This window comes from Manacus vitellinus, unplaced genomic scaffold, assembly GCF_001715985.3.
Source record: "Manacus vitellinus isolate BGI_N305 unplaced genomic scaffold, ASM171598v3 scaffold_11_pilon, whole genome shotgun sequence".
NCBI lineage: Eukaryota > Metazoa > Chordata > Aves > Passeriformes > Pipridae > Manacus > Manacus vitellinus.
The window spans coordinates 3,190,707-3,262,795 of NW_021938895.1; positions in this window are offsets into that span (position 1 = coordinate 3,190,707).

The window sequence follows — 72,089 nt, forward strand, 5'->3', positions numbered from 1 at the left end:
AACTGTAGCACTTACAACTGTACACATCAGAGATCAAATGAAACATTTTTCAATAGAACATAGTTTGTTATGGTTCTTTTAATCCATAGAGTTTTATGAACTTTAGAATTGACTCCATATAAAATTAGACCACATTCATCCAAATAAAATACATTCAAATAAAATGGCTGAATCTCAGCGAACATTCAGGTCTGCACTGCTTTCCACTGCTCAAGGATAAACTACTGAAGTCCTTGTTGTTAAATAATATCCTAATCATTCTGTTAGCTAAAAGTCTAATATGTAAAAATAACTGTAAATATTTATCTGTCATTACAGGGACAGATCTCTATAAAGAACAGGCTAACCAATGTGCAATATTTATTTTAAATGCAGTAAAGGCTTTCCTCTAAACTTCCAACTTAGAGCAGTGACAATAGTCTTTCATACTCTAGGTAAGGAGCAAATTTAGGTTGAGTTTTTATTTGTTGAAAATCCCAAATGATGAATAATTAATAAACTCTCAAGTCTCCCAAATTAAGAATGTTTAGATAGAAATAAAACACTGAGATGCAGTAGATGGGATTAATTTAATTTTATGTGTTTCATATTGCAGATGCCTCTTTTTAAAGTAGTCATTTTTATTTGTAGTCAGTGGAAAGAAATAAGAACTAGGATTCACCTCATGCCACTATAAAGGTTAAAAGTTGTTCAGAATAATTATTTTTAAAATATAGCATTTCTTATATATGATAATTCTATTCAAGTTCAGTGGTTGCTAAAGTCACTAAACCTGAAGTCTGTTGGAGCATCTGGAGCTTCATCCCTTTCTGTAAAATCACAGTGATTCACAGCAGAAGAAGGTCTGAATCAGCGGTTTGTAAAAGTCAGTGACTTCAACAAATTTTGAGGTCAGTATGGTTTGGGAGGAGTGAAGATTTTTATTTACTACAGCAGTTTATTTTACCCTACAACCTCTCATCACCACCACACTTAGGGCAGAAAGTGTTTTAAAGCTCCACAGCAAACTCCACGCAGCCTCTTCATAACAGCTTGGTGGTGTCAGCAAGGTGTCAGGCACCAAGGTAACACTGAACAAAGCTGCACTTACGGCTCCCATAAGGCACTTATAACTAATGAACAGTAACAGTATCCTCCATAAGAGATCCCATTTGATGCATTAAGGTGTTTTAATGAGCAAAAGGCGTGAACTTTCCAATTTGCTGCCAGATTAAAACTTACTTTACTTTGCTGCCCATGACTTGTCCCTGAATAGACCCTGTTCTCATCCAGATTCTTATGCAAAGTTGGCACCATGTAACAGACTTGCATATGTCACAACAGCTTCATTAAAAAGTCACATTGCTCAGGCACAGTCTTAATGAAGGACAGATGACAAAAAATGTAGGACCTGATTTTTTGTTTCATGAGAAAAGCAAGAAAATCTAAGCTTTGGGTGGAAACTGACAGGTTTTAGACTCAGTTGTCAGCCCAGTAGTTTCCCAATTAAATTTCCAACTATTTCAGTGTTATGATCATGCACCAGATTCAAATATGGTTTTCTGATTTGCTCTAAACATAGTTAACTCCACCATAAACTCTCTGTATACAGGGCAGTATGTTAATACAGGAGCTCACCTGCTTAGCCATGAGGCACAAGAGAGCCAGGTATTCTCAGTTTGTCAAGGTTCTCTCAATAATTTTGTCATAGGATTATCCCAAAAGCCACAGCATTCAATCCTGCTGCCTATACCTAATCTGTGAGGCTTTTTTTTGGTAGACATGTGGTACACCCCAAATTAAAAAACTACACAGGAGTTTTATAAAGTACCTGCATTTCCCTTCACTACTTGGATACTTAGTAGATAGAGACTGACTCCAACACAAGAAGGATAAGCAATGATGTACCTGCTTTCAGTAACTGACATAGGACACTGTAGTCATGTGCAACATCACAGAAATCCTCATAAGTCCCGAAGATCCCAAGATCCATGACCAAAAATTCTGCTATGAGTGTTGTCTGAGTCATGTCAAATACTTCGAAGTACTGTTTCAAGAAAGAATTCCAGAAACATCAAAAATGTCCCTTTGTCCTCCAAGCAAGAGCAATTGTTTAAAGAAAACAGACAAACAAACAAACCCAAGCAAAAAGCAGCAGACCCAGTAGCAGAAGTTGTCCCCTTTTTTGAGTGCTTATCTTGGCTCTATATTTCATCTCTTGTGAACTGTTTTTTTTTTATTCCTCTTACGTATAAAGTAGGTGTTTGTACTCATAAGAGGACAACACAGGAGCAGCACAAAATTGTCCACTTGCTATAGGTGTGCAACCATAGGCAACCAATAAACCTTCCTTGATTTTCCGTCGTGTTATCAAGCTTCAGAACTTATTTTAATCTCTGTTACTTTCCCCAGTGCATCCAAACATTTATGTCTTTGTTCCCCTTTCTGTTACATTTTTCTTGTTTTCTGGATGAACTTCTGCTCCTGCACTGCACAACTCTGAAGAAACTTCATCTGCTTCTGCAGTATCAGCTCCTGGGCTGGTGCAGTGCTGGTCTCAGGCATTGACTCTGATTATATGATTAAGTGAAGGCAATAAGAAGCAAATAATACTTTTATCTTATTTCCTTTGTGAGGAATCACACTCATCTGGGTCAAAATGACCTGGCAAATACTTCTGTATGCCCTCTGTTTCTGTAAAACACATATACTGCTTCTCAGTGCAATGCTAACCCTTCTCCTCATGTTTCATCACTTATCCTGCATTGCTCTTTGATAGGCCATTTTATAGAGGCTAAACCCTGTAAAAACCTTAAAACTAGGAAGGCCCAAAGGCATCAAAAATTTTACTTTCTCAGTAGAGAGAGCCTCTAGTACATTCTGATCACTGGCATCATTAGTAACATTGCATAGTGCCTCAAGTTGGAAGAAATCCATGAGTATCATCAAGTCCAACTTCCTGCTCCAGGCAGGACTGTCTAAGACTAAACCATGTGACTAAAAGAGCACTGTCCAGACATTCCTTGACATCATTAGTATCCTCACATTTCAAGAGAATCATGAACATTCATCCTGTTCCAGGAAGACAAGGAGCATCAAAATGGGACCAAAAGTGGTAACACCTTATTTACTTAATCAGTCATCTTGTCTCAACTACTTCTCGAGGTGTGATCCCACATGCTGCTGTCTTCATTTTCTTGGTCTTCCCCTTGAGAGTCCACAACCAACAGCTTTCCTGAAACACTGTCATTGCCAAGCTTTTGTTGATAGGCAGCAGTTGAATTAATCCTCTTCTGAATTGTGCCTCACTAATTTCATGGGAATAGGTGCACATCATCTACAGTGATTTCTGAGCTGCAGGCTACAAGGTAATGGCTGTAATTACAAAGGAAGCATCTCTCCTCCTTTTATCCTTTTACTGGTGACACTAACACCACTGGACATCATCCTCTGGAGAACTACCTTTATGAAGAACCAGCCAGGGCCTGGGTCCACCACACTGCAGCTGCAACATTGAGATTTCAGCACATACAATACCAAAACAAAGCCTTTTTAATGTCTCTTTGGCCACATCTGAGAAGAACACACAGTTGCTGAAATCACATCCCTTCAAACAGCAGCTGTTCTAGATGTATCCCTGTTTTTCCTGTAGCATCCTTACCAACAATTTACCCAGTAAGGATGAGTTAAAAAAACAAACAAACAAACAAACAAACAACAGAACCAAAACAAAAACAAACAAACGAACAAAAAACCAAACCAAGAAACCCATTTAAAATCTAATTCCATGCCTCTAGTTTTCTGGAACAACCACGTCTACTGACCTGGTATGCAGTACAATGAGGGCTGCTATGAGGAGCTGGAATTAGCCTGGAGTGAGAGTGGTATCACAAGCTTCTTCCCAGGGGGAGCAGCTTTGGAAAGGGAGAAACACAATGGGGCAACCAAAGCGTTGCTGTATCAGGATGTATTTTTGGATCTGTTGGCTGTGATGGCAAAGCCATAGCAGCCAGCACAGCCCCTGGCCTTCTGCAGGGGCAGTGATTTTCTTCCTCTTCTGCTCTGCAGCACGAGATTGCCATACTGTCATTCTTCATGAGGCTGCTCTGTAACCAGGGATGCAGAAATATAGGACGCACAGAATAGAAATATAACCCTTTAAAATGAGCAGGAAAACAGAATTAAGTTCTCCAAGCAGTGTAGCCAAGGAGGTGGGAATATGTGTGATATGCGTGGGAAGAGAAGGAAAAGGCATGTACTCCTGAAGCCAGCTTTACTATCAAAAGTGGAGTTTTGTGAATCTGCCCTCTCTTTAAGCATCACATTCAACTAGTTGGTGCTACAGCATACCAGATTTGAGGTTTGTTCTTTTTCTCACCATCTTTGTATGTGTCCTCTAGAGTTTCTATATCTTTCCTCAAGTCTGTGTTTAAAATTGCCCGTTTTTCTGTATTTCTATCAGCTGTCTTCTCTTGTGTCTTATTTTTTCTCTCCCTCATTTAGCTTCTCTTCTGCCTTTCTGACTACTGCGTTTTCCTGGCTTCTTTCCAGCTTTGCAGCAGTATTTGTTCTCACAATATCTTGCAAGGTCCTTTGCAGCTAGATCCTTTGTTTCTCTAATTTATTAAAAATCATAAGTTTTTCCTTTAGGCCCATCAGACTTCTTTTTCAAGTGCAACATTTTTGAGTGTATATTTAAGACACTCCCACCAACATCTGTTTATCTATTAAAAATGCTACATTTGACCATTTAGGAAACAAACAAACAAACAAACAAAAACTCCAACAACTTTCACTACAGAGATGCTGTATAGAAAAATAAAATTTGCCAAATAGGAAAGAGAAGAGTGGAAAATTTCTCTAGAGGAAACAACTCAGCTAAAACCAAAGATATAATATATAAATATATCTCCACCTCATTTTGGGTACTGAGGGGGCAGCTCACCTGTCTCCAGATGCTGCTTTGGAAGAGTCCTGTGTCTTCTAAGTCCTGTGTCCTAAATGCCAGCCCTGTTCAGATGTCTGAGATACTTATTGGTGCCCACAGTCATGTCCTATGTCTAAGCTGAGACAGTTGAGGTAAAGTGGTATTGTCAATAATCTTTTATACCATGTGCAGAAGACCCAAAGGTGATCAGATTTCTTCCACAGATGAGGTCAGGCTGCCCTTACATAAACATCTAATGTGATGGATGAAAGAAAGATGACCCATGTTCAAATCATTTTGTATTCTGGATTAGCTGAAACATCATCTCTCTTTTCTTTTTTCAGTGAGATACCCCTGGACTGCAGCTGCTCACTCTTTCATCACGTCTTACCTGCCAGCCCTATCCATGTGGATGTCTCGAGTACATGAGGCTGTCTCACATGGCTCCTCTGCTTACATGACCAGATCACTCTCACTAAGGTGCAATCATCGTAACTAATTAAGACAGCTGAATTGAGATGGGTGTTTAACAGCATGCAGCTGTCTCAGCTGCTGTTATGGTCAATGGATACCTAATCAATATAGTCAATGGCCTGAAGAGAGTGATTCACATCTCCCTAGTCATCTGGTGACTGATCAGCTGAATTCCCCTCCAGGCTCTGTTGGATCATTGATCATTTATCTGCTGACTTAGATACTTGGATTCCACACAGACATTTCCAGGTAGACCCTTGTATTGTGTTGTCTGAACTTCAGACTGAATCCTGCACACAGAGTCCATCAAACTCACTAAATATCTTGTTCAAGAAAAGAAGGTCTTTCAAACCTTGGACCTGTTTCAGAAATCAGGAGTGAATTCAGCTTCTTCAACTTCTTCATTCAGCTGCCACTGCTGCCTCTCTATCAAAGGAGTGGCAGACCTCAGCAGAGCTCAACTCTAGGGTCAGGAATGCGATGGCAGCAACCTGAGGTGGTTTTGCAACTGTTGCATGACAATGTGAATCAGGGCTCAATTCAGTCATAGACACAAAGGTGTCTCATGCCCTTTGAGACGCACAAGAGTGTCCAAAGATAACCAGATGGAGTTGGTAGATGTGATATTGAAACTACAGGAGACCTATGTGTTTTGGGATGGCAATCTCAGGCCAGGGAGGGTAACCCCAGGCATCTCAGAGGGTACTAGACACCTGTGTTCAGTGGAGCTCCACTGTGGACACCTCAGGAAATCTGCATTAAAATCAGACAATTATTATAAGCACCATATCTCAGCTTTGACAACATGACAGTCTTTTCTCTCCTCAGCCAGTGCGTGTAACTGCACTGCTCGGACCTTGGAAGGCTCTCTTGGAGGAAGTTTTAGAGATTCCTGCTATAATTATTTACGGCTTGGAATTTACAGCTGGGAGGGTGGTGAGGCCCTGGCACAGGTTGCCCAGAGAAGTTGTGGATGTCCCATCCCTGGAAGTGTTCAAGGCCGGGTTGGATGGGCCTTGGAGCAACCTGGGCTAGTGGAAAGTGTCCCTGCTGAAGGCAGGGGATTTTGAATGAGATGATCTTTAAGGTGCCTTCCAACCCAAACAATTCCATGATTCTATGATCTGATGTTTTGAGGTGTTTGGGTTCATATATATATAAATATATATATTTTTTTTTTATTTCTTCTATGCATCATGAGGCTCAGATGATCTCAAACAACACTTGAACCATTCTGACTTTCCCTGAGGCTGGATATGTAGCAGTGCTCCTCTTTTTCATAGAACTAATAACTGTAGGTATTTCCTTTACTTCCTTGGCTTTTTTGAAGATGAGACCCTTCCTATTTCTTTGTTCTCTGGGTCATCCCATTCACATCTTATTTTGCTTCCTAAAGCAGTGAACACCTTTCCAGTCCTTTCTGCATAAATTCCATTCAAACCGGAGGTCATCCTCCTGCTCTATCTAGTTGTTTATTTCTTTCTGATAGTTATACTCCCAAGTTTTCCTGTCAGAAACCCAGTGAATTCTGATGTAGTGCTCCATGTCTCTCTCACTTGGTGGAAAATAAACAGTTATGGCCAAAATCCAGCCGCGAGATGTCATTGCAGAATTAAATATGTCCAAAGTTATCATTGTTGACAGTGGCCGAGCTTTCCTATGCCAAGGTTCAACTAGTCTTAAACTTGTGAAACAAAGTAATATTTGTATAAATTAATTACAGCCATACAGTAGGGTTGATTGATTATTTCTCACTATAATTAAACTACAATAATCAAAGCATCCATATGTATTTGTAGAGAATTCTTTTAGAAAACAGTTTTTCTATTTTGGCTCCCAGCTAATGACCATCATTTTCCCAGCTACAGTCCATCCCTTGAGCCAAACTTTTTCACCTCCTAACTGTCCTCATTTTGAGCCTCTGTGAGTCAATTCTCTCTAAAGATGGGTCTAGGTTTTAAATTTTCATTCCTCTTTTTGCATTTTTCTTTTTCCATCTTGAGTATCTTGGCTAGATGAAGTCCAGCACTATGGAGATAAGCTTACTTTTAATAATGTCCCTCCTCAAGCCAATTGCAAATGATTAGAGAGCTTTGATCTCCTTAGGGAGAGAATTTTCAATAATTACTTCCTTTGGCCCTAATAATTCTCAAAGTAAGTAAAAGAAAGAATTATCTTGGACTCCAGGACTGGCAAAGCAGATCCAGAAGCTGAGTCCTGAGGAGTTAAGAACACCAGGTTGTTCAGCTGAAATATTTGTCTTTGACTTCCTTTTGTACTGAGAATATATACTGATCTTGCTCAAGCTTAATAAGTAGAGGTATCTTTGTTAGAAACAGCCAGTTATTAAAGCCACAGGCACCTGAGACAGGTGACCCTGGGAGGGACTCCACAGTCATCTGGCTGCAGTGGGAGTGAAGAACAGTTAGTTCTCCATATCTGCCTCTGGGAATAGTCACACTTGTCCTCCAAAGCTGGAACATTCACTGATCTCTACCTTCCTTTCCCACCCATGTGTTGGCAGCAGTCCCTGCTTTGCTGTTGGCAAAAGAGGAAGTGAGAGTTTACAATCTGCTTCAGCACAGAATTACTTCATTCAGCTGCCACTGCTGCATCTCTATCAAAGGAGTGGCAGATCCCAGCAGAGCTCAGTTCTAGGGTCAACAATGGGATGGCAGCAACCTGAGCTGTTTTTGCAGCTGTTGCATGACAGAGAGGGAATGGGAGGTGTTACTCAAGGTCTAGGATATGGAGCTGAGCACTACATAACTGTAAAATTAAGCAGAAACAATACATCAAATCAATTCTTAAATTGTAATCTAATATAAACACTTTGATGTAATTTCATTTATTCTTGTCAGCATATGAAGTTTAACAAATTCTCTCTTCTACCTATGCCATTTGTGAACCTGTGACTTTGGTAATTTATGGTTATTAGGACCCAAGAAAAAGGACTTGAAGGCCCCAGTCCACAGCTTAGAGACTATGGAGGTGGGCACCCAGAAATACCTGAGAAACAGGGGCTGAGAAGGATTGCATGGAGAAATACAATGCAGATCTTATATCTGGCTTTTCCTTGGTGTTGGTGAGAGGACTTTTACTGTCCTGCCTGAGCGTAGTGCATAATCAAAGAGTGGGAAGCAGTGGGATGCAGAAAAGCCTTCAGGTATCCAAAGTATTAGATTAAATAAAATCAGTGCAATTTGCATTTTAAACATCTTTATGGGGATCTGTGGCTTGTGAATTGTTATATTGGATTACAAAATCAACTAGATTAAATGTCCTACATTTTTTGCAGCAGTCCACTTTTTCAACTCAATGATTAAAGGGGGCTTCTTCCCTCTCCTCTTTCATTCCATAAGAAAAAAAAAAAAGACAAAAACCATGGAATCTAATTTTTCGTATCCTCCAATGAGTGTTTCTTCAAATATGAACTCCTTTGCCATAGTCAAGGAAGAAAAAAGTCTTACAAAATCATGCATCTTGCCCCTATTTCTATTAGTTTTCAAATGATTACAAATGTCACTTATAACATTTTTTTTAATTGGAGGGTATTGGTGCATCAGTAGATTCTGTAACCTTACAGTATGACCTTTATCACCTCTTATCATTTCACTTAAACATTGAATTCAACAGGAGTTATGGCTGTTTCTATTAAGACCAAATTAGACTCATGAATGGATAAGAACAATATTAGAGACACATCAAAAATGAGCACGGCTCAATGAACTCATGGTACATTTTTCTCCATTATACTATTCTCAGTCTCTTTGTGTTTGTAAGACTTACCTGTCTTGCAAAAACACAGTGTCCAACAGTGGAAGCAATGCTGTTTCACACATGACTCTATTAATATCCAGTGTGAAATCTATATTGATGTTTAACAGTCCAAAAAGTCCAAAAACATTCCACCTGATTTGAGTCTTTTATATGGATGTTTAACAGTCCAAAAAGTCCAAAAAAATTTCATCTAATCTGATTCTTTTTTTTTTTCCTTTCAAAAAGATTCATTTCATCCAGTAAAATTTACTGCAAAGTGCAGAACTATCTATGCCATAATCAGCATATTCCCATTTTGGGAATGTCCATAGCACCGTCTCATTCATGAACATTAATGTACCAGTAGACTGGTTAAATATACTTTTGCAGAGCCATTAAATGCTTCAAAACTGCAATACTTCGGAAATCATTTAAATTTACCTCAATTCTCACAGTTTAATAATGCAGGTAGTTTTTGCATTATACAGCCAACAATTTGGAGGGGAACAAAATCATGGAATCACAGAAGGTCTTGGGTTGGAAGGGACCTTAAAGATCATCCAGTTCCAAACCCCCTGCCATGGTTGGGGACACTTTCCACCAGACCAGGTTGCTGCAAGCCTAATCCAGCCTGGCCTTGAACACTTCCAGGGATGGGGCATCCACAGCTTCTCTGGGCAACCTGTGCCAGGGCCTCACTACCCTCACAGTAAATAATTTCTTCCTGATATCTAATCTAAACCTACTCTCCGTCAGTTTAGAGCCAATCCCCCTTGTCCTGTCACTACACGTCCTTGTAAATAGTCTCTCTCCATCTTTTCTTGTGGGCTTTCTTCAGGTACTGGAAGGCTGCAATTAGGTCACCCTGAAGCCTTCTCTTTTCCAGGCTGAACAATCCCAATTCTCTCAGCCTTTCCTCATAAGAGAGTTGCTCCATCCCTCTGATCATCTTGGTGGACCCTTCTCCGGACTCAAGTCAATTACAAAGGAACTAAAGCTATTCAGAATCAGTTTGCAGTGCCCACAAAATGTTAACAAGGAGAGGTGAATGGAAACAGAAAAAAAACACTTGTAAGTTTGCTAGACAAATATTTTCCCTTACAGGTGACTTAATACTTTGGAAAACTCACAAATAGAATTGAGCAGGGAACGAAGATTAACTCCACAAGGAAGTAGAGTTGCTGAGTTGTTGTCGTTCTGGTTAGGAAACTAAAAAGCTAAACTATTTTTTTTCTGCATAAGATCCACGTAGAGAATTTGTTTAAATTAATTATTTTTTGTGTATTATCTGATTTTTATGCTACATCGATTTTAAAATAAAATTAGTAGATGGGAAATTTAAATTATTTTTTCACTATTTTACCCCTAAAATACCGAAACGTAGTTTTAAGAGTATTGTAGATGCTTCCCTTTATACAGAATGGATACAACACTTGTTTTCACTGAAACTTAATTCCTTAATCAAAAATGATCATTCAAAATTTCCTCAGCCATTCAGACCTCAGTATCTGTGAGGGTTCTGAGCAGTGGATAGGTGAATATAAAAGCAACCACAGGCATTCCTGACCTTTACTTGTTTCTATTGGTCTTTATCACCCACTCCTACAATTCCTAGAATGAAGTCTTTCAGCTCTGTGTTGCCCTGGATTTTTTTCCTGGTTAGAGGTAGACAACAGATTTACTCACTGAGCTTGTGGCCTTTCCTCACTACGTCTGTTGAGAGCAGAGACTGGAGAATGGGCTTCAGCTCTTTTTGGCAGCATGGAAAAAATTAGGGAGGCCTGTGGCAAGTTGCTATGACCTGACACAAACGCTCTATCTCAGCCTGACAGTGCTCCCATTTGTGGTGCCACCTTCATGTTTCTGTTAGTGCACTACTGGGAGATATCAGTATATATTTCAGGAGCTTCCCTACATTGGTGGACACACTGTGATTTGACTGTTTGTCAAAGTCTATATTTCAGTTTTGTCAGAGTTAGCTGCATAATCATACGGATCAGAGAGCGGCTGAAGAAAACTGTGATCCCAGAGAAAAGACATTGGTTCAGATCAAACCCATTATGAGTCATTGCACTTTGAGTTTCCTATGGGCTTCCTTCAGACTCTCAACAATGTCTGAGCATGTGAGACTTTGGGATTATAGTGGAAACCTGACATGGTTCTTCACTAAGCTCTGTTTCTTAATAAAATCTTTACATTCAATTCTGTCAGCTTTAACTTTGCCTAATCCACTTTGCCTACAATTACGCTGTCTGGAACTTCATAAAGCGAATGAACATCTGTGCCATTCCAACACTTCCCAGCTGTCCCCATCCCTGTTTGACCCTGTCATAGACTGGCACTGCAGGGAACAGAATGCACAGGAGTGGAGAAAGGAGGCAGGAGGTGCATCCTGTGAGCATGTATGACTCCAGCAGCATGCCCAGCCAAAATGCAGCTGCCTGTGCATGAAAGGATCAGTTGGAATTCTACGACACAAAAAAAAGTAATTCACTGGCTCCACACTGATCTACAGCAGAAATAAACTTAGAAGACCAAGTAAAGTCAAGAACTGAAAATTAGCCATGATTAAACCATCCCTCCTGATGCTTTGTTGGCTGCAAGTAGATATGCTAGATTTGACACTAGCCATAACCACATGGCACAGAACAGCAGAAACAGTAATTGAAAAAGGTACCTGTACTTGAAGTCAGCCAGCTCATTTTCCAAACTGGCTGGGACTGGTTGAGAAAGGAAGACAGCAGTGTCTTAAAATAGGTATGTTGATTCACGGGCTAGATGTTGCACTGTCAAGATTGGCACTACGCTTCTTCTTCTTCAACAGGCAGCTTCTGAAACCTTTAATATGTTGCCTGGGTCTTATTCAAATCCCTTTGAAGTCACTTCAAAATGACTGAGAGCTAGATTGGAACTCATACCCATAGCTACATGGAGGTTTAATTTTCTTGTTACTATGGTCACCAAGAGAAAATGGATATGTTCATCACTAACTTCAAGATGTGAACTAAAAAATAAAAACAAATTGGAGAGGTGAAAAAGGAGATAAAAATATCAGTCCATGCTTAAGTTGCACTGCTCACGTACTGATGGTCCACAGATGATCTCAGAATAAAAAATTGAGGCACTGTCACCCCATTTCAACCACTGCTTTGAAAAAGCTCAGTTACTCTTTTGAATAGTCTGCATGAAACCTTTTTGTAACCTGTGCCAAACAACCCAGAACAATTATATTAGTGGAGTGCTGTCATGTAGAAACACTCTGGGAGCATGATCAGGAGGCTGAACTGCAGCCACAGCAACTTTGGAAGTGAGACAAAATCCCCCATCCCTGTCTATCTCATGATGTAAAAAAGAGTATGGATACATGACCTGGGATGAAGGACCTGTACTATTTTCAAGATTCAAATCACAGAATCATAGAATAATATGGATTGGAAGGAACTTTAAAGATATCTAATTCCATCCCCCCTGCCATGGGCAGAGACACCTTCTACTAGACCAGGTTGCTCAGTGCCCCATCCAGCTTGGTCTTGAAGGTTTCAAGAGGTTAAAGGATTTTTTAGGACCACAATATGACTGTGCTATAAAGGCAGACATGTTTCTGATTGGAACATCATTGAAAGATGTGTTCCAGGTTTATCTGAAACAGAAAATATTCCTATTTTCAGGGGAAAAGAAATGTTTGTTTATACTGCAGAAAGCTTGTATTCATGATAAAAGAGACTTCCTTCTTCAGCGTATTTTCTACTTATGTTCAGATACTCTATGTTTTGAAAAATATCTAAAATCATTCAGTCAAGAAACCGGGTAAGCAGAGTTCTAAATGGAGAGTTTGCTCTATAGGCTTGCAGACACATGGGGAAATCTCCATTCAGTCCTAAAGAGAGAGAGAGAGAGAGAGAGAGAGAGAGAGAGAGGGTTAAAGCTTTTTTTGACTTAGAGACCAGAAGTCTGCTTTTGAATATTCTATTTTGGTTCAGCAAGTTTCATGTGCTATTAATTTTAATGATGCTCTTAGACCAGCAGAGGCCACCGGCAGTTGCTGTGCATCCCTAAGAGAGTGTGAGACCCACGTGGGATGGCTGTGTCACCCTGAACAAGCACATCTGCACTAAAGTGTCCCTCCATGCTGCAGAGGTAAGCTAGGAGATGGGAAGTCAGGTGAAAGTACAGATAATTTAAAGAGTTGGCTGAAAAATTAAGTTTTCTCAACAGTAAGCAACACAGAAGACAAATGAGAATATTACTAAGCTTGTAGCAGATACGTAGTCATTTTGCCTTGAGAGATACATATCAGTGACAAAATAAACTTTTCTAGCCTCATTCTCTTACCCAAGTTGAAAGCAACAAGAAAATATGATATTTGGGTTCTTCTTACTGGTTGCTGAGCCTTTACTGACTCTAAGGGTAACCACACTTATTATCATAGAAACATAGAATCATTAAGGTTGGAAAAGACCTATAGGATTACCAAACCCAACTAGAAGTCTGCCACCAGCATCTTCACCCCTAAGACGTGTCCTCAAGTGCCATTGCCACATGTTGTCTGAACACTTACAGGGATGGTGACTCCATCACTTCTTTGGGCAGTCTGTTCCAGTGTTTGACAAGTTTTTCAATGAAGAATTTTTTCCTAATATTTAATGTGAACTTTTCCTGGTGCAGCAAGTGGCCATTTCTGTATCCTAGGATGCAGATAAACCAATCTGGCCTCAAATTCAACCACTGTAACAAAGTAGCCAAGGATATACCTCACTTTTAAATACTTAGACTTCCTACAGTCCCCAAGACACTTTCCAGTTAGCTCAGGTATCATTATATAGTAAATATTTTATGGGGAAAAACAGCCCAAGATCAACTTTATTCATGACAGCTACCACCCAGAACTGCCATATTTATAATTTTTATCAAAAATTGTTGTAATGGGAGTATGACAGTAACAGACAAAGACTAGAAAACTAAAATTTCTGAGAAGACAAAAATATGGGATGATTTCTCCAAAATGCCTTTTCTAGGGAAAAATATCATCAATCATAATTCTCAACCTGGCTTTGCTAATATATCCAATTTCATTAAGAAACATACCAGAAGGCAAATCAGGAAAGAATCACACCTGATAATGTGTGAACAGAGGAGACAGCTTGTCCTAAACATTTCTGAGTGACAGTGGTCCAGGAAATTAGCAACTGTCTCTACTCTACATATACAGGGACAAAGTCATAATAAAAACAGGAAATCAAATAAAATAAGAGCTTCTGTTGACCATATTTCTTCATCCAGTGCAGGTCTATTTGTGGCATTCAATTATATGTGTAAATCAGTGCTACTGCTTTGCTAAAATTACAATAGAGTATTTATTGCAGCAGTGCACTGGTTTTAACACTGCTGTGTTCCAGCTTCCCAAGGTCATCTAAAGTAATTTCTGAAAAACCAAAGAACCCTACTCCCTAAGAACAACTGTTTCCCATGGAAAAGAACCTTGAAGGGATAAAGTTCAATGCAGAAAATATGAGAACTTTTCACAGTGTTAGACCTAAACATAAGTTGCAATAACATGTCTCAAGAGGAGGAGGAGTACAAAATCAAAGACTTTTGCAAGACAATGGTGACAAGAGGTTTGGCTACTTTCCTATTTTTCTCCCTGAGAGATCATCCCTCTGGGAGTCCTTATGACTTTGAGGCAGTTCTGAAAAGGGAGAGTACAGTTTGCAAAGGGAAGAGTTTGTGGAAAACATAATAAAATCAGTCTGTAAGCACATGCTATAGGCAAAGAGTTTTCTTCACAGGAGGCCAATTTAGCTCCAGAAATGTGGAGTCTATGCATTATTTATCTTCCAGAACACAGAACCTAAAACTTGGTGGAAGATAGATGGCTTGGGCTTGTATGAAGGTACTCTAAGATGATAGAAGTCACAGATGATGTGAGAGGATATTGCAGGGAGAAAAACTGCTTAGGTATTTAAGCAAAGCCAGAATAGAAGCAGTTTATTCATTTTTTATCAACACAAAATTAACTGACAAATGGTGAACTGTACGTTCAGAGTCAGGATTAGTTGTATGACGGATGATCACAACACTAGATACTTAAAAATGTTAACCCCTGCAGATTTCTAACTGTGCTGTCCTTCACTGGTTGGGTACCAAATCCCTTTAGCATCCCAGGAGAGGATGCTTGGCCCAGCATGGGCAGGCTGGTGACTGCACAGGACAACTTCTGTCAGACCCAAACAAGGTCTACTCTGCTGCTCTTCTTACTTCAAGATCTCTTTTCTCCAACACGTATTTTCATATTGCTTCTTTACTTCTTTTTACAAAGACTCTTCATTTCAGAAATTCCTTTAAAGTTCACCAGTTACTGCTTAATACAGATGATGGTCATATTCTTACTTAATATGATGAGTTTGGGGCACACACCCTCCCGTTTGTGTGCTTTATCTGTGCACTCTCTGTACTCCCACATACCAGGCAAACAGGGAGTGTTCTCCAGGCCATTTGCCAAGTGGGCCATGCAAGCTCTCCCACAGAGGATGTGAGCTACCTCACCTTAAACTTCATCTCTGGCTTTGAATTTTAATATTAACATTTTTACTGTTGTACTTGAAAGATGTCGAAAGAGACAACTTGCTCTCATAGTTTCCTGCTTGAGTTCCCAGTGGTCTTTTCCCCTTGAAGTTTGTTCCTTGCATATAATAAGTCTTCCTTTTTTCATGTGTCTGTGTTTATACTGATAAAATTGTCTTTAAATTTAGCTGTTTCTTCTATTCATTGCCTGTGGGATGAAGCCATAAATCTCTAACAACCATAACCAGAGTATCTGGCAGCCATTTTACATTTGGTTCACAGGAAGAAATTGCAAAGAAGACTTATGTGTTAAGCTTTCTCCTTGAAAACGTGCAATTATTCTCTTTGTTTTATATAGAAAAGGAGGATATAAGTGATCCTAGGTGTCTCAAGAAAATATTACAAGGCAAACCATATATTCCTTGTCCATGCAAATCACATTACTGAGAGCTGTGGATTAATTGGCCCAATCCCCATGTAATTTTATCACATTTTCTTTGCTCATTCCCTGCTTAAAGTTCTCTTAAACAGTTCTCTCTGCCATGTGGAGAGAGAGAGAACTAGCTGCCTACCCTCATCATTTTGGTATGCACATACATAGTGGATTTGAATAACCATTATTACAGAAATAAATACAGATAGGGATCTCCCTACTTACATGCTCTGTACACAAAGACAAATGAAAAGACAATGTCTTTAGGATCCCAAAGAGAGTCAGAATTGATGAAGGATGGCAGCTAAAGTAGAAGCAGGGTCTGTAGAAAGTTTTTACTTGTTTTTCTCCGACTTCTTTATTGTGATCAGATTTTTTCTGCAGTACTTGAGGCAGGCCAAGCAAGGAGTTGTAGTACCATGGGAACTATTTACAAGTGCTGGATCTTCAAGTATGTTACTGATGTGCTAACACGATTTCATTGATCCCAGTGGACTGTATTATGTTTCACATAGCTGAAGCATGGTGCAGCCGGCAGTAAAATACACAGAGACCTGCAATATCCTCCACTTGTTCAGGTAAGTTTATTACTTTCTGGGCTCAACTGACTCTACCTGCTGCTCACTTGTTATTTCTGCAAGCATTAATGAATTGAAAAGCTGACGGGAGGCCCTGGCCTCACTTGGAGCTCAAGCAACTTATGCTCTTATGCTTCAGTGCTGTTAGAATGCCACATGCTGTTGTGCTTCCTGTACTATGTTTTACTTCTGCAAGGCATATTACAAGGCTTACCCAGGGTGGGGAGTCTTGCCCTTCAATTCTTCTCATCCTGCTTCTGGATAAAGTCTGTATTGGCTACTGAGCTTGCAAGAGATAAGAAAATCCTTGGGCCTGAGGGGACAATTGCCTATCGTGAGGTCTGCTTTTTAATTAAGAGGGCTGAAAGCAGTGACCTTGCTGTACTTTCTCTGTACAAGTGCAGGAGTAGGATTAGTGATGCATTCTTTTGGGATATTACATTAATTTGAGGGAACCTTGCTTTCAAATGAGCATCATCCAACTTCATCAGGTTTCAATTTTGTACACACAGTAGCTGAGAAGGCTTCACTTACCCTTTACCCAAAGGAAGCAGAGTCTTCTTCACAAACAGGTGAGTGAACGTGTCTGTGTGAGGAACATCCTCAGCTGTGGCCCCAGTGTTCATAAGGGAGCTAGTCAATATATGCTACAAAATATATAAGGTGTGCTTGTAACAACACTTGGCCAGCTGAGAAACTTGACTCCACACAAAAAATGAAGTAACACAGGCATGTCAGATTTAACAGGAAACCTCTTCTTTGAGTCCAATCATATGTGGTGATTGCAAATTAATAAGGGGCAACATTATGAAATAGCAGATCTTTTACACTCTACCTCCTCATCCCAGTCAATTGCTGCCTCCAACAGCAGGAGGGAAAACAAAGAGCATCTCTTCTCATTTATTTGATGGTGCTGAAAAACAGTTTGGAAAACTCCACAGCACTTTTCTCCTGCGCTTACACCACATAAATGAGGTAATCATTAAAACTGTCTTTTTTTTCTTACAAGGACATGGAAAATTGAGTTCAGAGGGAAAGACCTCGTCTCTGAATGAGGCAAGCAGAGCAGCAGTCAGAGCAACAAGACGTGCATGGCATAGGCAGGTCCTGTGCCTTGGAACACACTATTTCATGTGAGTTTTCTTTATGTAGAAAAAAAGGCCAACAACATCATGATTCCCAGAAACATTAGTAAAATACTCATAACTTTCTGCACACCAAATACTTAGACTGCATAAAGAAAAGGTTGTGAGGCAAAACAACAAATTGCCCAAACAACTTTTGGATGTCCCATCCATGGAAGTGTTCAAGGCCAGGTGGATGGGGCTTGGAGCAGCCTGATCTAGTTGAAGGTGTCCCTGCCTACAGTAGAGGGGTCAGAAATAGATGATCTTTCATGTCCCTTCCAAACCAAAACATTCTAGGGTTATATGAATGCCAAAATTCATTTGTCATTAATTGATCCCTCAGAGGGTACTCTCTGTCTGTTCAAATATGCCTGAAACAACCTGTTCAACCAAATCTTTGAAGAGCTGATGGTAGGTGTGCTAAGTCACAGACGACATCCCACAGCCTTTTCTCAGGACTTTCAGGGATTTTCAAAGTGAGTGATATCTCTGCAGTCAGGGATGGGGATGTGCTCTTCTGACTGCCCCTAGTCCCAAGAGTCCCAGACTTGGTTTGGAGCCACGCAGCTCAGACCAAGGCTGGTGAGAAGTCAGCTTCCCAGGTCAAGACAGTTTGTGTCACATTGGCTGGGAATACGTTGTATGTGATTGTGGAGTGAGACCTTAAATGCCCTTCAAAAACATCCATCATGATGGCTGATAGCAGTATTTCTTTCTTCATTGTCTAAGCTCTATCTAACCACTGCTTCTATCTGGATCTCATCACCCTTAGTGAGTGCTCTAACAAAAAGAAGTAGTCATAAAATATCTTGAGTAAAGCTTTTGAAATTTGATTGCAAAGCCTTTTCTATGATTGAGAAAAGTACAGGCTGGATGAATGGGCTTAAATGGGCTGAATATTAGTTGGATTACCAGGCTTAAAGGGCATTAATGAATAGTTCAGCACCCAGCTGGCAACCAGTAAGTGGAGTACAATAGGGACTGATTCTGGGATAATGTTATTCCACATCTTTATCAATGGCCTGGATGATCAGACAGAATGCATCTTCAGCAAATTTGCAGGTGAAGATGGGGTGCGTGGAAATAAGTCAAATGACAGTAAAACTTCAAGTAACAAGAAACTTGATAAACTTGAGCCTGGGGCCAATACAGTGTTTGCAAATAAAATGATGTAAAATTCTGCACAATCGTCTTTCAAACTGCATACCTGCCTGCAACAGGAGCATGCCCAGCATATTAGAAGTTGTAATCTTCTCCTTCTTGCTTGTAGGGAAGTCACAGCTGCAATGTCATGATGTGTTTTCAGTCCCCTAGTTCAAGAGGTGTATGAAAAATCACTTGTAGAGTGCTAAGAAAATTGTCAGGGACTTCTTCAAGAAGAAGATGGGGAAGTTGAATTTGTTTAATCTGAAAAAAGGAATCCAAAGAAGAATCAAGTTGCACACCACTTGAAGGTGATACAGCAAAATTCAGCTTAGTAATAAACATTTAAAACATTCAGCAATTCCCATAAAGTTCATCTTGGGAGGTTGAGGTTGGGTATTAGGAAACCCATTTTCACCAGAATGAGCTGGTCCCAGAAGAGCTTGCCAAGAGAAGCTGTTGAATCTGTAGTCACAGAGATTTTCAAAAATCAGCTAAACAATGTTATGTTTGACATGATTTGCTGTCAGCAACAGCTCTACTTGAGGTTGGATGTTCGATTAAGTCCACCCAGAGGTCTGTTCCAGATGATATTTATATGATTTATTCTCCTCTGAGAATAAATGACAGATATGACCAACATTAATTGAGAACAATTATTTTACAGTCAACATGTCATCAAAGTCCTGTTCTTCACACAATAGAATTGTAGGAAAAATTACTAGATTGGAAGGGATATCTGGGGGTCTAGTCCAATCTCCTTCTCAAACAGTTGTCTTCGGAATAAGATCCGGTTGCTCAAGATTATTCAGCTTGTTGAAAATCTCCAATCTTGTCAAGCTATTCCAATGCTTAACCACCCTCATTATCAAGAACTTCTTTTTATAATGTGTAATTTAAATATCTCTTGTTGTAGCTTGTTCCCATGTCCCTTGTCACTGTGTGTCTCTGAGAAGAGCCTGTTTCTCCTGCCAGTCACTCATTAGGACATGGAAGACTTCAAGTGAATCCCCTCTCAACCTTATTTCCTGGTTGAACAAATCCAACTCCTTTAGCCTCTCCCTGTCAGTTGGGTGCTCCAGATCCAGTTTCACACCACCACTACAACAGAACACTGCTGATTTCTGTTCTATTTGTTCTTCCCTCAAGCCCTGCAAGTCTTTTCTTGCAAAGATTCTTTCGAGCTAGTCAGTCTTAGAGTAGCAATGCTGTCCTAGAGGTTATCAGTTGTTCCCTTGATTCATTGCAATTTGATGGAATCCTCAAACTTGCCAAGTCCACCCAGTTTTCTGTTCAGCTCTTCAGCCATCCCTCCTCATTCTGGCTATAGGGACATCATGGGAGATTGAAAGAACTTGCTAAACTCACAGTATAAAACACCCACTTCTGTTCTCTTGTCTCGGATCCCATCTCCTCCTCACAAAAAGCAATCAAGTTGCAAGATTTAACCTTGGTAAATCTAATCTGACTGTTTCCAGTCACCTTCATGTCCTTCACGCACATGGGAATGGTTTCCTTGGAGACTTCCTTCAGCAATTTCCCAGACAAGAGGTAAAACCGACAGTCAGTTCCACCTCGATATTTTTGCAGATGGGAGAAAAAATTTCCTTTTTTTTTTCCAGTCGACAAGGAACCCCTAATTGCCACAACATTTAAAAGATGATAGAAAGTGACCTCAGAAGGAAGCTGGCCAGCTCCCACAGCACTATGCAGAACATGTACCACAGAATTAAATCTATAATTACATTTTCTAAGGGAGCTCAGGAATATCTTTCCCCTTAGCTAGAGCTTATATGGAATTAAGTCAGCAGATTCAGAACAGGGAGGCTCTCCCCACTCCCCTTCTATATCACAATTCTTTAAGTATAATTTTCTAGCTATTACTCAGAAATAAGAGGGGATATAAAAGCTAAAATAAAACCAAAATAATTTAATTAAAAAAATAATCAGAATTGCAGAAATACATTGGAAAATGCAAAGTAGGAAAAGCTTTGGAGAGAGCAAGAAAGAAGTTCTTCTGGAAAATTTTCAGAAGAAAAACTGAGAGTGAACAGCAAAATAAACTGACCTACAAAAAATCAAAGCTCTCTATTGGCCTTTAGCAGGCAGTATGTCTCTCTTTATTAGAGAAGTAAGAGAAGAACAGATGAGCTGTCCTTGCTGTTCCTTTTGCACAGCTGCCAATGGTGTAGCACACAAGTGATCCTAATTCTCTGTGCTGCACAGAACTCACATTAAAAACAGGTTTGGGTTGGTTTTTTTTAATTTTTCATGGTCATTTTTTCCATCTTCTAACCATTCCTATTTTATCCGCCCTTTACTGTGACATTTATTGATTATTTTTTCTTGAATCCTTTTTTCATTGTGCTTCCCTTCATTATATTTCTTTTTCATGGCTTTCCTGTCATTCTCTTTGGTTATTCTGTGGTACACAGAATATTCTGGGTACAGGGATATTCTGTGATATCTCTAGCACAACATTCTACCTACTAACTCATCCCTTATCATTCTACCTGCTGACTCGTCCCTTATTTCACAGTCTCCAGACATACAGACTCATGGCACACAAATGATAAACTTCATTTCAAGCCTGAAGCTCCAGAGCACTAATGTAACACAGAAATAATAGTGCACCATAATGGTTAGGAAAATGTGTTTCTATCACGAGGGAAAGTTATTGAAACAGTTTCCCAAGGTAATTTGCAAATTCCTCACTGCTGGAAGACTTTACTGTTAACTAACCAATCTCCAGGTTTGGACAGTCAGAACTGGTGAAACAGCTCTGATTATTTCTGCACATCATCTCTTCCCTGGTTGTTCACAGAGCAGAAAATTCTGTTGGATCCTTCATATCCTGCCTTGGTTCCTGCCCACCTTCCAAACAATTCCACTTTTGTTGCCTTCTCATTCACTCTGAACCGTACCATGAGACCAATGTTTATCAGAGGCATTGGCAGCAGGGTTATGGGTCCCCCTCCCTATCTCCAAAGATAAATTCCTCCAGGCTCAAGTCTGAAATTCATTCCTCCCTCCCAAGAATGCGCTCACAGCTGCTAGCTGCAGCTCCCTGGCTCAGAGGAGTGAGCTGCTGTCCTGTTCCCTGAGCACTGCCAGGATTTATGTGAACGATTATTCTTAATGCTTGGTGTCCCATTTTAACACCAGACTCAGAGATGGGGACCCACAATTTGAGAAATGTCCCTGTCACCATGTCAATATCCTCCTTTTTAAAATCCTCTTTTGGTTCCTGCTCTCTAACACATCAAACATCAGACATGGACAGTTTATCCCAGACCTGCCAGGGCTCTTTCATTCAGTGTAGTTCAAGTACATTGGGATTGCCCTTGATAGCAGCAGCATGTTAAGTTTTCAGACACCTTTGACTTGATCTGTCATGCTGAGTGTCCCCATAAACACTGGGAGCCAGTTTCACTGCTTGCTTCCCCACCTTCTAAGATCTCCTCCCTCCTGACATCTGCAAAAACCAAGGCAACTGTTAAGCTCTGCCAGCACAACAGATCTCATTTTGATGACCAAAATGCTATTGTTTTGGGGGAAATGTATAGTTTCTCCTCTCATATCAGGCTATAGATACTTGCAGGGCAGGGAGTCATGCAGCACCTGGCACTTAACAGTGTTGGGGTACCTAAACCAAAATGGTGCTAATGTACTCTGCACGTCATGTTACCTGAAATGTCAAGGAGATTTGGTCAACACTCGAGCTTGTGGGGAAAACTTTCTTGCAGAGCCTGAGGTACAGGACCAATAAACACCTCTTGGCTGGGCAGCCTTCCACAAAGCTGCACATCCATCACAATTCTGCTGCTACCTTGCTTGCTCCAGAGCCGTGAAAAGCATGAGAGCATCAATCTCAGCCCGTGTTCCTCCCACTTCCCCAGTGGCAGTTAAAAAGCCTGTCTGCAGCCCTTTCTCCAGCCTCGTCCCATAGCACAAGCAGCCATGGGACGTTCACGGAGAAATAAAACTCAGCAGCTTTACCCCTGTGTCCAGATCCCTGAGGATCATTAAATGTGCTGTGAGCTTCTCCACCATTCAAAGACCATGGCAGGAGGAACCTCTTATCCACAGTTCTCAGAGGAATCAGTTCCAGATGATGGAGTAGAAGAACCTATTGCATTAGCAATGCTAATTCCAGGTGCGAACAAAGGGGAAGAACTGGAATTGGCAAACCTTCCTAGCAGGGGATTTTCCTACAACAATCAGTGTGTTAAATATGAGATTTCTGAAGAAAGAAATGACATAACTGAATGCTGATAGCATTTGACTTCAGGTGGAAACATTTGCTTTATAAACTAAAATGCTTTCTTTGCTGTAAGAGAGGTCCAGTTATTTTCCAGCCTCCTCTGATTCCTCAGGGAATCACATGGGATTGTTTCCATTTTCTGGTGATGCTGACAGAAATATGTCTGCTGAGTTCTGTCATCCCCTTCATGTACATTTTCTCGGCCTCACCACCCAGCAGCATGTTTCAATGAGAGGGAGGAGCTGGAGTTACTCACTGACACCTGCTCTCATTCCCTCTTCAACTTCTCTTGAGATTGAATGGTCTTCTGTTATGCTGGATATTAAATTGCACTAAATTTTACACTTGGCCAATTCTAACTCTTGCATTTTTTCAAAAATACAACTACAGTTGGCTGCTCTATAGAGGTCTTACATTGTTTGCATAGCATATAGATTACATACTGCATACAGCGAATTTAGTACACAAATATCCAATCAGGTTGGCAGAAACCAGTAACTGAGAACTGGAATATAAACAACAAAATAGCCAGGAGTGCCAGTGTCATTAAAAGAAACCTGAGTGCCAGAAAAGGGACAACAGCCAGGGCTAACAATGTGGCCAAGGAAATGTCCCCAGACCCATTAAACAGTGGTGGAGTCACAAATACCAACCCTTTGGCACTTCTTCACCCTCACTCAGTCTCCATCCCCATGGATAGGATGTAGGTCAAGTTTAAGAATGGTTATACTGGGATATGCAACAGACATGGGGCATTGTGGGGTTTAGGTTTTGAAGCCGCAAAGTTCTGCAGCTCTTCTCCCCCATAGTACCTCTCACCTGTCACCTCCCAGGAGTGAGCATCGTGCCCTCTTCTAAGCAGAAGGACTCTGAGGAGCACAGACCAATAGATCGATGCTCAGCAGCAGGGAGCAGCAGAGGGGAAGAATTGGCCTCTCTTACCCACAGTACAAGCAATGCTTTGCTCCCTCCTTGGCAGCCGCCCAAAACAGCACTAGTGGCTGCTGCAGGCATCAAGGGAAGGCTCTCCTCCCCACCCAAACTGTCTCAGACCTCACAAAATCTTTACAGCACCCAAAAAACACCCTGAGCTTGTGGGGCTCCCACTGATGCGCCTCAGCTCTATGCTCTTGGCCTTTCCCCAGACTTGCAGCAAGCCCTCCCTCTTCCTGAACCAAGTCACAGCAAAAGGGAGTTTTGTCATCCTTTGGATATCATCCTGAGGCAGTTTATCTCGTTTGTGCCTGCAGTGCTGAAAAGCCTTGAAATGGCTCCTCCCCAAAATGAAGCTAAAAGGGTATTTTCTTCTGCTGAGGTACGTAAAGAAAGATTATTTAATGCATTCTGCAAATTGTGTGGGCTCTGGAAGGGTGAGTGGTTCCAGAGAGCAACTGCAGAAGCAAGGGATAGCTTTATCTTTGTATGCAACTGAAAATTCAGGCAGTACAGTTCCCAGACTGGGCCTCCCCAAAATCAAACTCCAAAGATTAAAGCATTTTGTAGGCTGACACAAGTCAATACTGGAGTAGAGAGTCAAATACTTTTGCTTCTTCAGCCAATACTCTTTCCACTACATTGCACTGTATCTTACATAACAACTGCTTAATTAGAGAAAATTCACCCCAAGTGTTAAGTTGAAGTGAACAGAAAGATTTTCCTCATGACAGATGAAACATTGGCTCAATCCTTGGAAAATGCATCTGAAGTACATTTTAAAAATATTTTAAAGTCACTCTGAAAATGCCAAAACTAGTCTTTCAATGTTTTCTCCTTACTTTTCTCTGATTTTTTTTATTTTAATTATTAAAATTCACTAGATTTTTTGACAAATCAGTAAAGTCAATATTTTTTACCTGAGAGTTCGTACATCTGCTCTAACAACTGACCAAGGCAAAATGTGTTGTCTGCTGATTTCAGTGGGCACTCTGTTACTAACCTCACTGAAGCCAGTTTTTGAGGTTGAACATTACAATGTTACATTCAGTTAATATTTAAAGAATAACTTCATGGTGTTAAAAAATTCTGAACTAAAGCCCTCATATTCCTGCTCTGTCATGTACTAACTTTGCAAGAAGGACTGAAACTATGCATGAGGGCTTGCAGATTATCACCTGACATAATAATCAGGTTGGAAAACTGCTGCACTGTAATTGAGTCATTCAATTGCAACTATTGTTGGAGTTATCTCCTCCCCCTGGCCCAGGAGGCAGAGACAGATGAGCAGTCAGATCCTTGTACTTGAAACACTCCTAGGATGGAAAACTGCAGTGCTGCTGCTTTGTTTTCCAGAAATTAAAGCTGATCCTCAGGGGAAAGGTGTCACTTGGAGATGCAGGGAAATTTATCTATGAAACCAGAGGAGACTGTCAAACTAAGTATGTCTAAATCAGCTGGTATTGGGACTGATGTTTCATTGGCTTCCAGCTTTCCTTGACTATTTATAATTTCTAAAAGCTAGGAACAAAAATTTCTATTCTGGCAATAGAAAGTTGTTGAGAACTTTTATATGGTAGCACCCTACTCTTGCTCTGGCTTACCATCCCTGGGTGTAAGGATCAAAGCAATTGAGAATCACAAACACACTGAATCTGATGGTCTGCTTTGAAAGTTCATTCAGGTCAGTCAATTGATCCTCACATTGCCCACATCAAAGCATTACAGGGGTAGACACTTGCTAAAACTATTTTTCAGTTCTTCCTTGCAAAGCAGCTTGATGGTCTAAGTATATCAGGACAAGCTTGTCTCCCCAGGCTCTGCAACACAAGTATAACCTCAGCCTTTCAAAGTACATGAAGCCCTATGCATGCAGTTAATTATAAATAGTGTTGAAATGGAAGCTTAAAAATGGAAGGTCGTGTTCTCTCCATCTGAACATTAAATCCCTTCAAGATCAGGCTGCCCTAGATAGAAGTGGCTGTGTTCAGCTGTGTGGCATCTGTATTACAAAATGTTCTTTGAAATGATCAGGTGGTGAAAGGAGTTTGACTTGTACTTTACCGGAGAGCCAAAGCAAAGAGGAAGGGTTAGATACACTGCCTTTGCTAAGTGCTCTGCTAACAGCACAAGCATGTTTGTTAGAGCTCAGGAATGTCTAATGGTGAGCTCACTTTATCCTGTTGGAGATGGGCTTCAAGGAAAGGGCAAAGCCCATGAAGCATGAGGTATAATGCCTGCAGCCATTCAAATACACACATCAGAAACCATTAGCAGGATTTATCACAGACACCCTTTTTTAAACTAATATTCAGTCACAACAAATATTGAGAGTCAGAAACTTTTTCTATTTTTCTGTCATTTTAAATTGACACTGGCCAGAATCCTTTGCTCTTCCCCAAAGGTCAACAACCAGCAGAAAGCTGTGCCAAGCCTGAATCCAGACTCATCCTTGAAGATGTTCTGGCCTGGCTTCCCTCCAGGTCTTGTTTTGTCCCATTGCTTTTTGGATATCAGAAGAGGTTCTTCACTGAAGGGATTGTCGAGTACTGGAATGAGGTGCCCAGGAAAATGTTGGAGTCATCATCCCTGGAAGCATTTAAGAAATGACAGGACATGGCATTTAGTGCTATAGTTTAGTTGACATGGTGGTGTTCAGTCAAAGGTTGGGCTTGGGTCTTTTCCAACTGTAATGATTCTACAATTTTCTTTCTGCCCATGTTAACTTGGTCAATGTAAGCTGGTTCTCACATTGTTAACCTGCTAAAGGCAAATCCTGTGAGCCAACTCTCCCAAACGTTTGTGCAAATAACTTCTTGTCTGACTATGCCATGGCCACCAGCACCCAAAGGACTGATGCCTCCCACTAAAAGCACTTAGCACCAGCATTGCCTGAGTTGTTGAGGGGATCTGGAGTCTGTCCAGGGTCCACCTACACCTCCAGTGTGAAACAACACCAGTCACAGAGACCAGTGGTGCTGCCTGTGATCAGCTGAGCAGCCACTCTGTGGGTTTGACCATCTTTGTAAGAAGGGGTAACTGAGCCCAGTACTACCCAGTTCAACCCACTCTCACTCACTCCAGAAAAGTACCCTCAATTATCTCTTGAGTGAGCTGAATAAAGAAGCTGCTGCTCTTGCTTCTTGTGGGGAAGGGAGATGGGTCCTGGTATGGCCACCTGAAATTGCATTGCAACCAAATACTTTACCAGAGGTTGAATAATACATTTTTGCTCAAATTTGGTGAAAGGTGGATTTTTCGGGTCTCAATTAAAACCAGAAATGTGTCATTCCTCTTCACTTTGCTCTTTATGTTGTGTTTTTAAGGGTGATGAGGTCTACTTTAGACCACTGATTTGGGTGTGCTGTATATATGTAGGATTACTTGGGAATTCTTAGAGACTGTTTTGACTTTCAACTGCAAAACCAGACCATCTTGTGTCTCTGCTTCTACCTTTCAAAACAAAACACTACCCCTTTCCAGAAGAAGCCTGTGCTTTTGGAAACATGCAAGTCCTATCCAGAGAGCAATCAAGTATGACCAGTGAAAAGCTCCATTGCCCCTTGTGCAAAGAGTAACGTTACCTGTTTGGCATAAAGCATGGCCAGGGCCTCAAGAGGTACATGAATATTCCCAAATATTATTACCTATTACAAAGTGACAACAGAACAAAGACTGCTCCTGACAAAATTCAGCCCCAAAGCAGCTCCAAAGCAGTGATGAAAATTTGTGATTCAGATTGTGTATGTATATGGGTATTGGTAGGATCAGATACCTTGGCAAGGGAAAACAGTGCTGATACCTTTTGCAGACTTATTTTTTCAATTTCTGCTCCTATTTGACAGAAATTGGGGCAACTCCTTGGTCATATAGTCTGATCAGAGAGGCAGCAAAAGCTATAAAGGATTCTACTGACTGGTCTCCCAAGGGCTTAGATGAGCATCAGTTCTACTTGGGCAAGCAAATTATGCAGAATCAGAGCTCTGGTTTTTGGACCTCATTGGCTGTTTTGCTTTAGTCTCTCCAGTTACTGCTTCTGACCAAAATTGTTGTATATGTTTGTCGTGAAAATTCCAGCATCATATTCATCTGATAAGAATTTAAACAATAAAGGTAGCATGAAATTAATCAGAGTGATGGGAATTGATAGAATACAAGTTTAATCCATCCTTCTTCTAGTGTCACTGTCCTTTTAAGGTCCACTTGGGGTTGTAATATGGGCTGGCTTTCAGGTTGGCTGAAGATTATGAGTAGAGATTAATAAGTACCTATTGGTTGTGTCTAAGCAAAGACAACTACAGTACACTTATCCAATTCTTTCCAGTGACACATTGATTTTATGACAATGTGTATTAACTGATATAATCAATTTTCTTAAATGAAGATAAGAGTAGATCCTTAGTTAAAGGTAGGTATTCCATGATTTTTCTGTGAGAGGCCTGATTTTATATAAACCTTTGTATAAAAATTCTCAAGAGAGAAAGGACCATTAAAACAAAACACACGCACAAATGAATCAATATAACAAGAAAATCCAATTCAGGGTTTGTTTTTTTTTTTTCTGTCAGCTCCTAAATTCCCTGTCTTCATTCCATTTTTTACCCTTTTTCCCTTCAGACATTGTGAGCTCGTACTCAGTGGCAACATGAGACCGGAGGTAATTCCAGGACACTCGAGGTGTCTTCAGCTCAGTCCTTCAGTGCCATCCGGTCTGAAGATGTTTGTGTCGTCAAAGGCCTTTAAGAACGTACAGATGCCTAAAATTTCCTGTGCCCAAACAGTGGTGACTGAAAATGACAGTGGTAATGATATCCTGGCAATCAGAGGCGAGAATGAGTCACATGCTGGTTTTAAATGGAAAACCAGTTGTATTTCAATTCTGCAGGTGCCGGAAATTGCACTTGGGGTAAATGAGTGTAGCATCTTGTTTATTTTTTTTGTGGTTTCTTGATGCCTCAGGAAAGTAGAAACTCAAGGAAAAAATTTTGGTAGAACTGAAGCAAAATCTTGAACTGAAACAGATATCTTTTTGCTGAATTCCAAAGCAAAATACAGAAATAAAAATATTTTGTGTTCTAAAATTATTTTAATTGGTTACATTTCTCCAATGCTAAATAGAAAGAAGTCTGAAAATTGAGATAATTTCAAATCAATACTTTTTGGCAATTGTTATTAGAAAAAGGTGCATATTTTATAATTATATTATTATTGTTGTTTTATGAACGGAGAATTTGGAAAACTTTACACAATATCATGAAATCTGATTTTTTGTGTGTGAAAGTAAAATAGATGAATCTGAAGCCTTTCTTTCAACTTCACATCTGGGACATGCATTAAGACTCCCTGTGACTTAAGTTACAAATACTGCTTTTGCTGTCCTCATTTGAATTTGATGCTAAGGTTATGCCTCAAATATCATGTTTTTTATAAATAGCACTTTGGCTCAAGGGAAGCTGTCTTCATTTTATGTATGTTTCTGCAGGCAAAAGTTATTAACTTCTGTTTTCCATAAAGTCAAAGTACCCAAAATATTGAGGGCAGCACACAGAAAACAGCTTTGTAGAGGTAACGCTCTGAAGAGTCCATGTCACAGAATCCATCCTGTGCCCTAATCCAGAAAGGACAAGACAAAAACAGCCTCGGCTCCTAAAAGTAATAGCTCGTGCTGTTTAGTTCTCAGATCCCTTATTCAGCTACTGTTAAAGCAGTAAAAATAGCAGCTGTCATACACATATTCTAAGTGCACATTAGGAATTGCAGTTGAAACTGTTTCAGATATGCATTTGTAATGCACAAATGTCTGTCTAACCTATCCCATTATCTCTGGGATTGCAGAGGTATTACTGACACTTCAAAAACATCTCATAAGAATATTCTCCAAAAACACGAAAAACATTGATTAAGTCTTATAGGGCTCTGAAGAGCAAATTCTTCCCCATCCATAGCTGAAAAGCTACTACTGTCTCATTGATGATCTGAATATCTTGAATAGAATTTTAGCACAAATGAAACATGCTATCAGCAATTGTGATTCACATTTGAAAGGGGCTCTCGCTCAGATATCTCAGTATTTTACAAGCAAGCCTCATTGATGATTTCTGGCATGGCATTGTATCCCTTTTATGGAGTTCACTGATGCAGGGCAAAGCTGAAGGTCTGGTGCCAGCCCTGTGAGAACTAATCTCTCCCAAGAGATAAACTCTTGCAGACCTCACATGCAGTACCATGGATGTGTCTATGAGACAACACAGTGACAGCAGGCTGTACACCCAGCACCAGGGCAATGCATAACTGCATGGGAAGGATCCTGTCACAGTAGAAACTAAAGAGATCCAATGGGAAGAGCAGGAGAAGGGGCTGGAAATCTCTGGAAGAGCTGTCTCACTGCTAAGTTCTGCCCTTGGGCAAGCATAATACCCGCTGGAGGCAGGAGAATATTTTTAAGGGACTGGCACTTCATAATGCTGTAAAAATCAAACCCAGGCTGTCTCAGTGAGTTCTGAAGGAGAATATCTTTAGAAAATTTCCTATAAATGTTTAATCATTTCATCCTGGTAGCATTTAATTAGCAATCTAATTAACCTTTTTGTATTTATCTCTCACAGAGGCGCTTAGCTTCAACGCAGGCGCCTTCCTCACAGGATCACAGCGTACACAAGGGGAATTCCTAAGCTGGGGAAGACCCAGGGGAGTCCCAAGAACCACCAGAAACCAGCAGCTCCTGGCAGAGTGGCTGAGGAGGCACTGAGGGACCAGGGGGAACAGCATCCATCTCCCATTCCTGCAGAGGGCAGGCAAACAGGGCTGGTGTCTCATCCAGGGGCAGTTTATGTGGCCATTGGGGCAGGAGCATGCACAGGGAGGGCAACCTTTTGGCAGAGGGACAGGCCACTGGCTGAGTGGAGAGACTTGAAGCCCACATGACTCAGCAACTGGGCACTGCTGTGTGACCACCCGCACAGGCCAAGGGCACTCGTCCTGCCATCCCCTCCAGGCAGGATGATGGGCACTTGTTTGAGAGCAAAAGGTACAGCTCTGTCTGGGGGGTCTGCACCACCTACCCCGGTGGTGCCTCCATGCAGACAGAGCTGCTGAAAGGAGAGGTTCCATGTGGATGTGAGTAAACAGTGCACCTTGGCAGACAAAAGGGACAACCGTGTCCTGGGATGCATCCAGCACACCATCACCAGCCAGCTGAGGGAGGAGATTTTCCTGCTCTGCTGTGCTGGTGAGACCTTACCTCGAGTCCTGTGTGCAGTTTTGGGTGGCACAACATAAGGAGGATATAAAGCTATTAGAGAGCATACAAAGAAGGGCTACAAAGATCAGGAAGGGTCTAGATGGGAAGTCATGTGAGCAGTGACTGAGGTCACTTGAGTTGCTCAGATTAGAGAAGAGGAGGTTGAGGGGAGATCTCCTTGCAGTCTTCAATATCCTCATAAGGGGAAGCAGAGGGGCAGGCACTGATCTCCCCTCTGTGGTGACCAACGTCAGGACCTGAGGGAATGGCATAAAGTTGAGTCAGGGAGGTTTAGGTTGGATATTAGGAGAAGGTTCTTCACCCAGAGGGTGGTTGGGCACTGGAACAGGCTCCCCATGGCAGTAGTCACAGCACCAAGGCTGACAGAGTTCAAGAAGCATTTGGACAACACTCTCAGGTACATGATGAGATTCTTGAGGATTCTGTGATTCTGTCCAATGCAGGGCCAGGAGATGGACCCAATATGGGCCCTTTTGGGATCCTTGTGGGTCCTTTCCAACTCCAGATATTCCATGATTCAATGCAGTGCAGAGATCAAACTGCAGGAAGTGCCTGGACCTTTCTCCTGGGACAGGTTCAGGCAGCAAACCTACCTGCAAAAGGTTGCCAAGGTGAATGCACATGTTCTTAATCCACCCGATGTACTTAAGTCCATTGGCTTCTTCCACTCTTTCAACAGAATTCCCCCAGTCTAAGACACAAACTTGCTGAAGATTTTCAAAGTAACTAGCAACTCTCAGAAAATCGTGACAAGGCAGAAAATCTGCAACTAAACAATTTTTTAATGAACTACAGAGGTGTTTTAATGAGTTTAATTAATTGCTATTTAAATGGATTTAATGATTGGCATTAAAAATGAGGAAGTGAATAGATAATCTAGAATGTCCTCTCTCTCTTAGGACTGAGGAGAAACTTCAAAAACATCTATTATTTGCCTTCATATCAGCACAGAACAAATATTTAAGAATTTCATACATCTGCTACCAATTTCCCTTTTACACTCTGAGAGCTTTACCAATACTAAAATTATTTTGAGAATTTTCGTATTGATAAAAGAGGCTGCATCATTTGCTGCTTAATCATGGAGAGAAAACTTCCTAAAACGGCAAGTGTCATTGGCCAAAAAAAGACCAGTAAGTCTGACATCTATTAATCAGACATTTCCTAAAGGAGGTGCTCTTTAACATGTTAGCAGGAGAACCTGTTTTGTTCTGTCTTACCGCCCATTTTATCCCCAACAACAGCCCATTCTCAGTCATCAATGAACGTGCAGTTCTGTAGAGACTTTCCAAAATAATTGGTGTTTAATTAATTGAGGTCGAATACTAAAGTAACTTGCAACCATAAATGTGTAAGTCTGGATCTGGAAAGGAAATAAAACCTGAAATTAATCACAAAGTCTGTGTTGCTGCCATTCAGTTACCATATTTTTTCAATGTTGGATTAAAAAAAAAAAAAAGAAAGAAAAGGAAAAAAAATTACATGAGGACTGAGGACTGTCAATTAATCCAGGATTTTGGGTATTTTAGGCTATCAATGAACAAAATTATGTGTGTGTTTTTCTTTCATATTTCACCAATCTTCTGTCTTTTTGTGCTCTAGGAAGAGAGAGTTTGGAACTCAAAGTGATAAAGTGGTTTCCTGATGGAGTAATTTATGGAAAAAGACTGACAGTTCTGTGCTTTACTCAAAAAAGTTTCAGCAAGATTCAGCTACTGGGGTGATCAAATCAGGTCTCCAGTAGGACATCTGATACCTGAGGAGGGACTGTCGTTTATACCCTATTTATAACATGTTATTTTCTGCTTCCTCTAAATGGTACTGTACTGCGTGTGCAAACTGCTTAGTGCCTGGAGGCCAGAGAAAATAACACCAAAACTTCTGCTTGGCAAAGGAATGAAAATGAGCTTATTTGCTTTCCAAGGTTTTAGGAACCTGAGACAGAGCTCTGAAATACATAAGGGCATAATACATTTGCTTCATCAGCTTCTGATCTGCCCTGTGCCAATGCCTAAGTATGCATCACAGAATGACCAATTCTATATCAATCTTCCCAGTAATACATCTATGTAGAAATAAAGTCTCAGCACTGCTGTATTTTCTGCTTCCAGACAGAAGATGTACAAATTTTGCTCAATAGTTAATGACACTGTTGATCTAAAAGCAAGTGTGTTATCTCATTGCAATGCAGGCACCCCTCATCTTTTTGAGACAGTCTTTGTTCTCTTGGATATTACTGTGTCCCATGAGCTATTTGCAAACCCCACAATGATAAGCAGTAATGAGAGAAGGAATGGAGTCGGCATCATTGCGTCTGCCCAGTAACAAGCCAGAAGATATTTTAAAAGTAAGTCATATTCTTAAGCTTGCAAGATGCATAAAAAACCAGGGGGGATAGGAGGAAGAAACCAGACAGACCAAGATCAAATTTCCCAATGTTTGAAGTCTTTGCTCATGCCAGTGGGTTTTATATATAGATTAATTAAGTTGCCTGAAAAAGAGACACCAAAGACTACATGGCAGCAAAATCTGGCAGTAGCTGTACTTCTTTTCTTGTTAACTCTTGGAGCTTGAAGAATCTGATTTCTGTTTTAATGAGTGCAAAGACAATTTTTTATTTACTATATTTCACTGATAATTATTTCACGCAGTAACTTTTATACAAGTGGTTGCTAGATGATTATGCTCCAGATGTTTATTAAAGTTGATAAATATATTTTGTTATTAACATTCTGTAGCATGTAAAACAGTTGCAAAAGGACAGATGGCCTGTTGTACTTACTATTTCTGTTAATTAGTTATATTTCTGTTTTGTCTAGAACTCCAAATAGAGGAGAAGATTCCTATGTGAGGTGCTCCTTATTCCCAGTGAAAGAAATGATTCTTGAACAAGGCAAGAGCAATTTGATAAGTAAGAGGGAGAGAAAAGAAGATTTATTTTTTGTTATTGTACAGATAAGATGCTGAGGAATAGAAATGAGAGGACCTTGTCTACACTTCTACTAGCAAACAGCAAACAGTACCGGAGATTCTCTTACCTCTGAGATAAAATGCATGTGCTTTTTTGTGTCCTGTGAGTCAGTGTGGTAGTTTGAGACCCCTAAAATCCAATTCCTGAGTCCAAGCCCCCCTCCCACAACTCACCCCAGTGTGAGATGGGTTTTCCAGACACAACACAAGACTCAATATGGGGGGAAGGGAATCATATTACAATCACTACACAAATAAATATTATAATACATCATATACATAATCTTAACTATCTCTCCTATGATAAAGCAGTATTTACAATGGATCAGATCTCTTCTCCCTCCAATAAAAGTCCAGAAGGGAAGAAGGAAAGGTCTTTCCATGTTTAGGGCAGCAGCCTCTCTTCTTCCATGCAGCAGCTGTAGCTGGATCTCTTTCCATTACACACAAGGGGAGGTCTCCTTTCACCCCTCTCAAGCCCTTCGACTCCAAGCGAAGGTTTCTCTCTTCTGTGGACTGTGTTAGCAGGGACAGGCTCGCTTCACCACGTCATATCACGAAGTGTAGGGGTCTTCGTGACGGTCCCTTTCCTCAGAGGATTCAAATTCCCTTGAGTCAGAACCTTAGGGCAGCTTTCAGTTGAAAGTCTTTGCCTCAAGCGTTCCATCAGAGCTCCTGTGCTCTGTTTCAGGTTGCCAGCTTGGCAGCAGCAGTGGAGGGGCGATGCCACTTTCCCCACATTCCTTCTGGACATCCTGGTCCAGCTTTAGGACGTCTCTGAGCTTTTTAGCTCCTCTCTCTCTGCTACATGCTGCATTTTAGGACTTCCATCCAGCAGGAGTCCACCCCATCCACTTAGGAGGGCTCTCAAAAGGGTTTTGGGGGGTTTGGTTCAGTTCTTACCCCAAAACTCTCTCTGTAGAGCTTAGTCCTGCTCTGTTGCTGGCTCTCTCTCTCCTTCAGCCGACTCTGTGTCTCTGCTTAGTTGCATGCTGTCTCTGCTGCTTCTTCTTATCTCTTGGCTTTCTGCCACAGCCTCAATTCACTGCTGTCTCTGCCACTGCTCCTGCTGCCCACTCACAGTGGAGAAAAACTCCCAGCTTCTCAGCTATAGACCTCGGTCCAGTTTAACACTGTTTCTGAGTTTCTGCAGCCGCCAGCCGGGGGTTGGGAGGCCATAGCCCCCCAGAGGGGTTCCTGCCCCTTCCTCGTGGCCTCAGAACATGGCCACTTCTTCTCCAACAACTACATCATCACCCTTCTTTTCCGGTCTGCTGTGATATGTTTAAATTTTGCAGGAGTGCTGATTGGGTCAACACCAAGAGAGACACCACCCCCTCAGGGGTTACCATTTTTTTAACTCCAGGGGGAAAAAACCACTTTTTTTCCCACCATAGTCAGACATATAATATGTATGGGGTTTGACATCTCAGGTGCAAGTCACTTGAGCATGTTTACAATCCTTCTCGTCCATCTTCCATTATTACTACACGTGTTCCAACTCTTACAGACTCTTAACCTCCAAAAAAGATGTCTGAATTAAAGTGTCTGGCTCATGCTGACTTTTAAATTGTCTGGGAGCTACCTGGCTCAGGGTTAAAACAGTTTCGAGAACAATTTAATGATTTAAAATAGGGAAGGCTGAATCGTAGATCCCCAGTGTTTTCCAATTTGTGCATAGAGCTGTAGCACCATTTTAGCCCAGGATCTGTTTGATACCACATTAACACCTGCAATAAAACTGTCCACTTACATTTTCTCAATCTCATGGAAATACCATAAAAATACTTATCTCACCATCTAAGGGATTTAAGTCAGGTCTTTACTGTTTTGGCAGAGGAACTAATGCAACCAGACCCTCACCTTCTGTTTAGTGTTAGCACCAACACTGAAATCTGTACCTTTGTGTTCTTCTGAAGAAGATGAGATGATGTCAGATGCAAGTTTGGTAAGGCAATTTGGGCATGCAAACTTCATTAAAGAAACATTTTTTAAAAGTTACATTTGGGAAAATATATGGGCCCTATTGTGACAATGGAGATGGAACAATTATCTGACCTCTCTTCCATACTAGCTACATTCAAAATGTTTTAAGTAGTAATTTTTAGAGTTTCAATAAAAAGATCACCTTTTAATTTTTCTTGGAACTTGGATTAGTAATGGAGAGAACATCTCCATATGGAGATTCCATATAATCTTCAGGTTCCTGTGACAAAATTGTGACCACTCTTGTGGTAAATAACAATAATAAAATATATAATTTTCTTATATTGAGTTTGAATCCCCCATGTTGCAACTGGCATCCACAGCCTCTCATCCTGTCACTGAGCAGTTGTCTGAAAAGTCTCTTTGTATCCTCCAAAGAGTTGCAGCCAGAAATAGAATTGCCCCTGAAGTTTTCTCTTTTTTTTTTTTTTCCCACACTGAACGTTTCTTCTGTTTCTTCTTTCACATCTTGTACTGCTATTCCCCATCCACCCTGAGGGCTCATCTGCACTGATTTCATCCAGCGAGTCCCTCTCCACTGGCCCATGTCTCCAGCCTGACAAGCTCTCCCTGAATAGAAAATATCTTCTGCAAACATGCTGAGAGAGAATTCTGGCACATCATCCAATTCATTAATAAAGTTGTCAAGCAGTAACCACTGCTCCAGTATGGATCCCTAAAGGATGTCACCAGTAACCAGCCAGCAGCTGGACTTAGCAGGTCCAATCACTTACTGTTTAGCATTTTTACCTTTCTGGTTGATTAGATTATTTCAGTTCTGAACGAAGAAAAAATAAAAAGGAAGGATAAATTTTGTGATAGTAGCATGACACGTGAACAAATTGTTCAAAAATATGTCCATAACAATCAGTTACAATCTCTGGACTGAAGAAGAAAACTTATATTAACAATATTTATTTTGGATTCTTTTTCCAGTGACTCTGCTCCTAGATCAGCCTTGGGCTAATTAATTACACATTGAGTAATTTTTCACTTATAATGATAAAGCTTTTGATTAAGCTAATTTTCTAATATTATTGACAATACTGGTATATTATAGTTGTTTTATTACCTATTACTAGTCTATAAATAGTTTATAATTAGTCTTTTACTAGTTCTATAACTTCAGTTAACCCCGACTAAACTGAGTTGAGGGAAGTAAGCCAAATGATCTACCAGGACAGTCCAGTTCTGTGCCTGTATTCCTCTGAAGTTTGCTTTCATTTAGAAAACAAATTCAGAGTATGTTCATTCAGAATCAGAAGTTCTGTAAATACAGAGCAGTAAAGTTTTGAATTTTAAATTTCCTTATATTGAACCAGAACATTGGGGGTTTTTTTTCATTTCCCATTATTATTTTTATTTCATTGGTACAAGGAGCCCATAAGAGAAAGGCACCTTGCTGAGTTATTGCATAACCTTAAGGAAGTGATCTGTCCTTGTCTGGACAGAAAAGAGATGATAACAAAAGCCCTTCACAGGAAATATTCAGGCACATGCCTAAATATATCACCAGGGTGAACATTTGCGATCCATAAAGCTAACTACATCTGTACATTATTTATAGTCTCTGGGCTTTAAGCTGTGGGTGTGCATTCTATCCACCACCTTAAAAGCCCTGCTTGTAGTACAAATCACAACCTAATCATAAACTCGGTATAAAACTCTGATGCAAACCTGTTTTCCTCCAACAAGGGCCACCGAAAGCAGCCAGGAGCAATAGCAGTGGTGCTGCTGGTGGTAAGTCTCTTGTTAAGACACTATCCCTTGATCATGCTTGATCATGCCATTCCCATTATATCTGACCTCCTATCACTTCTCTGGGCCAGCATCAGAAACCTGCAGCAGCAACCAGATACTCCACTAATGTGAGCCAAAGATCAATTTTATCAAACTGTGCATCGTCCTGAGGCATCTTTCCCTACTTGTTGCTCTTTGGTCTCACTGAGTTAAGACATTGGGGGATGTCTTTTGGAATGGAACATGCAATTACAGGAATTTTCAAAGAAAGAAGGAAGCAGTATCAGCCATATCACACTGCTCCCTGTGTGAAGTTCTTTTAAGTGGACTTCATTACAGATCCCAAAGGGCACTTTCCTGCCTGTCTTGCCTCTTAACTCTTTTCCACTCCTCTTCTTCCTCAGTGCTCTGTCACTTCTGTTTCATGCCACATTTCTTAGATTTCTTTTAGAAGCACTGTCTGCTCAAGTGGAGAAGTATAGTCACGGTTCCCTCTACTATTAATTTTTAATCATTTTTAATGCTTACACAATTCCTTCCTTAAATGGTTTAGCCCAAGTGTCTATTTTCCTTTGGCTCAAAGACCTTCCTTAAATCCATTCCTATACTTAATAATCCTGTTTCATTTTCTTTTGGCTTTATAATGAATGTACTTGCTGGAAAATGAAGATGACAGATGTCTAAAAGTTGTTGTGTTCATCTCAGTCTCTCAGACTGGCTCTGTTTATATAGACTGACATTTTAAATGTATGCCCATGTGTTGTATGTACACATAAACAGGCAAACATATATTTCTAAAACATAGGAGTGAAAATGCTGCCTGAACACTGCAGGGTTAGAAACCCACAATATCAGAATCGATTGGAATTTTTTTTTTAATAACTGCTTTGCTTTTAAATTGAGGCTGATGTGGCACCTTTTTCCCACTTTATAATTGGTTGACTGGTGAGTGAAGGGTTTGTGTGAGTTGTCCCATTGTCCACACCCCAGGCTGTGGGTGTGATGAGCAGAGGGGCACCAGTGAGCTGGGCAGCTGTGGTGAAGAACAAAATCTAAAGCCAGGCCTGTCCCTGCACTGTTCTGTTTACTTCTAAGACCCATCTGGGTTTTACCTCCAAGAACAGCATTATAAGAAATGTATAAATAAGCGTGCTTTAGTGCTTTCCTACATGTGACCTAGTAAGTCAAAAGTAACCAATTCTTTCAGTGGGAGTCTTTTAACACCAACACACTTTATTGTTTTTAGGATTAGTCTTTCTGTGTATTGAATTCAAGTTATTGGATATTTCCTTATGTTATAGAGTTTTGGAGTCCACCAGGGGAAAAGATTTGTGAACTGAAACAGGATGATAACTCAGCATCATGCACAAGGCAACCTTATTGCTTAGACACATTAGAGGTGTTCTAGCAACAGAAGGAGAAAAACTGCAGAGGGAAATGCCATGTGGGAGGTTGGAAGAATATCAAGACAGCATTAGACTGCAGTCCATCTCCCTTAAATGGTACAACTTTAAAGGCTATCTTCTGTATGTACTTAATTGCTGAATTAGACTGAAGATAATAAAAGCATATGCTTGCCCCCCTGTGGAAATAAAGACTCTTTCATGTATACCAGGCTCAGAAATCAAACACTGAAGAGTCTGTCATCACCTGCAGGTGAATTTCAGCAAGATCGTATCCATCTTTGAAGCATTAGTCTACTTGTAGTTGATAAGTGCACAGAGTTCACTCACCTCCACAGGGGCAGTAAACATTGTGCCCACTTTTCACAGCCTGCATTGAACCAGCAAATTAATGCATTTACCCATTTATTTCTTTACCACCACACCAGTGAATGACATTTTCCTATTAACCAACTTATGTGTGAGGGGCTTACATCTGGAGGTACCTATCCAGCATGTTACACAACACTGATAAAAATGTATTACTTTAGAAATTAGTGCCAATAGAATTCTGTACAACATTTAGACCAGGCAATGAAAGGGAAGGGCAGTTAAATAAGATGCTTAAGTCATTAAATGTTTACATTATAAATATTTATCTTTGGAAACTAGACACACTGCTATTCCCTGAATGTCATCAGCTATTATTTGTATAATCTGTGATTGTAAACACACTTCTATTGTTTCCTAAGCATTTTGGGCTTTAAAGGCTGAGAACTGTTGAAAAGCAGTCAAAATTTATTTCCAAAGAGCTTGTTCACTAGACAGATTTCCTTAATAGCTTTTTCCTTGGAAGGATTTGAAATTGCACCATTTCATACCTCGGAGCAACCATCTCAGAGATGAATTTGAAACATTGAAGATGAAGGGGGCTCCAGTAAGTCTTCACAAACTCATAGATGGGTGATCTCACTGCAAAAATTTGCTAAGTACTCACATATGAGCATAAAAATGCCTATTCCAAGCAATAGTAAATGTCCATTTTTAGCAGCATCTTGTCACCAACAGCAACAGCAACAGCAACTGCAAGAAAATACATCCTATATAAGAGTATAACAAAAAGTTAAGTAAATGATAATTACTCCACATGGTCTGCCAGCCACAGGCAAGGGTTCTCCAGCAGCACTTCTGTTCCATATGAGATATGTTGCCGTCAACATGGGCATCCTTCATAAAAATAAATTTACAATAATAGGCCAGTGATGAGGCTGATTTATTTCACCCTGTTTTATAGTCTTTCCATCCCTCAGTGTTTCTTTCTCTTACAGTACCATTGGCCCCAGCTGCAAGCAGGCTAAATGAGGTCTCTCAAGCCACAGGAATCCCATTATAGACAACTCCTGGAAACTGCTACTCCAACTAAATGTGTGAGATCTGTTCTGTGCTGAAATCCAAGCTAAAATATATATGGCACTAACATCTGCCCCCGTTGCAAAAGGAATAAACATTTGTACTTCATTGAGGCCGAAATCACTCCCTCAGTTGGTTAGGAAATTTTTATTAGAGATGGGGTTCAATAGTGAATTTGGCAGGGCTGGGTTAAATGTTGGACTTAATGGCCTTAGAGGTCTTTTTCAGCCGTGATGATTCCATGATTCCAGGTACTGAACATTTAGATTTCATTAGATAAGCATTTTGGCATTTCAGAATTTTTGTCTTGCTCAGAATATTAAGAAATATTAAGAAATTGCTCTTAAAAAGATTGCTTAAAAAAAATGAGCATACAAGAACTTAAAGTTGTCTTCTTTCCTTTTCCAGATAAATCCAGACTATATTTTCCCCATCAAAACTAGATTAAAAAAGACTAAGTGATCTGGAAGTTGAGGTCAGGAAGAAAACAGCCCAATATGTAATAAAAGAGTAACTTCTTCTCACTTGCTAGAACTGATTCTGATACAAAGAGGCAGCAGGAGAGGGAAGAAATATCAGGCATCAAAAGGATTTTCATTTTTTTGTGTGAAGAGGAAAGAAACATGTCAGGATAAGACCTGCCATATCTCAGAGATTTCAGTTGTTGCAGGAGGAGGATAAGTCTATCTTTTCATCTCCAGAAAGGAGTTTGCTTGTTTCTTTCTTTCCTTTTAGCAAAAAAAAAAAAAAAAAAAGGTAAATCTTTTTCAGTCTGACATCAGATTTGCTCTCTGACTAAGTTGGTTTTAGGAGTTCCTTATCAAAATATCCTGGGAAACTATCATACAGATGCAGTCTATATTAGAAATGTCAGAATACCATTTGTGAGCAGAAAAGAAATAACAGCACTGGAATAGAAAGAAAATATCTGGGATTTTTTTAATTAAGATGACAATACTATGATTTTTAAAATTCAATCAAAGCATGAGTGTTGGAGGCAAAGGAAAGGCTTCATCTCATAAGTAAATTCTTTGTATAATCAGCAACTTCACAAAGAGGTTTATGGGGTGCTATCTTTTTAATCTTAAATTTTATATCAGCATTAAAACAAATGAACTCTAATCAAAAATGCATCATCTAACTTGTTATCCAGTCCTCCTGACTTTAACATCTATCTGTTGTTTGAGAACTTGATTCATAATGGTAATTCAATAGTCATTCTGCACATCTGATGTATTCTGATGATTTTTGAAATTAGCTTATAAAGAGCATCTTCACTATGGACCAAATGTTCAGACTGTAGATGTTCAGAAGAGGCTTCAGGAGTGATTAAATCCAGGGATCTTCATTTATCTGAATTCTTCATTACCAGGCATTTAGAGAAGAAAATTCAGCTTTATGTTGACAATCATGTGGTCTTCAGCCTGAGGTAGCCCCAGTCCCTAAAAAATGAAAAATAGACAAACAAACAAACAAAATAGCTCATTCCATGCTCTTAGACAATTCTGTCCATCCACAGAAAACAACAAATCAATTCCAATTATCTTTATTTCAAACCATGGCAAAGGATGGGTAAGTACTGAAACAGTCAGGGAAGAGAAATAAAAACAGACAAGGTATTCAAAATATTTGGTTTGAGTTTGACTTTCCTGTAATGCAAGTGAAAAATCTGAATTAGACATTTTGAAATGAAGCAATAAACATTTTGTCACTCTGAAAATGCCAGCCTGGGGCACAACGATTTGATGTTGCCATGCCTGTTTTACTAAGTGAAATCCAATAGAAATCAGACTTATTTAACAACTTTTATTTTCTTAATGCCATTTAGTTCCCCTGAGGTTTCTTTAAGCTCTTCTGTACCGCAGACTCTCTTCAAAGCAGTAGAAATTTTGGCTTGAAGAGCTTCATTTAAGAGACTTTGTGAGCTGACCCACATCACTCTCAATGTGCATAGAATGATTTTATTCAATAGAACAATGGGCTAAGTCAAACTACAGCATTGGGGCAGGATCAGTAGATTATGGCTTATCTGAATTCTGGTTAAAAGGTCCATCTAATACCTCTGCTGAAGAAAAAAGGGGAAAAATCCACATTCTTAAAAAAAAATCTGTTAAGAGAGATGCCTGCACATATAACAATGGGACATGCAATCCTCAAAACAACACTTGCTTGTTTGTTTTCCTCTTCATGGGAGAGAAATGTTGTTTACAGTGCTGTTTGCTTCAGTAAAAATCCCAACACACACAGGAACTTTGTCTTTATTGGTCTTTGCTGGTGCAGCTGTCCCTGTTGGTTTCTTTTTGTCCTTATCCGTATTAATGGTAAAGATCATTGCAAAGTACAACAGAAAAAGAAAATATTATCATATAGCACATGGTACATTGTAAGTCTCATGTTGATGGGTATTCCTGGCTGCAACTAGAATTCATGCTGTGTTTACACAGAAAAGAATCAGGCATGTGTTCGATAAAAACACTGCAAATGCAGAAAGTTAAACTGGGGTTCAATTCAACCATCTAGATGGAAAATGCTTTTTACAAATAATGAAAATAGGACCACAGTTAATATAAGCCATAGCATAAGTGATGAAATAATATATTCGGATGGTTTATGTTAACTGAATCTCATCTAGTTCTAAATATGGTGTGACTGTCAGAGTGGCAGGTGAAACTGGAGATAGGATAATGTCATTTGAAAACATGCACTTTAACCCTTTTTTTAAACAGTATTTTTTCACTGTACATTGTGATCCAAAAATATAAAGTAACACATTTAAGAGCATCTGTCACAAATATAGCTTTGTGGTTTTATCTGACTCAGATGAAAACTTGTTTTACCAAACCAATATATTCCTGAAAACTTTCAGTAGCCTGTATTTTTTGCAGTAAAAAACAATGTCACTTTCTATTTATGTTATTAACTACTGTTATATACATAGTAATTAAAATATTTAATTTACGGTTACAATATTCTACCTTCAGAATATTATTTATGATAGGCTGTCATTTTACTGTGGTATAATGCAATAAGACCTAACATCCTATTGAACAAGAAGTATATTTAAATCACATAGGTGTTACTATGAAAGAAAAGAAAACTGTTAGTTTTCCAAATTATTTTGGACACAAATTGGGTTAAAAAAAAAAAGAAATTATGAAACTTTTGAAGAAATTTCTAAAAATAACAATGATGTTAATAGTTTTTCTTTAATAGAAATATTTTCTTCCAAGTCCAAATATATAATACTAATTTGTCAGGGCTGTTGTTACAAGGATTTGTATTTGTATTTGATATTATTCCCGATACATTTACCAAGTTGTAATTTTAGCTCTTATTGGGATTTGGGAGGAATAAGTCTGCATGGAAGTGTTATACGTCATGTATATCCAAACTTCTTTCAGAAGTTTTTGGGGTGATTTTAGTGCTGTTGCATGCTTTGATTAAGAAATAGTTCCATGTCATCATAATTTTAAACTCACACTTCTGACAGAAAGTTTCTATCTATGCACCACACCTGAGTCTGGATTTGGTGCTCCGCAGGCTTGATTACTGGATCTGAGTGACATCTCTGCTGTCATTCACCCCGGTTTAATGTTGTCAGATCATGCACCATCCCCGCTGACATTCACGCTGCATAAACAGCCCACAATTACCCAAATGAAAGGCTGTTATTGCCGCCAGAAAAATGCAGCCCTACCCCGAAGCCTGCAAAATGAAGGGGTTGCAATCACCAGCCTCAGATAAGCGTTCCTAAACAGCCCCTTTCAACAAAAGTTCGTGTCTGAGTTTCAGAGCCCTATTCAGCATGGTAATACACATAATTGATGCCTTTTCATCCTCCTTTGTTCAAATCTCCAGTCAGCTTAATTAAGATCTTGTGAGGCGGTAATGAAGTAAACATTTCCACGAATATATGCATTAGTTGGATGGTAGATGCCTGCAATTAAAATACTGTAGCTGTATTACAGCACATATTGCTTTCAGAACTGTTCAGAACTTCCCACAAGAGTGTTTGTGGGTTTTTCCTGGATGGAACCAGGACCTGCACAAATATCAAGGGAAGTCAATATGATGTGGACTAGACTCTTACAGAACTTGGGCTCACCTTTGATTTTCTTTTTGTGGGAAGAACTTTGACTGTGGTGATGTATGTTAAAAAAATTGCATGAAGCCATCTCAGTATTCATTTTAGCTGATGAAATTTAGTCAAGGTCAGATTTAAGAGGGATAGAGTGAAAAGGATGAGGGAAAAAAAGAGGAGTCACTCAATGGAAGAAGGGACATGGTAGATAATTCAGCTCCTTTGCCAAAGCAGTCGCTGGCATGTCTCAAGAGCTTTGAAAGCTTAGTAATATACACACATCAGATCATGTCTCTGAATTCAGGACCAGAGGATGGGCCTAGATATCCCCCCCTGGCATAGAATATCCAGATTTTCATTAAAAGTCCCTCGACTGCTGTAGTTAAAGGTTTATCATCTGGGGTGGGAGAGCTTCCCTGGCAGGTTTTATTACACTGACAGAGCTCCGAAGGACATTTGAGCTCTTGAAAGCTGAAACAACACGGTTCAGAAGCAGAGGAGCTGGTAGTAAGTAAGAAGGTGTTGAGTAATCTGACAGACAAACCATGTGGAGCAGAAAGGTAAATGGGTCAAAGAGAGTTTTCTTCTAAGTATTACTGAGAAGGTGAAACAAGCAGCTCAACTAAAGGCAGGGCAAGAAATTAAAAAGAGGTGACTTTGACATACAATTTATTGCACCAAAATGACCCTTACTTAATGTGAGTTTTTTATCAGTTTACTCAAACAGAACACCCAAGAAAAAAAAAGGAAAAAAGAAAAAAAAAATTAAAAAACCCATTACAGTGTATCAGTCCATCCCTCCTCAGTTGTTTTTTTTTGTGTCAGTAGCTAAAAATCTTTTTGGGTAAACCACCATAACTGCTGGCCTGCAGATCTAACACAGCAGATCCAATACATACATTTTGGTCTTGTTAGAGAAACACTTTTGTGCTGCGTCTTCATTTTTATTCCAAATTATGGAAATGGGAGGGGGAGGGACAGACAAGAGCAAAAGAGATTAATAGAATCCCTTTCTTTTTCTTTCATTTCGTCCTTTCCCACTACCCAATTAATAGCTGGGCTCTTAATGTGTTGTCCTTCTGCCACTGACTGTGACTTCCAGTACAGAGAGAAGTCCTTCATTAGTGCTACCAGCCAAAGCTTCTTAATGAGGGAATTACCATTCACAATTGTTATGGTAAACACAGAAAGCACAATCTAGCAAATCCTCTTATCACCTGGTTGCTGATAACATCTGCAAGCCAGTTCCAAGCATCCATTCACCTTCACAGTCTATTTTCTCCCAAAGCAGGAGAGGACATAGATATCCATAAACAGACCTCAGCCCATCAGGAGCTCACTTCTACTGTGCTGTTTTCCTGCAGTACTCCCAGATGTTTGGAAGAAAGCTCTCTGGAAACATTTCACATTATTACTACTAAAGGGAATGAATTACAGAAGACAGATTCGAGACCTATTAGGGCTCCAGGGCACTACATACTGATCTCAGAGGCCATTTTATAGTGCTTTGTCAGGTGCAGTTCTCATTTGGCCAAGGGGATGTATGGGATCCAGAGGGAAATGTTTCTGAAAGGGAGCTATAACTATCTCCAGTCAGGTAGGAGCTCAGCAGCAAAAGGAAAGAAGATTGCCTATTTTGTCCTACCACAAAACCCACAACCAGGCAACCCCCCGCCACTGACATAAGTAGGCATTACTTTATAACGCTAGGAAAGCTAGAAAAACTACTTGGAAAAGTGCATGTGTTGGAACAAGAGCCTACATAAAGTGAAAATAAATGTGTGCTGGAGGAATTGGAGCAAAAAAATAGAATGGGGCTTTGACATAATTAAAAATCAACCCCACTTCACACCAAGAGATGTAAAAAGTGAGCAAATTAACTCCAGGGTACTAATCTAGGGCTACAGTCTACATATGATGTGTGACAGCTTTTGCTGTTGGAATAAATATGTTAAATATTGTGTTATGGAACATGGCACTTACAACCAGAGGTACATCAGTGTTTCATTTCACAGTAGGTTTTCAATCATCAATCATGGCTGGGCTTCGCGAACAAAGATTTGGGAAGGCTCTATCCATTTGCTACAGGCACACTGGTGGCTTATGAGGCCAATACGTGACAGACATATCCGATTACATAAGGTACAGCAGAAAGACTCCTTAGATGGTGTATTCTGCAATACACGGTTCTTTCTGTGTTGCCTTTTTTCCTCGAGAGTGATCCTGCGTGTGTTCTCAAAGGAGACAGCTGCACTGTAGATGGTGTGTCTCCAGACCTCCTGATTTGAGGCCAGAGTAGACCAGTTATGGTCTACTACCTGCTTTGCAGATGCTGCTGAGCTCTTTGGGCTGGAAGTCAGCTTAAAGAAGACAGAGGTCCTCCATCAACCTGCACCTCAGGAAGTTCCCCGTCATCCCCACATCACCATTGGCCAATCAGAGCTCAAATCAGTCCAACAGTTTAATTACCTTGGTAGCCTCATCTCCTCAGATGGTAAGATCGATGGAGAGATAGACAACAGGATAGCAAAGGCATACAGTGCTTTTGGAAAACTCCACAAAAGAGTATGGCGTAATAAACACTTGAAGAAAAGCACCAAGATCAGTGTTTACAAAGCCATAGTGTTGTCTACTCTCTTATATGGTTCCGAATCATGGGTCATCTACCACCACCACCTGCGTCTCCTAGAACAGTAGGTTTTACAATGAAAAAAATGGCAGCAAAGAAAACAGGTTTTTTTCTTTTTACTATCACCATTTAAAAATGCATTTCCTTAAATGTGTCAAATTATGTTTGTGCTTTAAAAAACTCATACCAACAGCGACAGTGTTCTTTCTTGTCAACATAATAAGTCTCCTCATTTCAGCTTTGAGAAGGACTAAATAATAACACATCAAGACATCAATTCAACACAAAAATCTGCTGCTGAGTTTTGAGGCATATGTTTCAAATTTGACTTTTAAAAATTTGACTTTTCAGAGTATTTACATCGTAACATTTTTCTTTTGTCACAAATTAATGGTTAACAACAGATTTTACGGAAACACAGTCTAGGAACTTCCATTGTACTATTTCTGATAATTGCTTTGCTTCTGGTGACAAGTGAAAGTTCTCATGTATGCTAATTAATTGCATGTTACCTGCATGCTAATATATTAGCTGAACCATTTCAAGGAGTAGAAGTGTTGATATCTAAAAAATATAGGGAAAAATTTAATGATAGAGTGAACCAGCACATGCCTTTGTCTGAACACCATATTCAAGGAGTAAACAATTTCTCTCAAAAGACCTCAGTCTTTAATTGAAGTCTTTCCAATTGTGATACCCTCAACTATCTGTCCCCAGAAGCTACTCCTGCATTTAATCATCCCTATTACACAAGATACAGGAAAGAATTATCTGAAGGTCAATTTTCTTTACCTTCAGTTTGCAGCCCATTATTCCTGTTAGGCTATCATCCATAAATTTGAAAACCTCACTGCTGCCACATATCTCTACATATAAATAGGTACACATAGGTACTAACTCACCTCTTAATTTGCTTTTTCAATTAAGTGAATTAGATAAGCTCCATGGAGCTTACACTTTAAGGTTGGTTTCCTGAATTCTAATCCTGTTTTCAGATTTTAATACATGAGTCCCACAACTAGAAATGGCTTATACCAATCTTAACAAAGCCTTGTTTATGGGAAAGATCACTTTTTTATGCCTGATATCCAGCTTTTGCAGGTTGAACTTAACAGACCTCAGAATTTTCTTTGAGTCCTCAGCAAGTCCCCATGTGCCATGACAAAGCCTGTTCTCTTCTTTCCCCGTGTATTACTTTTCTTTATCTGCACTGAAATGTTAAATGTCTTAATTTCTACTATAGGAAATGAAGATCTAGTCAATACAGTTGATGAGGTCTAGAAAGTTATTCAGTTGATCGAATATAGATTTAATCTGGGAAAAGCTGAATTCTCCAGGCCTGAACCCAAGCCATTCAAACCATCCCTATAAATTATAAATTATCCCCAGATTTGCTGGTATATCAGTCCTTACATTATCAGTCAGCCTTAACATAAAGTGTTTTTGTTTCCTAAACTATTGATAAAAATATTAAAAGCAACTGACAATTATCTAAGAAGCCATACAGGTAATAGCTAATGAATAATACCTGTTTGAGATTAATACTGAGATAGTTTTTAATCCATTTAATATTTGACTAGTTCATGAAAGAATTTTCCATCAAAACAATACTAAATCTAGTGGTTTTCTAGTCCAAGGAAATTAATTTCTATCCTATTTCTTTTACCAATTATAAATACAGTCCTAACCAGGGGGATGAACAAGCAGTTGTGTCGTGCTCAGTTGCTGACTGGGGCTATACCATGATGCTACCTGACATATATGGTCCTTGACTCTTCTTTGAACTATTTCAACTGGGTGTTTTTAATAAAGAAATGCACTAGTTTTAAAGCTGCTATCATAATTTCAAAGATATGTGCATATATTAAAATTATATGGCTAATGTAAATTTATTATAGTAACATAAATCCATTACTCTGTTAATTATTTCAGGCATATTGTGTGCACAGAATAGTATTCCATACAACAGCTAATATTCATTTGGCCTTTTGGGTCATTCAGCATATAAACTCTTCATGCTTAAAAATTGCACTCCCTTATGCTGTGGTATTTGTGCAATAACTCACAGGTCTAACCTTCAATTTCAAGGGATGCTTGCAAGCCTTTTAGTTTTCCATTGATCCCCCAAGCTATGCCTATCCTACTAAGTAAAGCTATTAAGGACATTTCTCAGAGGCCAAATGACATGATTTGACTGATGCTCATATATCGAAACTCTCTTTCCCTTGAAACAAAGTGTCTAAATTCAAATTACCAGTGGGAATAGTTTCTGAGAAATGTGAACCCCTGTCTGGGGCTGTGCTAATTAACACACCCAGAGATATGCCAGGAGCTGTGCTGACCATTACACAGTACGGGCATTTGAAGGTCATGCCTGAGCCTCTATCCAGATACCAGTTTGTTCCCTGGCTGATCTCAGCTGCAGTTACACACCACTGGGGCTCCTACATGACTGGTATCAAAGCCAGGTAATAAAAAAAAATACTTGTGAGTAAAGAACAGTGTCTCAAGGAAGAGGAAATTCCTCATCTCCACAGCTGTCTTATGGAAATCATCAACAACAACGTCAAGATGTTCCACTCTTTAGACAAGCAAGCTGACCATTCTGAAGGATGCCAGGGCATATATTTTCCTCTCCAGGGCTCATAAGAGTAGGGAAGCCCACTGAGCATCCACAGAACTACCTGGCAACAGCTGGCAGTTATCTTGGGGATGTTGATTTTTAGTCGATGCTTTAATTGCTCTGAAGGCAGGAGGAGCTATATTTGCAGTAATTTTAAATATAGCTTTAGGTCAGATGTAGCCTTGGAGCCTACAGCTTAATCCTGATGTTGAACTGTATAGGATAACATACAACATATGTATAATTCCCACCTGCAGTGAGAAAAACATCAGAATAAGGCTTGTTCTCTACTGATGCAGGGTCCCAGGTTATGCACAACTTCTGCTGCAGACCTATTTCACATACTAATGCAGACAGGCTTGATCCTGCTCTTGATGTGGTACCTCAGTCCCCAGCCATAAAAATCCGAAAGTTTCCATGTAAGTACTTCACAGACACATACTGTGTGATAATGAGGGCAGTTTAGGATCCATAGGTAGATTCTCCTTATTTAACTTATTAAATCAGAATAAAGGCAACGTTGCTGGTTACAGAGACCCATGCAGAGAGAGCTACAGCCTTTCTTTTAAAAAAAATCTAAACTTCTTGAGTCTCTAGTCATCTGTAGAGTAGATTTTTATGTTTGTCACTAAAGTAGATTTTTATGTTTGTCACTAAACAAGAAGATTATGAAGATGTTTAAGAAGTTTTTCCTGACATTTTCCTCAACTTCTTAAGCATTAGAGGTCACATTTTGCATATCTAGCATAGAAATAGATTGCATCCTCCTCTGTTACCACTCATACTGTTCTTGCCATGTCACTGGATTGATGTTCACTATTTCTCTTACAATACTTCTAAAACGGAGCCACTGATCCTTCCTGTAACATGAAAAATTTCATCAAAATAATCAGTTAACTAACCTGAGGAATGACTTGATCGGAACAATATGGACTTTGCACTCTCTCAGGCTGTTGCCTGCCTCCTCAGTTACTTCATGAATTTTCCTGTGACACAAAACCATGTAGAGATGGCAAATACCACTGTGCTATTACCCTTCATGGCTTTGTGGATCAATGGGATTTTTGCTTGCTCACTTTAGACATCCAGCTTTAAGCCACCAAGTAATGGCAGACACAACACCAAATGCCAAAAATTCACATTTTAAGAGCTATATCTGAAAAGTCTTGGAATGGAATGTGTAACTGCAAGGGCATAGAAACTAAGTTATGTTCTTTAAAGAGTTTGGGACACCTGAATGAGAAAGTTCAGAGTTTGACTAGATTCTTAATGTACTTTAGGTTTTGCTGAACTTGTACAACTTTCATTCTGTGGTAATTTATACAGACATAGACTTGGAGAAGGGTTTTCTGAGCTCTAATTCCAGAGCAATTTATGCTACTTTCTCTCTGGAAAAAGAGATGAAAATGAAGTGAATTTAGGTTTCTTTATTCAAAGGCTATTTAGTTCCTTGATTAGCTTGTTTTAGTAATATAAATTGTCTACTGCTGGAAAAAAATAGCCTGAACTTTTCAATCACCTTTACCATGAGAACCAAGCCTGAGAAAAAGTCATTTAAAAAAACCCCAGCAAAACAGAAACAGAAAAATTAAATATGCCTCTAGAGCTCAGTCTGATAATAACCTCCTCTGTAAAATTATATGAACTCCTCCTCTGTAAAATTGTATGAGCTCTCTGTTCTGGAACAATAGTACAGATGAGTTAATTGTAGATCTAAAAATTGTTTGCCACCTGCTGTCTATTCTGTTACCAACACCTGTTTTGGCTCATGCCCTCATTAATTAAAATGTGACGAGCAAACAGACAAGTTCAAAACATAGTGCTGACAATGTCTGTACAGCTGACATGAAACTCATATCTCTAGTCTTTATCCAAAACCAGGAAGCAATATATGTGTAACGCAAAAGGCAGGAGGAATGTTCATGGTTTGGGGTTGTTTGTTTTATATTTCTTCCTTCAAAACTCTTACAGCAATGAATCTCTTCATTAAGGCTACAGTTGGTGGTGGTAAATTGAGGGTAAAAATCATGGGCTTTTTAGATCAGAAAAGTATCGATTAAAAAATTATAACTATGAAATATTGCTAGCTAACCATTCCAAACATTATTTGGTCATTTAAAAATTAAATGCAGATTGAAAATTCTAAAGCGGTTACCAGTTTTTATCCTTGTCTATTCCTTCACTTCAGAACTATCATAACTGGACAATATCCCTTTTAAGAATTTGTACCTCTAAGCGTTTTTATGTGCTGCAGCAGAAGCCACCAGAACCCCATGATATTTAGTCCCATCTGGTTTTCAGAGTTGCTTAAGCTAGTTGGAAACATCTCAAAGCTGTGAATGTCACCCTGCTCAAGTTGAAACTTCTCAGAGCATGTAACACAGGTCTGTTTTCTTCGTGATGGGTATCACCCATTCCTAAAGATCCACAAACATCCAAGCTAGACCACCAGCTTGCAGGATTGCCTGGATTGCCTAAAAAAGCCCCAGGTATTAAACATCAATAGAAATATATGTAATCTGGCCACTTGTGCTGTTGTCTAACCAGAGAAAAAGACTCCAGGCCAATTTAGTGTATAAGATAAGAAAAAAAGAACAGGTCCTTTAATCAGGCCTCAGGCCCAGGGGAATACACACGACGTGCGTCCCCCCAGACAGTGGGTCTATGATTTTATAATATGGTCCATCCAATCCCAGATCTATCCACCCCCCAGTTCTGCCCAGTTCTGCCCCCCTGAGACCCACCTTCATACATCTGGGGGTGTTTGGGACCCCTTCTTCCTCATTTTCATCTTCTTCACAGCATGTACAGTCCTTGGAGCTCCTCCAAAGTTCTGGGCTCAAAGGTTGCTTTCTCTGTGTGGTATCTTCTGGTCCAGGCCTAGGGTGTGATGTCCTTAAACAGAGGTGGTTTTCTACAATTCTACCTTGAAAAGAAGACTAAACATGCTAAAGGAATTTAGAGGGATTGATATGAAATGGGGTAATAGGGTTGGGTATGTGTAAACTATTGTACTAAAGGGTAAGGGATATAATGCAGCTACATTAAAATCTACATTTACTACACAACTACTTCTAAAATCTATAGAAGTTAAAAAATCCAAAAAGCTCTGAGGCATCAGTGCCAGCATCCTGTAATTCTTCCATAGAATTTTCTCTTCTCTAGTGCACTCAGCCATGAAATGGAAGGCCTGGTATTGATGGAGAATTGTGTACTAAATTCTGGGAGAGAAACTGAAGAGGTAGGTTTTGTCATGACAAATGTATTTTACAATGCACTTTGATGTCGAGACAGAAGAACAAACATCATGGGACCAGAGAATGACTGAACTGAAGGTACTCTGATCCTAGCTTGGTAGTTAAGGAACTCTTGGCTGCAGAATCCCAACAGTTCTACCTTGCTTATGTATTTTATATTCAATATAGATATTAAATATATATTTAAGAACCATCTTGATGCAATTCTGTGCAATGTGCTCTAGAAAGACCCTGCTTGAGCAGGGAGATTGGACCAGATGACCCTACCAATGGTCCTGTCCAATCTTAAACCTTCAGTGATTCAGGGATTAGAACATCACTGGATAAAACCATTCCTGCAATTTGAGTCCCAAACCCCAGATGTGCCCACTCACCAACCAGTGTCCTACTTGAGTATTAACACCTCCTAGTTGCTGTTTTTCTGGGCTTATTCCTGACCACACAAGGTCTTTAACTTCAAGGGAAGAAGGAGAAGAAAGGAAGAAGGGGAGAGATTTTGATGCAGGATATCCTGAGATATCGGAGGACACATGTGATAACCACCTGAACCCTCAACATTACCCTTCATTGTCATGAAATGTATCACAGAACTGAAAGAACCACCCAAACATCGTGTAAGAACTTACCTCAATACTAGAAACTCTCTGGTGATCACAAATACTTAGTTACCAAATACCATCATAACCTAGTGCCAAGAGAAGAATCATGATCTAAATAAACCTTACATTATTAAGATCCTGTCCTGGAAAAATATTTTTCAGAGTGATCCCTTCTAAGCTTTTAATCAGCCCTCCATCACTGATAAACTAATCGACAGAAGCCAGCTACCTATAGATGATCTCTATTGAACAGGTTGAGACTACATGGGCAAAAAATGAAAATTTCCAACCCATCTATGTAACTCCTGCAGTACAGGGTACTCTCAATAGCCTATTGAGAACCAGTAGCTCCTGCATTTGCATCTAAAAGATGCACCAGATTCCCTCATGGAAGATGTTGAAGTGGTGAAACAAGAAAATCACCTTGCACTGGAATGAGTTCACCTGGGGAATTGCTAAAGAATTAAAATAGCTGGGAGAAGACTCTTTCTCACAAGGCAGTCATTAAGTCTCTGCCCTCTCAGTCCTGATCCTTCTGGGAGATCTACTAAATGCATTAAAATTGTAGAATATGACACTATAACCAAAAGCCCACAGGTCTGCAGCATATTATCACATACCAGTTCAAAAGATTTGTCTTAAGATAATGCGCAGTCATAATTCCCTGGCCAGATCTCTGTATTCTTCACTTCAAAAACCCAGTTTCTCTTTCCTTAAAGATAATCGCTCCATCATCTCTCCTCTTACAAATGTTCTGCTGCTTCCTCGGTACCAACTACCTCTGCTTTCAAATAGTGTAAATAATTAATTGATCTATTTACACTCTGAGCAGTTGTTCTCGATTTGTATTAATTTTTTAAGATTTTTGCTTCCACTTTAAAAAGCAAACACTTTGCTTTTATAAATTCATATTCTAGCTTTTACTGAGCTATGAAAATAAGTAAAACTAAAATAAGTTTTAGTCCAATATGGGATTTTACAACAATTAGATGTGGGAAGATGTGACATGATTGGACATCTTACAAAGGCTAAAATTCTTCTAGAAGAAGACACCAACTGTAGTAATACCTAGTTTCCCCTTCTTGTGATGTTACAAAAAATGTTTTGTAATAGGCACATAAAATAGCTAAAATCGTTGATTAAATTCCCACAGAGATATTTTCTCCAGAAGTGTTTTGCCTTGTCTTGGTTTTTTACTGTAAAGTATCTGAATATTAATTTGACTCTCTATCAGGAAATAAAATAATTCTGTATGGTATGTACTATTTAAGATGTTCTGCTTCTGAAGTTAAGTTGATTTAGATCTTTTGCTTTGAGTTTTTTCCTGGGTTATCATTAGTGTTGTGGGGTTTTTTTCCCAGATTTTTGGAAGAAAATAAACCACTTCCATAAAAAATCAAGAGAAATGGGAAGTAACAAACAGACCTTTTTGAGCACAAAACCTAGACCTTTTTAGTATTTCCTTCATTTCTTTTCCTGCCCTACACTCTGGACTCATCCAGCCCTAATGTACATGTTAAGTGGGAATGACCATACAAAGTTTTTGTGAGTGTTTTTCTTATGTCATGGGGTGCCTTATGCCAAACACTGCTGATGAAGGGGGACAGTCCCCACCTGAGAGCCAACTCATTATTACTAAGAAAATGTCCTGAGAATGCATTTCAAGCTAATTTCCACAGTGAATCTCCATGTTGATGGCACCTAACTGTTCACCACAGCAGGAGATATGCAAAGGAAAGCAACTCCTGGTATGGATTCACTCACAAAGAGACAGTTATTCTTTCATGTTGTTTAATGATGTCTTTAGAGCTTCTTCCTCCTTTAAATTTGCAACCTTCAGATATTTACAGGTCACATTCTCTCTCTGTTTTTACTCACATGGGCTGTACACAAATGAAAACAAATAAAATTCCCATTTCTGCAGTGGTTTGTAACCCTTTTGGTAGCAGCCAGTACCAAGATCATGTATTAGATTTTTTTATACTTTGAATTTCTTACAATTTACAAATCTTTCTGCCAGTGTGTTCTTCAGAGTAATTGTGTTCTACAGAGTAATTGTTCTGTATTTTAAGAATGAATATTTCTTCAAACAGGAGGCATGAAATTCCTTCAATGACAGCTGAAAATACAGCAGCATTATTAGTTTTCATATACATTACTAAAATTGTATTCTGGGCCCATAATACAGAGGAAAGGTCTATTACATCAAAGACATGAATAAAGATGCACAAAGAAAATTGGAACTGCTATCTGCATATACTCAGTGCTAACAACCTTGCCAGCCTTTGTTTAATAAATAGAACCCTCATGTAAAATTAGACAGAAGAGACAATGAAATTAAGCATATGCCTAAAGTAGTTTGATTCCATTATTGTAAAAGCCTATTAGAAAACAATTGTATTGCTGTACTTACGGCGGTTGGTGTGTAACCATATTGGAACAGGTGATACTGGAATTGAAAAGCTTTTTAGAAGATGTTTTCATCCAGAAGCAGTTATGACATAGCCCTGCAATTAACTGCAAGTTTGGAGGGTATGTAAAGAGAACGGACTTGAGCTTCAAGGCATCTCACATTGTTTGCAGAAGGCAAAAGGTAGTCAGGTGAGGCCAGAGGTATCTGAACAATTAAAGCATCATTTCATGTGTCTAATTTGGAGTACTTCACCTAATTGAAATAGAAATTATATTTTCAAAAATGTCGTCGTTGAGCTGTTACACAAGAAGCAGAGCTGAGACTACCTTGCATAATGGTCCAAAGGCACAGCAACACCACACTGAGGAGAACCCAGAGCTTAATCTGAACATGGAAAAACATCTACATCATGCAAGAGACTGAAGATCCTAAAACTACATGACTCAACACTATTTCATCCAGTGGAAATTCAGTGGCTTCTGATCCATCTTCCCATGCACACCATGGGCAGGTCTGACCTTCCCTGGCCAGAACAGCCCATGGGATGGCTAGAGGCATCATTTCAGGGATCCTGGTGTAGGTGGCTACCTGAAGTGGGTTCAGCTGAAGCCCATTCACCTCAGTTTCCCAGATACCAGGACAACTGGTCTTGTACAGGAGAGTGAGTTATTCAGGAAAGGCACCAAGGCTATGGGGAGGTAACAGTGCCAAGGTATGTTCTGTCACCAGCTCCTCTGGTTGTTTATAGGGTGCCTCAATGGAGAACCCTACAACCTAAAGTAACCGTAGTTTGGGGAAGACAGCCTTCAATTCAATGTTTTATCATTTGCATCTCTACAAATTCAGGCTAACTTATAGAAGCCATTTAGCATACATTAGCATAAAACAAGGCACATGAGAGACAGGGGAAGAGGCTCATTAACTTTATATCTACTTTTATGTGGAAGAATTGCAAGGGTGTGCACTGAGTCTGGTTGGGATGGAGGCAGCTTTCTTCACAGTAGTCCATTTTGGATTTGTGACTAAAACAGCACTGATAACACACCCATGTCTTAACCGTGGCTCAACACAGGCTCCTTCACTTTTAAACTGTCTATACCTAAACCTACAAGTGTTTTTTTCTCTTGTTCTTCCAGTTCTTTCCCCCATTCTGCTGGGAAGGGGAGTGAGTCAGTGTGTGACTGTGTGGGTGCTTAGCTGCTGGCCAGAGTAAATCTGCTCTCAGTTCAGAGACGGTGATAACTGCTGCAGACTAACCAGAGGAAAAAATGTTTTAAAGAGAGGTTTAGATTACATATTAGGGAAAAATTCTCTACTCTGAGGGTGGTGAGGCACTGGACCTGGTTACCCAGAAAACCTGTGGATGGTTCATCCCTGAAAGTGTTCGAGGTCAGTTTGGACGGAGCTCTGAGCAACCTGGTCGAGTGGAAGGTGTCCCTGCCTATGGCAGGGGCTTGGAATGGATAATCTTTAAAGTCTCTTCCAACCCAGGCTGTTCTATGATTCTATGATAACATCAAACTATTAAATGCTCTATATTTTTTAAAATTAGGCCACTGAAGAATCCAGACAGGGATTTAGGAGTACGTCTGTATTAATCACTTGTGACTCTAACATTTCTAAACACATTACTGATTGATCATTTTTAGCATTAAATCTTTGCTTGAACCTAAGCTAAGTTGCCTTTTCCTGTGTAGCTTTGAATAAATGAATAAAAGAAAACAAAGATCAGAGGGTAGTGGGGAGGGGGTGTCTGTGATCCCAAAATAACACTGCGTTTTATTTTGTGTTTTGCCATCCTTGCAGCAGAAAACACAAAGAGGATAAGCTGTGACATCACTGCTCTGTAGGGACTATATTCTAGCCCCACGAAAATGTGACCTTCAAAGGAATGACCTAACAGCTCAGATGTACAGCACATCTCACTGCTGAATGATCCAGTTTTGGCAAAAGTGACCAAGGCAATGCCAAGGCCAAGAGGAGGCATTTGCAGTTGTTGATTGTGCTGAACATAAACAACTGTCCAGTGTTCCTATTCTAGGACCTGGTCACTCCTGCAGTCAGATACATCTCCAGGGGGAGGGCAGGCAGATTTGGAGGGAGGAGGTGGTCACTCTAGAGGCAGGTCAGGGCAGCTCACTTCCTAAATTAGGTCATCCTAGTAGGTGCCTTAATCTAGGAGGATGTATTAAACTATTGAGTTCATCTTTGAAGTGCCAGAGCTTTGGTTGTGGGTGGATCTGAGACCTTTTTATTACTTGAAAGGGAAGCCATGGACTGCACCACAAAAACACTTCAGATATTGTTCTGGAGACTGGACAAGTTGCCTCTGACAACTATTGATGTAGCTAGAGATGACAGGGGGTGGGAGCTTTGCCAGCTCCTGCATTTCTCATAGATTTTACTGTTTCCATTTGAACAAGGACCTGGGACATTTTTCTCAACATACATCAATATACAGACAATAATACAAACTTAGTCTGTTCTCAGTGTTTTAAGCACTTTTTCCCAGTTCATTTACAATAAAAGTCTGCAATTTTAAACTGAAGTGAGTTTTCTACCTCCTCCTCTTAAAACATTTTTTCCTCTGGGGAGCCTGTAATATTTGTCAGCTGAGTAGCAATCCTGCCTGGGAGACTGGCATCTATGCAGGGGGAACCTGAGCAGGGGGAACCTGAGCAATGTTGGGTACTCAGCTGGATCTCAGCATCCTTGCAGTTCCTTGTTGTCCTGCTCCTATTTTAATTTGTTGTATTCATTCAAGTTGTTTAAAAGAGGCATGATGAGATTGTGCCTCCTGCTTCCTTCAAATTACTTGGAAAGTTCTGTGCCTCACCAACAATATTGATTTTAGAACAACCTCTACAAATTTCCTTGAAGCAATTTTGTACATGTGGGAGTATATGCAGATTCAAGAGCAAAATAATTATGTGGAATCCCTTAAATTCAGCTGTATTAAATATTAATATTGAGCTAGTAGAGACTATCCTGAAGAAAAAAAAGTCAGATTTTGCTAACTGATGTTTTTACTGTGTTAGACCTCAGAAAAAGTTTGTGGAGTTTTGTTGCTGCTTTCAGCAAAGACAATTAAAAAGATCATCCTGGAATTATGAGTAGAACTTAATATAGAATATTCCACTGGTTGTTTGAAACACTAAACTCCTGCCTGGTTCAGATCACTTTCTCTTTAAAACAGCTGTTAATACCATCCTTGGCTATCCCAGAATGTTTCTTGCCATTCTAGTGTTCCTGCTACTTCAGTTCCAGTGAGTTGTCTTGTCTTGACAGTCGAGGCTGATGATCTTAACAACCTGACATGGATTTTGTCCATCACACAACCTGCAAGTGGAAGGTTTTAAAAGATGGAGAGAAAGATGCAGGGGAAGGAGGGGGAAGAGATAGTGTAGGAGCTCCCATTTCAGTGAAATGGGTGCTCAGCAGAGTATAACCTTAAATCTCATTTGAAAAAGTGCATTTTTTTTATACATGAGATGGTTTTTCCCCTTCTTGCAACACTCTAACTTGGCTGTCCTGTCCAGCTCTAAGAGAACAGATATGAAAGAGAGTAGGAGAAGAAGGGTCAAAATACACATTTACTCTGGATGTCTGTGTGAGATTAGGAATTTAAGACTAGATGTCTGCCTCCCACTCTTCCTAATCCAAGGGACCCATTAATATAACAGACAATAATATAACAGACAAATACCTTCTTACAAGTCCATTATATCTGTTCCATCAGATCTTTTGAAAGTCTCTTTCAAGATCTTTTTCATAGAATATCCTGAGTTGGAAGAGACCCTCAAGGATCCTTTAATGGTCCATGCATGCCCTTGCTAAATTCCATCCTCAACTTCTTTATTGTTTGTGTCCCATTTTATTTTTCTAGAAGTGCTATTTTTTTCTGTAAACAGTTCTTTCTCCTTCTTGGTACTCATCTGATTGCTATTACAGCTGAAATTTTCTAGGGCCTTGGGCATGAGTAACTTCTTCTGCCTTATAAACAGGCCAAAGGTTAGATTTCTTTCCATAAGAAAATGCTCTAACTTTTCCTATCATTCCTCTCACTTCTTTTTCCTGCCTTACATGTTCGGTTTGTAATCACTGTAAGGAAGGATATGCTTATATCTAAATACATACATGTGTTATCTTTAACAACAAGGGCCTCTGGGGACAGAATTGGGAGTTAATAGAGATGACAAGGAGCATTGGTAATGAGGAATAGCCAATCCACTTGCTTGTCACCCAGAGGAAATGGGCTTGCATTCTTCAGGGTGCTTGCTACTTATCATAAGTGGTAGTTAGTCTTGATTAATTTTCACAATATACTAGAAAGAAGTACAACTACAATTCCCTTCATTACTGACCTGGCTGATAACATACACTGACAGGAGACAGAGATGAGATCAATGTGACCCTGTTCTCACAGCCCATCTCCTGAAAATTCACTATCATTGCCAGTTGTTTTGAATCATGAATTATTTTCCCAGGCAACATTTTCCTGTGTTGAACAATTATATGAATAACTTCCAAGATCATGGCAAAAAAAGAAATCTACCCCGCTTTCTTGGTGGAAATGCTACAATAGACAAAACATATTTTAAAGACCTGAACTTGAACAAGAATGGATTAAAAACCAAAAATATGCTCAATGGAGACATGAAAAGTACCATCTGATGTGGTTGGTGCTGCCATATAAAACAAAAGGATTGACTGCCCTCCAGCCATCACTCTTAGAAATAACTGCCTGTCTTATGGTGTCACAGAATTACCATCCTGTGGAATTCAGTTCTAACAGTTCCTATCCAAAGTCCCTCAGGTTTCTGTTTTTAAATCTCAATGAAAGTATAACAATGAAAGTATAACAAATGGATCTGTGGTGTTTCAAGCATTCACCTTCTGACAGCTCTTCTACAAAATGGAATGAGTGTACATCTCTCTCTCTTTTGTAGCCTCATCTGGGACTCTACATTTGGAAAATAAGTGCAAATTCTCAACAAAACTTTGCATTATTCTGTGCCTTCTGCCAGCAGTGCAAGGATGGTCTACCTGAAGAACATCTAGAGATATTCATCTTTGGATGGTCTTTGTCATAATATTGAATTTTTGGGCTATTCAAATGCACTGCATGGATGTGCAGATGGACATAGATGCAGAGCACATGCCAGCAGTGCTGCATTGGGCAGATGATGCCCAGAGCTGTAACACCCAGAGATCCTTGTGTTATTTTCACTGAAGGTTATACTATGATATACTCAGGTTATACTCTCCAAACTGTGGAGAGCAAAATGTCATATCTGAGGGATTCAGATACATTCTATTTAGCACTGGAAAAAGTGTATGTCTACGCAGAGAACAATCTAATGAAGAGGTGATATAGAGGAAAAAAATCCAGGTTAGTTTAGGCTGTGAGGAAAAAGTAAGCAGAATATTAGCAAGACCTTTGTTATCCATCACAGTTCTCCAGTGAATTTGGAGGCCTTGTTTCCTTCTGGAGGTCATATATATTTATATCCAGGGACAACCTTTTTTTTTTCATGTTACCATCTAAAACTCAAATCACAAGAACTTTAACTCTTCAGAGACTCAAAGTTCTGACATTTTGAATTTCTGAAACCCACAAACTAGGGTGCAAATTTTACACTAAAACTGATATATCATTGTATGAGGTTCATGCCAGCTGTGGTAACAGTTCCTCTAAAAGAGATTAACCCTAAATAGATAGAAAACATGTAGTGACTTCATAGTGATCTGCTAGTAGAATAGCTTGTCTGAATTTTGTCAAATATGCATCATATTGTACAGTGGGTTTTTTCAAGTACTTTTCTCAGATTATGATTAGTCTATTGAATTAATACTTAAATAAACTGAATTTGGACTTCTAAATGCAGAAAAATATCTGCAATTTAGCTGTTTGGGCATGGTGTTTGCTTTCTGGACACATCTTTGCACACTGAATTGCTGGGAACATGATAATAATGAACAACACTTTTGAAACCATCAGAGGAGTTAAACAAGAAGCCAGACCCTTTCACTGTGCCCTGATTTGCTTTAGATCAGTTAGAGTAGTCACAGCAAGAAAGAGAAAAGGATGAAAAAGCAAGACCGAAATGGAACAATTAACCTCTCTGTAGGAAAAAGGGCAGAAAAACTACCTAAGCCAACTGAAGATAGCTGTAATTAAGGGATTGTAACTCTCTTTGAACCAGCTAATACCACAAAGACCAAGACTAATCCATTTAGTCTACCACCCCACCTCCTACTGGTCAAGGATAAAGGTTTAGGGGCTGTGATATTCAGGAGATTAAAGTAAATGACCATTATGGACTCCTAATTTTCAGCTCTGTGGAAAGATCTATTTTCTTCCCCACACTGTAGTGATGCCCTTAATTGTGCCATAGCAGACCAAGAGGAAATCCATGCCTATGAGAATATAGATTTTATATTAAAGTTACTTTCTTCTTAGATACTTTAAATGTACTAAATTTTGATACAATAACATTATTGTATCATTATAACTATCATTAAGCCTCAGCAGAATGGAAATCGCTTTCTATGAAACAAGAAGCTAAATACAAAGGCAGGGAGATAGATGGCTCTTCCAAAATCCAGGGATATCCTTAACAGAAGAACAATAAAAGTAGATGAATTGTTTCTGTAACAGCAGTTTATTGTACTCAGTATTTGTAGTAACTTTTATCTGTGTCTTTGGCAGAGAATGCAGCAGTGCAGCGAAGAGAGCAGGGAGGAAGGGACTGACCTGACACCCTTCAACTCACCCACGGGTGAGTCCAAGCACAGACATCAGGACAGTTGCAGTTTGTACGATGGTTAATGCTCTCCTCTGTAAGTTGGTGCCTGGTTTAGCTGTAGAGCTCTTGAAAAGGTCACTCAGTATCAGAAAACTGCGAAAGGATTATTTGAAGGCAGACACAAAGAAAGAGCTTCCAGCATGGGTAACATAAACCTATGACTCCAGTGAGTGTGGATCTACTCCTTATTACTTCTGGGTCCAGCTCCAGTGACCCAGAGTAATTGTGTCTACAAAGTAGATCCCTGGTCAGCCATGTAAACTTAGGCATCTGTTGTTATTTAAGTCCCTGGGGGTTTCTGGGGCATTTACAGCAGAGTGGGAATGAAGGACCTCTGAGGACTGTATGGTTTTCTGCAGTGGCAGCTGGAGACTGGGCAAGCTTTCTCATTGCTGCTGGAAATCTCTGTTTTTGTAAGTGAATCATGTACCTAATCAGTGGAATTAATCACATACAAGATGCAGTTCTTTTGATCAAAGGTAGATATCACCTTCAAGGGGAGTGCAATCCCTCTCTGCGATCACGGCTTTGACAACTATTTAAAGTTGACAATAACAGCTCTTCAGTGAGTGCAACAAGAACTTAAACATGCACATATCTACATTTACATACCTAAATCTGTAGTTGAGTCCTACTCCTAGTTCTTCAGGAACCAGGCAGATTGCGTGTAACTCGCATTGTGTTGTTCTTTGTATCTTTAACGAGTCAATAAACTTAGATGGCTACCATAAAGAATCTCAGCAAAGTAAATATTTATGTAATTCTTAAATTAATTATAAACATCTTCATGGAAAGCCGATCACTCGTATCTAATTTGCTTATCTACTCCTCACATATATGTACAATAAAAATAGTAAGAGTGAAGAAGAATAGTAGTAATAAGGATAATAGCAATTAATAACAACTAATAATAATTATAATAATACCGTGCACGTAATTCTGATGTCTTATTTACCACATATTTTTTAATTTAAAAATTTTAAAAATAGCAAAAATTGGGCAACAGATACGCATATCACAGATTTCAACAATCTATCCCAGTGGCTCAGCTGCAAAGGCTGTGAGGTAAAAAACCAAAGTGGAATACAGTGATTGAACCAAATGTCACAGAAGGAGCAAGTGGGAAAATTATTTTTTGTGATCTCTATCTCCTGAATGAAGCCCTGGATTGGAATTTCACAGTACTGACCTAATTAAAGAAGACAACAATGAAACTCATGTGCATATCTGGATGGGTGGTATTGCTTACAAGTCATGCTAAAACCAATGGCCTGTGAACTTCAGTGGGTGCCAGAAGAGCAGAGTGAGTGGAACATCCCCCTGCCCTGAGAATCCCAGCTGGAGTTGGACCTCAGCCTCACCCAGCTTCATTTCCTCTTAATTACAAGCATTCAGACCCAAGGCTCTCCCCGTGTTCCTGTCTGCAAACACTCCATCACAAACACAGTTGCAAGTACAATCATTAATAGCACTGAAAAACTGCATAACTTTAGCCATTCTAAAAAAAAAAAACTGGAAATATGCAATTTTTGAATACACAGATATTTTTCAGCGGAGTAATTTTTCCTTCCAAATACAGTACTTCATCAGCACCAAAAAATGAACCTTTTTATTGAAACAAATTGAAGTCCTAATAATACATTTCGAGAGTTTATGAACTTCCTTTTCCAAATTACTTCTTTTTAGCTTTTTGAGACGCTATAATACATAACAAATAGTTGCTAAAGCCTAAAATCAGGATGAATATTTCAGTGCTGTAGAGGCTTGAAATTTACCTTTTACAAAATTCTAATTTTGAAGTGAGGAACTGGGGAGGTCTAGTTTTATTGGGTCTTTTCCTCTTCTATCAGAATACACTTTTTTTTTTTCCTAGCTGACAAAATTTCCTGGAAAGGAGATCATCCTATTCCCCCATGGCTTTAATGGTTTTGTTAATCAACCTTAAAAATAAATATGTGAAAACATATACAGAGATAAAGGTAATATAAGGCAGCATGCTTGTAACTGCAGTGTGTGCCAAGGGATAAATCATTGCTTGACACCTTGGTGGAATGTTGGATTTCATTTCAGTGTCTCTGTCCTGCTTTTGGCACATTGATTATCCCAAAAGCAAATTCCTTCAGCAGGGTCCTTCTATTCATTATCTTTTTATACATATGTGCCATTGTGAGCACTCCCAGCAGGCAGAAATATGTTATGTGCCTGTGGAAGATCATAAGAAACAAAAGAGGGTCACAGTTCCCCACTTGAGCATATGTGGGGCAGTCCTTTGCAGAAATGACTGTTAAGTGCTATTCAATTCATGTTGCATTCTGCACAGATATCTGCACACCTATAAGTGGATACTCAAAGTAAAGGACTGTGGATAATCATGTCCAGCTCACACACCTCTAGTACAAGGCTGTGGTACTGCTTCCATGTAGTTATAAGGCTAATGCACCACCCGTATTCTTTGCTTTGTTTTGACTCAAAATGTGCTCATGATACATCCAGGAAAGCACAAAAAGCAAGAAGAGGAGGGGAGGAGAGGAGAGGGAGAGGAGAGTAAAGCCATTGCAGATACAGTTTCAAGAACAATTTTCTGACTGCAGTTGTTCCACACTTGGCAGAAATGGGAATTTCCAGCCCTCGCAGGTGGGCTGTCTTTTAGAGCCATCTCTTTTTTCACATAGCTCATTCCTTCCAGCATAACAAGTCAGTACTCTTAGGAATGTCATCATCTGTGTTCTGCAAGTGAGTAACTGCTCATGGCATTCTCAGAAGCCACTGTAGCTCTCAGTAGTGCAGGATTCTTTCCTGCTAATAGGAAACTGGTTACACACACACCATCTGGCTACCCCTTCACCTTTGTCAGCTCACCAGACCTGTGTTATCCGCAGACCAAAATAAGGCCTCTGTTTCTCGTGAGTGTTCTCAATGCCCATAGTTTTCCAATTTCCATCAAAAATGTCTGCTCTGAAAGACAAGACACTGTTCTCAGATATGTGTTATCTGTTGCTTAAGGATACTGTGATTTTCATTGTATTTACAGCTGGGATATCAAGAATGTTTAAGAAATTTCGAAATAACAACAACTAGTTATGTCTTTTTAAAATCCTTCTGAATAGGCATATGTAAGGGTCAGATCAAATCTAGAATAGCTACTGTAAATTAACGGTTCAGCTGATACATATAATCTGAGAATCAGACCCTCATTCATGGGCTTTGTAGTTCCATGAAGCACAAATATGTGAAGTGCAAGACTTAGAGGAGATTAACCTTGCACTACTTTATAACCCCATCATACCCATTTCTGGGCTTACTGAATGTCTGAGACGAAAGCAATTAGAGTTGAATAGATTTCAGAACTTTTCAAAATCAATTCCAAGTTTAGGGTAGCTTCTTGTTTTCCCATCTCACCTGGACAAGGGAAATTTCCCTTTGCTGTTCCAATGATCTTAGTATTTTCTTCTGATGAAGCTCCTTATCTTTTCTTCTCTCTTCCCACAAAGTCCTTTTCTGTAGCTTCCATTATTTAAGATTTTTATATTAGATCCAGTACCAAAATTCAACTACCCATAAAGATCCCCCAAAACTGTCATCCCTAATTTTCATGATGAGCAACATTAAGTCTTGCACAAGACTCCATTTTCTGAAACACCATACTAATACATCATTAGAAACAGTCTCTTCATCAACAAATTTTCTGATCTAAACAGCAAGAGGAACGTGAAGGTGTCATCTCACTAACACATTGTCATCCCCTCCTCTGAACTCAAATGCCTCCTGCATCACATTGACTTTCCTCTTGCTTTCGGAGTTTGGAAGAGAACAGATGTGGCTGGGCAGCAGGAGGCCAAGTCAGGAGCATTTTTCCTACTCAAGAACTGTAATAGTCTTTGTCTCTTCAGGGCTGTTTATAGCAGTCAGGACAGCAGGTGTGTTTGGATGGTTCAGCACACCTTCTGCCACTTCTACAGGCTGTGCTCAACCGTAGCATCACCAAGCCTGCAAATGAACTGCTGAAGTTACTCCCGAACTTGCCTTTTATACTGGCTGTGTAAGGGAATGTAGAGGTAAAAATTCAAATATAAAGGAAGAGATGATGAAAAGGGAGGAAAGCCCTACATGTATTGTTTGTGTTCCAGAAAATTGCAAAAAAGGAGCAGCTATTTCAGCTTCCAACCTTATATAAAAATCCAGAACACTGCTTGTTGTTGGAAAGCATGCTGGGAGGGACCATTTCAGAGCTGCTGAGGAGGTTTCCACAGCAGGGAGGATATGATCAGGCCACAGAAAGCTGTGTGATCACAGCTTACATAGGCACACAATAGTATTAAAGCAGCCTAATTAAAGACAGGTAATGGGATGGCTGCTGTAACAGCTGCACATAAACAGCAAGGGCTCCCAGTGAGTTCAATCAGTAGATGTCAGATTTTGTGCTGTCACAGAAGTACACAAACTGTTTAGTGTTAGGTTGATTCTTGTGTCTATGCTACGTGAAGACAATAATTTCCTGGTGCCAGTTTTTAAAAAATTGCATCTTATCTGCTTTAATGACTAGACTTGCTGCATCAGTCCACTGAGAAGGACAGCATCCTCAAAAAGGTGAGTTGCCCAAGAGAAGTGGAATCATAACATGGAGGTGGACTGGGTGCTGAGGGTGGTAAGGAATAAGAGGTGAATCCTACCCACAGTGACTATAAACAAATCCATAGGGTCTCAAGCATTTTGTCTTATTCCTACCAAGTTACCTGTAGATTGTCTCATTAAGTCACTACTCATTCTTCTCTCTGTGAGAAGACAGATTGTGGGGAGATAGATATCAGGGTTGTGTTGCACATATTCATGAGTAACCCTGTGTATATTTCTGTGGTGAGCATCCATTTACAGGATGAGCATTCAGAACATTGAGATGCATTCAGGAAAAATACCCATGAATAACTTACACTGAGAATAATTTCCTTCATTCGACTGAAATGCAAACCCTACTAAGAGCTTTTGATAAGTAGATTGAAAGTTTCATGTTGCAGTACATAAAAAGTTTCTTTCATCGCCTTTTAATAGGTACTGCTATTCAGCTGCAATTAATTCTGCATTTCATTTCCTACGAAGAAAAAAATAAATCACTGCATTCATTTTATCTTTTTCTAAATACTATTTATTCAATTAGATTAATCATTATTATTCAACAGAGATACCTTAAAGAAACTCAGATTAAACTCCATTACGCAAAGCATTGTATATTCATATAGGAAGAGACAATGCTTGCCTTAAAGGAGGTTACAGCATAAATAGATAACAGGCTTCTTAAAGTTCTCATTTTACAAACAGGAACTTATATAGTGAAACCACATTGAATGCCCAGGGACAGAGAGGATGGTCAGAGCAGAGCTGACTTCAAACCCTGAGACCCTTAGGATATGTCTACTGGGTTTAAGGGACAGAGGTCTTGAACCCCACCCCACCATGGCACATCTGCTGATGTGCTAAGCCCATCCATATGGGTTTATTGATTAATCACCATTTATTTTGTTTGGACTACTCCCAGTCAAAAAAGGACTAAATTCTTGTAAGTGCCTCAGGTAGACTCAACAGGTGGTGTGAATGCTCCTCATCAGTCAGAGGGGAAGTCAAGGGGTGCTTTTCTCCAGCTGTGATCCCTCCTTACCTGTCTGGCCACCCAGGGCCTCTCAGCCCTCCAGTCACTGTGCTGCGGGCAGAGGTGGCAATGCAAAGGTGCCAGCTCCAAGGGAGCTCCTCTCAGCACACACCACTTTCTGTGGTTCCTTAATGTCACCTTTTTGACTTTCCTGAAATGGTTGGCTGAAAGGTTTTTCTAAAAAGTTGCCATTTCCTAGTTTCTGAATAGTTAATGCCTCAGCCTCTGGACTGTAGTGCAGGTGGTCCTCACTTCCATGAAGCAACAATTTTCATGTTCTTCCATATAGTTCACTCCTTGCCTATTCCCCCTGTCATTCTTTTTAGGACCAAAAAGTCTCCCATATAGATACCAGATATTGACAATATCTGAAGATAGTACTAAACAGCTCTTGCAGAAATACCCCTCAATTCAGAAATAAAACTGTAGGGCTATCCTTTCCCATTCCATTTGTGCTTTATAGGATGGCTATAGACTGTACCACATGCACCTGCACTAACCAGATTTTTGGGATATATTCAAAATAAGGCTGGATCTCTTATTGTCTGTAGATAAGTTTAAGTTTGTGTTCTGTAGAAAATAGCTGTCTGCTTTTATCTTCTGTAATGCTGTGACATCTGATAGCTTGTCCCTTGGGCTTTTGACTAAACCTGTCAATGGAGCACAAATATTTACATAATTTTTTTCTCTGATGCCAAAGAACATCAAAAAGAGAAACATCATATTCTTTTTTTCCCTTAGCAACTTTAGTCTACTCAGGTTTGTGAGTTGTAGGTCATTAGAGCACAATATTTTTCCCCCAGGGCCTATAGCACAGGAAGAATTGTTTTTTCCTTATTTTTCCCATGTTGTAAAGCATCTTATAAATCTAAACATAGTTACAAGAAAGTTTTTGATAACAATTGAGTCCTTCAAACTGCTAGACTACACTCCTGCTTTTTTCAACACTGAGATGTTCTTTCCTGACACTCTGGAGAAATACTCCATTTAAAGAAATTAGCACAATAAATCTTTTTCCTAATCTCATAGAAATAACATACCATAAAACCCACCTCAGTAGTGCCAAAGATCAGCAAATACCAAGCACTTCACAAAAAATCTGTTTATGCACAGGTAAAATAATGAACTATTTTGAACTTCCTTAAGTTCCTGCGAAGTTGCTGCTTGAGATACCTGTGGCAGTTTCAATTTTATTTGCTTCATGGTCATGGTTGTGCCACCACTGATGGCATCATCACTGCCTTTGCCACCACTACCACCCTCACCAGGGTGAGCAGAGGTTGAAGCACAGTGATTGTGCTTTCCTGATGAAACAGTTTTGGTGCCACACAACAGTGCAAGACTTTACTTAGTTTATTAGGCTTTAATTTCATTAAAGGTTTGGTTTGGAAAGACCTTTAAAGGTCATCTAAGCCCTACATCAAGTTGCTCAAAGGCACATCCTACATAACTTTGAATGTTTCCAGGGACAGGGCAGCCACAACTTCTCTGGGCAACCTGTGCTAATGTCTCACCACCTGCATCATAAACAAATCCTTCCTTATGTCCAGTCTAAACCTTCCTTTTTTCAGTTTAAAACCTCTACCTCATATCCAGTCACTAATTAATTAATTTTCATGATTGTTACTGGTACAAGTCAGGAAAGATTAATTCAATATCATGCAGTAGAAAAACCTCAGTGCAAAGTAAATGCTGGAACTACAGAGAATATGGATATAACACAGATACAATAAAAAGGATGAAGCTGTATCTCACATAGCTCAGAAAGTCCCCTCAGAAGAATTTAATCAGTCTAGTCTATTTTGGCTAACACTGTGATGGTTGCATGTAAAATAGGGGAAATATTCTTCCTTTTATTGCTAAGGAACAAGACAAGGTGAGGGGAACGTGCAAAAGTTACAAGAGAAATGAAGTTGTCTCTTTGTCAAATAATCCCTTCCTCATCAATGCAGTGCTCCTCACTTTCCATGGTGTTTTATTCAGTCCTCATCCACTGCCTGTTTGACAGAGCATTTACCATTTCCCTTACATACCTAATCTGCAGTCAAAACATTCTCACCATACAGGAATTATTCACTATACCTAAACAACATTGAAGAGAGATATAAAAACGCCCTTGGTTCCCACCTGACCTGGGAAGAGAGAAACTGTTATTTTGCATCAAGATAAAGCATATCTAATCCCAAATACCACCTCTGACAAGGCCACTGACAGGCTGAAAAGAATTTGAGTGCCAAGTCTCTCACCACACTGAAATGAGATGCTTCTCATCTAATGTTTGTTATACATTACTAATCCTGTAGCATGAGGTTTGACATCACTTCCTAGATGTCCAAAGCAATTTTAGAAATAGTCTTATTATCCATGTCATGGATAACCATTTTTTAATTTATTGCATATTTAGTCCTAATCCTACACTACTGGAAAACATATTTCATTTATTGGGGTTTTGTCTTGGTTTTCTTGAGTTTTCTCCCTCCCTCCCTTCAGTTTCACAAAAATCTAGCACATCTAAACCTTTTCCTGGAAGGTTTCATATCACTTTCCAACATAGAATATGCAAGCACATCTCAGTGGTCCAATAAGTGAAGCAATCAGTGTCTTCCATCCTCGTTTTGCAAACACACAAACCCGAGGTTCTGGATTTTGGGTGGTGATTTTTACAGTGGTTTCCTTGTTATGTACCAAGAAGAAGAACAATTTCCATGAGCAGTACTTGACATCTGCTTTATATCCCTAAGAATGTCCTGTGCTTCACAGTGTTCTACCTCCCAACAGCACAAAAATGGCAGTGTGAGAAACTGGTATGATTCAGGAGGAGATGTTTGGACCAAAAGTATCTCAGGACATGGACTCTGTCAGTTTAGGAATTTAAAGACAAGAGCACAGATTCAGACCCACATCCTTCCACTCCAGGGTCAGCAAAATAGAGCAGCACAGGAATAGCTGATTTGTTGAGGACCTGTTGGAGATTGAATCATCTGCTCATGCATAACAGAGAAAGACATTTGAGATGTGCTGGAGTGTCTCACCTGCCCTCCACAGACCTTTGCATAGTGGCACAGATCTCATATATGTCCTGTGCCATATAGAATCATATAATAATTTAG